Source organism: Papilio xuthus, unplaced genomic scaffold, assembly GCF_000836235.2.
Source record: "Papilio xuthus unplaced genomic scaffold, Pxut_1.1 DF829129.1, whole genome shotgun sequence".
Lineage (NCBI taxonomy): Eukaryota > Metazoa > Arthropoda > Insecta > Lepidoptera > Papilionidae > Papilio > Papilio xuthus.
This window is the reverse complement of record NW_013529520.1, coordinates 810,474-865,094: the sequence shown is the minus strand read 5'-3', so window position 1 is coordinate 865,094 and position 54,621 is coordinate 810,474. Positions and strand designations below refer to the sequence as shown.

At 33.4% G+C, this 54,621-nt stretch overlaps 3 protein-coding genes across 4 annotated transcripts; 1 reads left to right on the top strand and 2 right to left on the bottom strand.

Annotated features, from left to right (window-relative positions):
* Positions 1 to 34,003: 34,003 nt before the first annotated feature.
* LOC106120095 (whey acidic protein-like) lies at positions 34,004 to 35,488 on the top strand. The gene is made up of 3 exons (XM_013315294.1): positions 34,004 to 34,101; positions 34,541 to 34,720; positions 35,250 to 35,488. The coding sequence occupies exons 1-3, from the start codon at positions 34,080 to 34,082 to the stop codon at positions 35,417 to 35,419; spliced, it is 372 nt and encodes a 123-aa protein (XP_013170748.1). The 5' UTR covers positions 34,004 to 34,079; the 3' UTR covers positions 35,420 to 35,488.
* Positions 35,489 to 38,198: 2,710 nt separating this feature from the next.
* LOC106120271 (waprin-Phi1-like) lies at positions 38,199 to 39,609 on the bottom strand. Its single transcript, XM_013315574.1, has 3 exons — positions 39,514 to 39,609; positions 39,135 to 39,314; positions 38,199 to 38,530 (listed from the first exon to the last, which is right to left on the bottom strand). Exons 1-3 carry the CDS (start codon positions 39,536 to 39,538, stop codon positions 38,367 to 38,369), a joined length of 369 nt encoding a protein of 122 aa, XP_013171028.1. The 5' UTR covers positions 39,539 to 39,609; the 3' UTR covers positions 38,199 to 38,366.
* Positions 39,610 to 41,308: 1,699 nt separating this feature from the next.
* LOC106121293 (endoplasmic reticulum aminopeptidase 2) lies at positions 41,309 to 51,716 on the bottom strand. Of its 2 annotated transcripts, none has more exons than XM_013316897.1 (15): positions 51,629 to 51,716; positions 50,568 to 50,654; positions 50,003 to 50,259; positions 49,232 to 49,426; positions 48,115 to 48,270; positions 47,765 to 47,901; positions 47,291 to 47,480; positions 46,780 to 46,930; positions 45,168 to 45,379; positions 44,148 to 44,328; positions 43,473 to 43,668; positions 42,952 to 43,223; positions 42,557 to 42,759; positions 42,138 to 42,452; positions 41,309 to 41,608 (listed from the first exon to the last, which is right to left on the bottom strand). In XM_013316897.1, exons 2-15 carry the CDS (start codon positions 50,631 to 50,633, stop codon positions 41,347 to 41,349), a joined length of 2,793 nt encoding a protein of 930 aa, XP_013172351.1. In that variant the 5' UTR covers positions 50,634 to 50,654; positions 51,629 to 51,716; the 3' UTR covers positions 41,309 to 41,346. The 2 variants fall into 2 exon arrangements, with proteins under 2 accessions (XP_013172351.1, XP_013172359.1); XM_013316905.1 differs by lacking the exon at positions 51,629 to 51,716 and adding an exon at positions 50,782 to 50,818.
* Between the last annotated feature and the right edge of the window lie 2,905 nt (positions 51,717 to 54,621).

Sequence of the window (54,621 nt, the reverse complement as noted above, 5' to 3'; positions counted from 1 at the left end):
CCGTGTGCGGCAGCCCTTATAAGAATTTCTGTATTCCGTAATATCGTATACACATCCAACACAGCTTGAAGCAGTCCGTGTGGGGCAGCCCTTATAAGAATTTCTGTTTTCCGTAATATCGATTACACATCCAACACAGCTTGAAGCAGTCCGTGAGCGGCAGCCCTTATAAGAATTTCTGTTTTCCGTAATATCGTATACACATCCATCACAGCTTAAAGCCGTCCGTGTGTGGCATGCCTTATAAGAATTTCTGTTTTCCGTAATATCGTATACACATCCAACACAGCTTGAAGCAGTCCGTGTGTGGTAGCCCTTATAAGAAATTCTGTTTTCCGTAATATCGTATGCACATCCAACACAGCTTAAAGCCGTCCGTGTGTGGCAGACCTTATAAGAATTTCTGTATTTCGTAATATCGTATACACATCCAACACAGCTTGAAGCAGTCCGTGTAGGCCAGCCCTTAAGAATTTCTGTATTCGGTAAAATCCAACGCGAAGTTTACGTCAGTCATGTAATTTCCTCTGATTTTGAATTCGGTACGAAATGACGTATTTTCGCTACAGTATTCTCGTATTTCTCCGGCCGCATGTTTCATTTTACAAGCCATTTCAAGCAGTATACGAGTATGACTACGTTTTATTCCACGTAGAGGTCGGATTTTTTAGGATTTTTATACCCATTCAGAGGCGAGCACTTATCTTAATTACTTACGACTAAGATTTTTTTTTTATTTTGCTAATAAAATAGTGAATTAAACTAATAAATATTAAAACATGGAAAATTTTGCACTTCAAATTACAATTTGCAACTTATATTGTTTACTTTACCAAATATGTTGGCTGGTCTATTGTTTCCACTTCTATTTAGTTTATTACTTATAGTTGCTTTTTTAATTAGTGTACTACGGTGTCATTCTCCGCGCTTTTGTTTTTTTATAATACTTTTTAAATCGATCGATATTTAAATCGTGTATTCGAAATAGAAATTAAGTAGATTTAAAAGTTTCTTTAAATCATTTTTTGCAAGCGTTGTATGTAATCTTACAAGCCACAAAATCTGTTCGTATTTCGCTACGTATATTTAAATATCAGTGCCGTATCGCCGCGACCGATGTTTGCTAAATAAGGATACATATTTTATGTGTTTGCTTCATAAACCGAAGCCAATACGGCTTTCTCATTTATACTACAAACAGAAATATGTGCACACACACACAAACAGAAACAGAAGTATATATCTACGTGGAATATTGAAATAAAGTTTTATGTAAATATTGTCCCTAAATATTTCTTAAGAAACTGTTAATTTTGTACTATAATATGTAAGACTTTAGTTACTTTTTTCTATGTAAACCATATAAAAAAGTAAAATGAAATTCATAAATTTCTAATCTTACTAATATTATGAATGCGAATATTTAGATGAATGGATGTTTGTTTGAAGATATCTCTAGCACGGCTGCATGGATCTCACTAAAATTCGGCATAGATGTAGAACATAATATGGAAGAAAACATAGGCTACTAATTAAGTTATTTTTTTATTCCGCGCGGGCGGAGACAGGGGTGACAGCTAGTCGTACTATAAAGGGATATCAGAAATTTAAATTTAAAAAGGTTATGCTTTTGATCGTGCGAAGAGCAATTTGAAATCAACTGTTAATTTATTGAAAATTGTTGATTCGGACGTAATGGTCGGTCGAAAATGCTGATTGAAAAGCAAAAATGTTTTGCAATGCAAAAAATACGAACGATTCCGCCGCCATCGAACGAGACCGCCAATTATATCAAGTTATGCGCCATTTATTCAGTTTTTTTTTTATATTAATCTTTTAAAACTTAAATTTTAATTAAAAGAAACTACTACAAACTAATAACAATATCCTTTAACATAGCAATAAAAGTAACTTAGAAACAGTAACATAAATTGCTAACAGCTGTATCTTGTATCCAAACAAAACAGATGAAATTTTAATAATTAAAAGTTAACAATTCTTACATATGTTTATAATTACTGCATCGTTGAAGCTTGGTTTAAAGCTTCTCATCCAAATGTTTTCATTTAATTTAACTTGGAATAGCTAGTTAGAACTAGTGGAGAGTTCTATATATTTATATGACCTTGGGGAGTAGTGATTCAATTGTTTTGCTAACTAATCTAGCAGCTAGATAACTAAAATCATGTATACTGATATTTTAAAGCGGAAGAGTTTGTTTAAACGCGCTAATGTCAGGAACTACTGGTCCGATTTGAAAAATTCTTCTTTTGTTGGATAGTTCATTTATAGAGGAAGGCTTTGGGTTAACAATTAATTTTTTTTAATACCACGCAGACGGAGTCGCGACCGACAGCTAGTCCCTAATAAAAATCAAGAGTATTTTTATTAATAATCACGATATCTGTAAAATAAAGAGTTAGTAATTTTCAACAGTTGTCGCAGAAAAATTATAAGAATATTACCGTGTTAAATGGAAATGCATGCAAAGCCGCGGGCAATATATTGTATCCAATGAGACCGGAGCAAACTCAACTTGAGGTAATAAACTGCATCAAGTGGATCTCTCGCAAGAATATTCCACTGAAGCGCTCATTGTTAACCCGAGCGCTGTTTCCTGCGGGAACATTTTTACCTGAATAAAACTTTTTAAATAGGTTTTTTATGTCTTTTCTTCATTTTATGGCTGCGATATAAATATACCAGTACAGTTGGACTTTTATAGGTGTCATTTAATTCTTTTTCCTTGACTCAAAAATCCTTTAAAGTTTTTTTAATATTCTATTTTTGTTTTAAAGGCTATCTACCGCTACGACTTAGGGTCCTTCAAGTAGCAAGCGTATCACCATATCAAATGTCGCCAACGCATCTGCAGTTCCTCTGGTCTTGCAGATATCCATGAGCGTCGATGAACGCCTCGGTGTTGGCAGCACTAAATCAACATTACGCCAAAATTCTATTTTTGTCTTTTAATTTATTTATCATATTTCTTTTTATTACAAAACAATGCAAAAACCCCCAATCCGGGCCATCCGTGATTTCAAATTGGAACTTTGTGTGTAATAGTTGTTTCGCTCTACAAAATATTGTAGTACATCATTACGTACATTATAAAGCCATTCCAATCTAGTTTGCACATAAAAATTACATTCATATTATAAAATATACATTTGAAAAACCTACAATAACACAAAATGAATTCTCAGTATGTTCTCATATTTCAAAGATGACACTCAGACTTGTGTGAGTTAATTAAATACATGTCTGAACAAGATTATCTAAAAATAGTATTCACATAATTATGCGAAGTATTAACACCCTGTAGCACTTGATATTTTTAAAAATGTCATGCATTAATTAACAAACACCCTATAGAACTATTGGCGGTTCATAGATAAGGGCGCGGACATACCATAACGCACAGACACGTGGCTCGATACGAATCCCACAATACAAATGTAATAAACCATATTCTACAAATAAAATAATTACTTTCGTAATTTAATATGAAGATAAAACCTTGTAGTTTAAGTTATTAGTGAATGGGACTCGTATTTTATTTAATTGTCACACTTCAAATGTATGTATATATGTGTATTTTGTACATTCGTTATGATAACGCGCACATTAATATACACATATTATTTAATTATAACTAGGTTTCACCCGCGACATTGTCCGCGCGAAATTAAAAAAAAAACTTACATATTAGTAGCCTATGTGTTCTACCAGACGATCTTCTACATCCATGCCAAATTTTACCATGATCCGTTAAGCTATTTTGGAGATATTATCTAACAAACATCCATCCACGCAAACTTTTTCATTTATAATATTAGTAAGAATAAAAAGAACGTAACCGCATCCACAATGAAACCACGAAGCTATAATATGTCACAGTTGCTGCGACAATTTATGTTGTAAAGTGATATTTAGCTAAGTACGTGTCTAGAGAATTCAATTAAGTTAAAGGAGACTTAGAAAGTTACACCGCCAACTTGACAGTGTGGTTGGCGCTAACTTGCACGTCTCAATTTAGCTTTAGGTAACATGAGGAAGTGAACATTAAGTCAACATAGTAAACGCTATTAAATAGTGTTTCAAAATAGTTTAATTATCAACCCAATTAACCTATTATAGAATGTCTAAAAGAACCAATGAAAAAAAAAGTATAGTACGTGAAAAATATGTTACTTTCTACAAACTATCAAATATGAATTGGTTGTAATTTTTGGCAGAGGATATGTGTTAGAAAAAACAAAATCAAGAGAGTGTTGTGTCGTCATCGTTAGCAAAAAATATTTTAGCATTTTTATATAGATAATGTTATAAAGAAAGTGATGTTATAGAAAATTGTGAGCTGAACTAATTTAAAATTCCAAGTAGATGTCGCATCGTCAGATTTGCAAGTTGGCGTGTTCATTATAATACAATCGATACCAGGCGATAGAAGCGTTGCTGCATGCCAATAGGAAATTTAATGTTTTTATTTTTCTAAAAAAAAATTAAGCAACTAATTTTGTGGCAGTATCTTCTTATTTATTTATTTTCTAAAAAAAATCGTAAAAAATGTCATACTACTTCTTCTAAATCTTACTTCTTACTAATATTATAAATGTATAAGTTTGGATGGATGCATGGAAGTTTGTAAGAAAGTATCTCCAGAAAGGCTTAACGGATCTTGAAGAAACTTGGCACACGGAACATAGTCTGATAGAACTCATAGGCTATTGTTGTTTATATATGTTTTTTTTAAATTCCGCGTGGACAGAGTGGTTGGCGACTGCTAGTAAGACATAAAATATTATATTTTCTTACAGTTATCTGTTTACTACATACTCAGCGGAAGAATCTCATAAAAAAAAAGTTATAAAAAAAAACAGAAAAAATCGTATGAATAAAATTTTGCTGCGAAGCGCAGTGCGCTAATTACCCTCTCCAGTTGGCTTTTGGCAGTCAGCGTCACGGAAATAGCTTGCTTTTTTATTTATTTTAATACCATCCATCTAACGAAATGTAGTTTGACCAGAAATAAAATAGTTAAAGTATCTATATAAAAATTTAAAAACTGACTACAAAAAAAATTCAAACTTGCTAAAAAGTAACAAAATAATATCACGAATATCCTCGTAGGTAAGAAAGTTCTCTTTTTCCGGTACAAATATTGTCATCAATCTTACTTCTTACTAATATTATAAATGCGAATGTTAAGAATGAATGTATGGATGGATATTTGTTTGAAGGTATCTCCGGAACGGCTCAACGGATGTGCCTGAAATTTGTCATACATGTTGAAAACAGTCAGGAACAACATATAAGCTACTTATATATTTTTTTTAAATTCCAAGTATACGGAGTCGGGGGCGGACGGAGTCGAAGGAGGTTATCAATTCGTCTGTATGTTTTTTTTATGTGTGTTACCGCGTAACTCCGCCATTGGTGGGCAGATTTTTTTTTTTTTTTATCAAAAGGTTTTGCTTGCAGGTGGGTCCCATTTTTTTAAACTTACTAGTTTATTTACTTCTTATTTATCATATTATTTAGGTTAAAAAATCATATACCTACGAATACACTAGATTACATATAACATATAAATATATATCTATGAAAAATACAATGAAGTTCTTCTACTTAATCATCTCAATTTTATTAATCTCCAGCTCCTGTAACAAATCCGAAGCGGTACCGCGCCGAGGAAATAATGCTGACGTAAAATATTATGAAACTTTATCTTTCATACACTATACTGTGTTCCTCTTTTATAAATTACGTCTTTTCTACACTACAATAATTGCTTTGATTTTTATTACAAAGAACGAGCACCTATATGAATACGCAAAGATTACGGTACACCTTTTTTACTTTTTTAATAAGAGAAGGGGGCAAACGAACACCGAGATATCGACGTCCACGGACATCTGCATTACCAGAAGAACCGCAGATGCATTGCCGGCTTTTTACTTTTGCCTCATTCATACGCATACAAACCTTTCAGTTTCAGATATTTTAATACCGTTTCTTGAGTTACCATTGTGATTTTATCATAATACCTAGTAATACTAAGATTCTTAAAAGTTTCCTGAAGAGTTTCTTAAGGGAGCGAAGGTGGCTCAAGGGTATAAGCACTTGACTTGCAATCTGCAGGTCCTGGATTCGAATCCCGCCATGTACCAATGTGTTTTTCAATTTCCGATTTAAATATGTACATTTATCCGACGTTCTTACAGTGAAGGAAGACATCGTGATGCAAACTGCACATATCTTAGAAGAAATTCAAAGACATGTGTGAAGTCAACCAACCCGCATTAGACCAGCGTAGTTGACTATGGCCTAATCACCCCTAACTTAGGGTAGGTTCCGAGCCTCTCGTTGGGGACGTATAGTGAGCCGATGACGATGATGACTAAGTTCCTATTAAATAAAAGTTTTATAGCTTAAATTAAGCTATAAAAAGAACGACGAGAGACATTTGCCATCTAAACATAAATGATTTTGTTCCGTCGTTTCGATAAACTTCGTTGCCTCAACGCGATAAAAACTCCAGTAAATATTTTTCCAATACTTAAAATGACGGAAGCCTTCGTTCCGTCGTCGAAGGCGACTCTACGTATTTTTATGTTCATCTTCAAACATCATTACAGGTGTTTGTAAAATGTTTTTTTAAATGAACATTTCCTAAAATATTTTTACACATATTTTTTCTTTTTTTTTATTCATTTTATAACGTTGTGTTAATTAATTTAACAATTATTTTGATACTGTTTTTTTTCTTTAAGGTAAAAACATAAAACTAGCTAATGTTTGCACAGAGGTAGACAACTAATCGTTTGATTAATTAACATTACTACACTACAGTAAGATAAGATAAGATAAGATAAGCCTTTATTCGCTGACCAGTACATAATTTTTTTTACATAAACTTAAACCACTTTTTTTTTAAACAGAAAAAAAATTAAAGCTTTGTTTTCAGCTTCCAGTTACTCTATCAGGATGTCCTTCGACATAGGCCTCCCCTAGATTTTTCCATAGTTGTTTGTCCCGGGCTAATCTACACTACAGTACTTACTTATTAATAACTTACTTACTATATATACTATACTTACTTAGTAGTAAGTACTTGTTATTAAATAGCGTTGATTGTTTTTTTAAGTTAAAAGAAATGTAAACGATAAATCAAACTAATCAAAAGCAGATGGTTTGTTACGAATCAGAAAGTTACGATGAAGCCACCTGTTTCTTAGAACTTTGTAAAACACTTCAAAAAGAATAAACGAACAAAAATTTAAAACAACTTTAATAATAAACTGGCAAAAAATTTATTTTGTTTTTTTTTTACATGTAGCATAATATTTATTTGTATTATAAAAAATATAATAATGGATAGGCGAACATGAATTTCTATTACACTAGCAGTATATGTCCGCACGGAATGAAAAAAAATTATAATAGCCTATGTATTCTTTCAGACTATGCTCTACGTCCATGCAAAATTTCATCTAAATCCGTAGAGCTGTTCTCGAGATACGAGATGTTAGAAAACAAACAAACATACAAACATTCGCATTTATAATATTAGTAAGAAATATTAAAGTTATTAATCCAATTGATTTTTGATTACATTGAAAAATAAAATACGAATATTTTACATTTATATTTAGCAATAATAGTTGGTTTAAAACAAAACGATAACATGTTGAAAATGGGGTGTGGACCTCACTATCAAGTTGTCTGTGATTACACGGAAGTGCTCTTGGCCCACTTCCAATAAACCTGTTGATTGCTCAGTAAATACGAACCGAACAAACCATTTTTACTTTGTCCCTTGACCGAGTGAACATTTTGTTAAGTTAAAATACTTTACATCGATCAATTTATATTTTAATGGAAATAATTTCGTGAATATCTCTCTCTATCTCTCTTAAAGGATAGCATGTGCATCTATCTCTACCCATAGACATAGATGCACATGCTATCCTTTGATACTATTTGCAGTTCAAAATTACTTAGTTTAATGTCTTCATGTATTTCCTTATTTTCCTAATTGCATCTCATAATATCACGCTTAGTTTTACATGATATGTACGTACTGTTATTTTGTTCATGCTTAGTGCACTCCAAGGCCCCGAGATCAGCTCAGCCTAGTTCAGGGTCTGCAAGATACTTCATTCTAACGTGTTTTTGTGAAATAAATTTATTCTTATTCTTAGATGACATAAGAGAGATATTTTACTATTTATATGGCATATCTCCCTTATGTTACGCTTTGTCTTTGGTACCTTAAATACTTGTGTCTTAGTAAAAATTTCTGGGCAACAATAATGTCATAGTTTTTAATGCATTTTTCGTGGATAGAGGAAAGGACAAATGTTCCTTCATTCCTCCAGATTCTAATGCAATCTTTCTATCATTTCTTCAAACGAAATTATAGAAAGATGCTATTAAGAATTCGTATAAAATACAATTCACACTTAATAGTGGACACAAAATAAACGGACACTAAAATGTTGATAAAAAAATTATCTTTTTAATGTAGGTCGTCTGAAGTTCCTTTTCTATTTAATATAAGATGTTTTAATCCAAAGATCCTATCATTACGTTTGTCATTTGAAATTAAATTTAAAGTTAAATTTCGCCACCAAAGAGCAAACTATAAAAGCGAAATATCTGCAATCGTTAAATTTGTATAAAACTACTGTAAACTTTTTCCTTTTAAATGTTATTCAAAGGAAACGAAAGCAGTTTAAAGTTTATTTCCGTTTTATCTCAGCACCACATTTCCTGAATAGGAATCGTTTGCATTACATTTGCATTTTGGATCTTAATACTCCATCATTTTGATGGAATTCGCTTAACTTCTTCTTCTTCATTTTCATTAATATATATGTTTTTTGCTTTAATTTTCAATACACTCAATGTTATTATATACTACTGGGACTCCATCCGATACAAAACACTTAATTACCAGTCTATATGTACTTCCAGGCTATCTTCTATATCTATGCCAAATTTCGCGAGATACATGCAGCCGGAGGTACTCGTACCTTCAAACAAACATTCATGCATCAACCTAAACATTCGCATTTATATTATTAGTATTAATAAGATATAAAATTATCTTGTAACAGATCTTAGTTACCATACTCCTCGGAAGCGGCTTCACCAACTTTTACAAAATTTTATTTGCATATCCAGTAGATCTCAGAATCGGATATCAATTTTTTAATCCTGCGCGGTCGTCACGGGCGACACCTAGTAAACGTCTATTATCTTCAGTTGCAGTAAACTTTACCCAAAATCTAAAAACAAACCAAGAAACCTTAATAAATCAAATTGAGAGGCTCGATTTGGATTGATGTCTCTTATAAAAAGGAATTTGGACTATAAGAAAGGGCAAACCACGGCAATAAAGTAAGCATAGAGCAGATTGTCGACGAAATAGACGAAGTACGGCTATAACTCAGTGTAACCCGACCTTTCTTTCTCCTGTTGACTAATATCTCACTTTGGTAGGGGCGTTATATGAATACATCACTTCATAACCCGACCAAATGAGAAGGTAACGAAACTCTAACAGAGTTCTATTTGATGATTGACAATTTAATTTCTAAGATTTATTTTTAAGTGTCATTTCGTAACTGTGTTCGTAAAATAATTTTATTCTTCACATTAAAACGAAAGAATTCAAAATTATTTTACTTATATAAGTACCAGCTGTTGCCCGCGGCTCCGTCCTGTGTGTTCTTTCAGACTATGTTCTATAGGTATGCCAAATTTCATCGTGGTCTGTTCAACCATTCTGGAGATACCTTCAAACAAACATCCATCCATCCATCTAAACATTCGCATTTATAATATTAGTAAGATTTGCTGTCAACTTTAATCTTAGAATCTCTTTGAGTAATATTATATATATAGGACCATGCAAGTTTGATAAGAATATAAAAGATTTCTCTCCGTCACTCAACAAAGTTGGCAACAGTTTTGTTACGTAAGAAGTTTTCATGTGACGTTAGAGAATTAATGGAGTAAAGACATGGGCAGGCAGGTTGTCATAACATTATGTGCTCTTATTACACACTAGTGGCGCGTCCCAACTTCGCTCGGATGGAAATTCATATTTAAGCATTTTATAATAAATAAAATTACAATCATGAAAAATATAAAAATACTAATCGTTCCTCTTTATTATACTTCTAATATAAATTGCTTTTGTATTTTAAAAAGTTAATCTGGTCTAAAACTATTCAACATCAAGTAATACATTATTTTTTAATTTAATAATAATAATAAATCGTTTATTTAGGCAACAAAAGTGTGATTAAATTACGAGTAGTATGCCTGGTTCCTAAACTAGGTTCTAGACCCGTTTTATAGGATCCAGGACTTTTTCGTCTTAGTGCTATAGTTTAAGTAAAATGTTAGTAACGTGATAAAGCTTGCCTTACTTAAGAACTTAAGAGAGAAATTTGCAAAGTTATAAGAGACATCTAAGATTAAAAACTTTAGATGTTAGTTTGAAATATACCATACGAGTCTACATATAAAAGCTTACAAAAATAAATAAATTAATTAAATATTAGTTACAATATTACCACAGCAATTAGTAAAGGAGGATACGAAACTATTTTGCAAACCGCATACTCCGCATTACAAAGGAGATTTTCTTTGATTCACTTTGTATTCTTATACAAAAGCTTTTACTTAAAGAGATCACTTTACTATTCACATTTCTTTAGTACTGCAGTACCAATTTTTATGTTTTATTTTTCTATAAAATTATTGCATATTTTTCGGTTATTTTTCTCTCATTTTTAAATAATAAACGCCCATTAACATCCTAGTATTATTATATTATTCAAACTTTCGTGAGATATTATAATAAACTTATATAAAAACGGCTTAACACTGACGTATATTCGTCTCGAGCCCATCGGGAGCCCTTATTCAGGGTGAGTGGGACTGGTATTATTTCGCGGACGCGGCCTGTCGCTCACGAGCGACCGATTTTTTTAGAACCTTAAAATGTAATTACTTTGGAAATTATATCTACATATTACTTATATTAACTGTGTTATAAAATATTTAATCCTTGTTTTGTCATACAGAGACGTTGGTCTCAGAAACCAACGGTTAAGGCTAAGGTCATTGGTAGCCGATAATTTCGTCGCCATCTTGAATACTCATATTAATAATCTCTACTGACTTTCATTATTAAACCCGTCGTCCTCAAACTTTTCTCATTTGAAACGAAATAATTAACACTTTAAAAAGATTCCATCTTTAGCCCACTTTGCTAAATAATTTCTCTAGCAACTTATTATGAGAACGTAGAAAGTTTTCGGTTAATGTAAAACCGACGGAGTCAGGTAGTTACTATGTCAAGAATTCAAGACACCATGAATTTCTGTGGAAACTTCGTCGATTAACATTCCTGTAGCACATTGTTACAGACGGACGTGCCTCAAACACATTGTCATAAGTTTGACAACAATTTAATATTATACGTAGTATACAATTTACGTTACATTTATATGCAACCATGGTTACAAGATTCATAAAAATAATTGATTTTAAAGCTTTCTATTGAGGACAGTATTTTAAACTTCATTTCTGCAAGGGTTATATTTTAACAAAGAAACAATCAAGTATTTAAACTTATATAAAAACGGTTAAACACCGTATATTCGCCAATGTTGCCAGCTTTTCAATGTATGGCGTCGTGGCATCTGCCTATACCTCTGGGTTATTAGCGTAAGTTATGTTCTTGTTCCATTTGTTCAACTATGAGAAAAATTGAATATTTTTATAAAACCCCAAATCTCAAATCTTTTTCAACACTTGCTGGAAATGCTTAGCACGAAAACTCTCAGTTAAAATGTTAGAATGGCGAACAATCTCAAAAGTGGGCGAACATTGGTGAAAGCTCGTGAACGTTAGCTAAAACTGACAAACATTGACAAACTCTGGCAAATATTGGCAAACGCAGACAACAGCCGCGAAACGCGGGCGGTATGATTGGCCATTAACTTTGGTCATTTCAGTGGACGATCGCTGAAATTTCAGTGCGGATTGTTGCCTTTGATGTGGCCATTCTTTGTGATTTATAGCGGAAAAGCAATTAGTATCTTTTCTGATATTAATGGAGGGGAAAATAATATTTTCCTTTTTGTCATTTTATATTAAAAAGCGACGACAAAAGTCTACAACGAAGCGTTTCAGTGTTAGCTTACTTATTTTATTTCACGCTTTTTTTAGATTTTTTCTTTTGTTATTAGAGAGATCTTTCTAAAAGTAGATCTTAATTTATGGGCACAACATGTTGAGGTTTAGCACGGAGCTGAATCAGTGTTTGATATGCAAATAGATGGTAATCCGGATCGTGTTTTCTACCGTGTTACTGCACGGACCTGTATTCAGATAACCTTTAAACAGGGGAATTGCAGCCATTGTGTATCAACACATATATTTGATATACAGCATGTTTTCATATAATTATTAAAATGAAGAAAAAACATAGGAGTTTTTTTTTATATCATAAGGTGGCAACGAGCGAGCGGCCACCTGAAACCGCTGAAATAGCGAAGTGACCGTTGCTCATATACATACGCATTTGCATATGCGTTGCCTACCTTTAATCGACGAAGGAGAGGATACACAGAAAGAAAATATTTTCCCTTTCCACGCATCCTCTCATCCGGAAAGTCCACTTCCACTTTCCATCCTTTCCTTATAAGAAAAAGGGTAGGAAGGGAAAGAGGATTAAATTAAGCCACCGGGACGCACACTCATCAGACGAAACGAGGAATTGCTTCCACTTCACGCCTGTCTTCTGTGTGGTCGTGGTATTTTACCTGGCGAGCCGGGCAAATTCGTGCGAAGATGTTAAAGCGGGCTCTACCACTGTAGTGTCTTAGTGTATTACCTGACTCTGAGTTAAAATTCGAATAAGTTTATATTCTTTGTATAATATTTAAAATATTAAAACTCCTTTTACCTTTGAGAAATAAGAAATTAACACAAAGTCCCTTATTGTGCTCGTTTGAAGTAAGAACATGAAACAAAGAAAAGGGAACGGGGCCGTCCCAATATTGCTTCTTTGTAAGAGTTATATTTTTCCTAAAAGATTCTCTTGAAATTTAACAAAGGCTTATGTAGACGTATTGCTCTGACGCTTTATTATGTGACTTTTAATATATGTAAAACACCACGACTGTAATACAGAAGGATAGGTAGTGATGACAGTGGAACGCCGATTATCCGAACGCCGATTAACCGAATCGCCAATTATCTGAACGCGGGCGACAGCTGGTCTTTGATAAAACTATAATAAAAATGTACGGATTTTTCGGTTGTACAAATTCAATGTTAGAAAATGTTAAAATATATAGTATAGTTGTTAGAAAATCCGTATCACAATAGGGTTTCGTTCGGTTTTGAATCTATCGATTAAATTCCGAGTTTTAATTGACCGTGGAGTATTTCATTGTGATATTGCTGCGGATTGACTTCCAATTACTTCTTGAATACCTCTCTGAGTTGGAAAACCAATTCTATAAATACAGGGTGTCCCAAAAGGTTACGTACATAGGAAGGGGGATGATATGGATGGTCACAATGGTCACCAGAAAAATAAAACAAAAATTCCCCTCTGGGTATTAAAAAAATAAAGGGAATTTTTTAAAAACTTAAAAATGTTACACCTTCTGGGGCAATTTTGTAACCGATGACCTACAAATATTGCTACATTAAAAAAAAGCTATTATGTTATCGTCAATAACCCTTTATCAATATGAAATAAAAAAAACAATACAACTAACAAAGATTTTAAAAAATGCCCTTTATTTTTTTAATACCCAGAGGGGAATTTTTATTTTATTTTTCTGGTGACCCTTGTGACCACCCCTATCATCCCCCTTCCTATGTACGTAACCTTTTGGGACACCCTGTATACTTTTATATTAAACAGCGACTCCGTCCGCGAGGAAATAAAAAAGATCAAAACTGAGATAAAAACTACCCTATATCCTAAATTGTACCAAATTACAGATGCTTACAAAATTTGATAACAATTCGTTCAGTAGTTTCGGAGTTTATCCCGAACAAACATCGTGACAAGAAATTTTAATATATTTAAAATTGATTACTGATATTCAAATAAATGAATATATAAAAAGGTTTTTGTTCAAAAGTATGCAAATGTTTTCAATAAATGAACGGCTTGAAACTAGAGCGGGTTCAAAGCTTTTTTCATGTTGATTGTTTTAAGCAAATAATTTTGTTATTGTTTAACGCTTTTATTTTAAATGATTGTATTATAGTGATTGATATTGTTGCAACTTTGATAACTTAATACCAATTCATTCAGTTATAGTGTAGTTAATCTATTTATATAGACGATTGTTTTGTCTATGGAAATATAGTCAAACCGGGATAAGTGAGAGTTCAAGGGACCTTAATATTTTACTCGCTTAGTGAAGTTTCTCTTAAACCGAGATCTCGCCCATAGAGCTCGTCAGGACTGGACAATGTCTCTCACTTGTAGAGGTTTCTCGATAGTCCAGGTTCGACTGTAAATCAAAATAGACATTTACATATGTCGTAACCGCATTTACTCAATTCTAGAACCTCCTCTAAGTTATAGTAGAAAGAGGTAATTAGTTATCATTAAGTACAAGTAACTTGTATGTTTGTCTATACATTAATGCATACATGCTAATAATTAACAATTTATTTTTTTGTTTCAGTACTGCACTTTGTGGCTAAGGAATTTAATTACGTGTAACTTAGTGCGGCAATCAGAGCCCACATGCGGTCGCATTTGCATAACAAACATGCCCGACGTAAGCGTTTGAAGCTTGGTTAATTTGTTTGAAAAATCACAGTAATTATCTTTATAATACTTTTTCAATAGCTGTGTAAGAAAATTATTTTATAAACAAGTCGATTTGAGTAACGAATTCTAGTAGAAAATTCCCAAAGAAAAAATAGTTTTCATTGTAGTCAGTCATAAATGGGTAACCTAAACCTACAGTACGCTCATTATTGATTGTTCTAAATATACATACAAAGAAAAAAAACAATGGAACTACAATATAAATAAAATATTTAAAGCCGCTCTCGCACACGTGTTAGGAACATAAAACGTGACTTAGCCTCGAGCCTTTACGACACGGCCATACTAATATTTGATGGTGCAGCTATTCTTTGCTGTTTTATTCCTTCAGGTAAAAAACAAACAAACCTATTAGATACTAGCTGTCGCTAAGACTCCGTCCGCGAGGAATTAAAAAAAAACATAATTAGTAGCCTATGTGTTCTTCCAGAGCATGTTATGTATGCCAAATTTCATCGAGATCCATCCAGCCGTTCCGGAGATACCTTCAAATAAACATACATCCATCCATCTAAACTTTCGCATTTATAATATTAGTAGGAAGTAGGATATGAAACTATTGAACGTATAAAATTACCCTTATTATATAGTTTTATTATCCTAACCTAAGTGTTTTGTTACCTAGTGTAGATATCACTAGGTAACAAAACACTTAGGTTAGGAAGTAAAGCTTACTGAGATTTTGACTGCCGTACAGGGTCTTCTAATCGCCACTTAGGGAGACCCTTAGTGAGTATGTATTTTAGAAACTTTACAAAAATGGAAACAAATAGTTAATTTAGAGTATTTTTTGGGAATAATCTAACTTTTATCCCGTGAAAATTACTTTATTATTTTATCTAATCTATTTGCTAGTAAGAGCTTTAAAAAGTTTAACCAACAGTAAATGATTAAAAAAAAATTAACATGCATTTTTGAATGCATGGAAACAGAACCCTTTGCTACAGCTTTTGTAGCGAAGCGGAGATTTACTTTGTGCATATCAATTTAACTTCATCAATACGTTTCATTTTTATTTCAATGTATTTTTGAATATCAATATTACCTGTAAATCAAATGAACGAATGCGCTTACCACTTAGTATATTGAAAACCAAACATCTAATAATAAAATGTTGTTCTATACGAAATTCCAAAAACCAAACGAATATCGGAAGCCTACGATTAGATATTTCAACAATCATGATTTATGATTATGTCTAATATTAACATACGATGACATATGTTTAAACTAAAATACTGTATGTTAATAGTGGTAGAGCCCACTTTAACATCTTCGCACTTATTCCCGGCTCGCCCGGAGAAATACCACAACCACACAGAACACAGGCGTAAAGTGGAAGCATTCCGCGTTTCGTCTGATGAGGGTCCGTTCCGGAGGCCTAATTTAGTCATGTTTCCCTTCCCTCCCTTTTTCTTATAAGGAAAGGATGGGAAGTGGAAGTGGACTTTCCGGATGAGAGGATGCATGGAAAGGGAAGATATTTTCTTTCTGTGCATATGCAATTGCGTATGTCTATGCGCAACGGTCTCTTCGCTATTTCATCGATTTCAGGTGGCCGCGCGCTCGTTGCCACCTTATGATATAAAAAATAACTCCCTATGTTTTTCTTCATTTTAATATAATAATTTTATGAAAACATGCTGTATATCAAATATATATTGTTGATACACAATGGCTGCAATTCCCCTGTTTAAAGATTATCTGAATACAGGTCCGTGCAGTAACACGGTAGAGAACACGATCCGAACACGAACACGTTCGTTTGCCGCTTTATGAAAAATAAAAAACTCCTATGGTAGCCATTGAAAGACTACGAGTAAGTTGACGTTATAATTTGTTATTGATTAAGAAGAAAATAATTTGTAAGTCGAAAAAAATAAGTCGATATATTTATCGAAAAATTGATATTTACCATCCATAGACATTAAAAGTTTCTCGGATCTCATATTTACTAAGCGTATTATAAAATATTCTTTTTATCAGAATGTTAATGTGATCATAATATTAAAATCGGAAACAATAATATAAGATTTGAATTATTATTCAAAGCGAGGGATACTGAATGGAAAAAGCAATGTCCCTTAAGTATTTCGTAATCGAATACAACTTAAGAATACAAATTTTATTGTAATTTACAAATATAGATTGACTTTCCTTAGTGCCACATTGGTAACTAATGAACGAACTATTAACAAACGCGTATATCCTTCTTATAAATACGAATGTTTAGATGGATGGATAGATATTTCTTAAAATGTATCTCCACAACGGCGGAAAGGATTTCGGTGAATTTTCTCATAGATGTAGAACATAGTTTGGAATAACAGATATGCTACTAAGAAAGTTTTTTATATCCACATGGACAAAGTCGCGGTTAAAAGCTAGACTATGACTTGAAATTGCAATGTACACAATTTTACAAATCCTATATCTGAGACTAAATCTTTTAGCAAATCTCTCGTTTTATATACTTATTGAATTTACCAGCAGAGTTATAAAAGATTAGATCGAACGGTTGAATAAGAAAGCAATTTCCTTATTTTATGACTCGGTTTATAGTCTATTTCCTTCTGATTGATTGGCAGTTAATGTTTTTATTAAGATAAGTGTTAGTTATTGGTCACGTAGTTCCTTATAGTTAGGCAGTTTAATCATGAGAAAAATCTGGAAACTATTTTGTCATCAACTCTTAACGCACCAAGTAGCCTGCCCAAGTTATGAGTGACTAGACCATAGTCAAACTTCACTGGTCTGCTGCTGGTTGACTTCGCACATATCTTTGAATTTCTTCTCAGATATATGTAAGTTGCATGACGGAATTTTCCCTCACTGTAAGAACATCGAAGTCATATTATTATATAACATACAGGATGACCAAAAAAGAATTATTAAAAATAACATATTTTTGTTACATCAAATAATGCAAACTTATCTATATATATAAAAGAAAGTCGTGTTAATTACACTATTTATAACTCAAGAACGGCTTTACCGATATGGTTGAAAATTGGTGAGGAGGTAGCTTAGAGCCAGGAGACGGACATAGGATACTATTTATTCATTTTTTATTTTTTTATTTTTTCGAATTTATGCCTTGAAGAGCTGCTTGTTATTTAACTTACTAATATTATAAAGAGTATATGGATGTGATGTGGATGGGTGTTTGAAGATATCTCTAAAACGGCTGAACGGATCTCGATTAAATTTGGCATACGTATAGAACATAGTCTGAAGAACACATATGCTACACTTCTTAAGTTTTTTTATATATCCACGAGGACGGAGTCGCGGGCGACAGCTAGTTATCAATAAAAAAACTGCCGAGAAGTATACATTTTTAATTATAAAAAGTTTCATTATAACTTAAAGCAACAGATTCAAGAAAAAAAAGTTAAATTAAGATATTTTTGATTAAATTTGTGTATCGACTGAAGTATCGGCCGAGACTCAAAGTTAGCTTTCTTAAGTTTAACAAGACTTTTAAATATAACTTAATTAACAGAGTAGTCTACTAGTAATATATTTCAAATGTAAATCTCGTGTTTATTTACGAAAAAAACAAAAAATACAAAGATACACGTGTATATTTCTAGCGACAGATTTTCAAAGGTTTTCTTTAAAACAGAATTTTAAAAAATGTTCCACATTAAAAAGAAATCCTTCCGGGATTCTGGATCCTTCGAGAAGCGAGCGTATCATCTTCTCAAAGGCTGGCAACGCATCTGCGGTTCCTTTGGTATTGCTGATGTCCATGGCCGTCGATGAAAACCTCGGTGTGCCCGCTTATTTTATATAAAAAAAACGAGTAAAAGAAGTTAAAAGTAAAGAACAAAATAAAGCAACATAGGTTTTAAATACCCGTCAGTCGCTCGGCAAAGCTTTCTTTGATTCGTTTTTACTTTACCAAGCACATTTTTCCATTTGCTTTTAACTTACTTTTGCATCTTCTTCAGTTCCGAAATTAAGCATAGTATGGTCCGAATGAAGTGCTAAAACTTCCAAGAAAAGTATTCGAAATATTGACTTCATTTTGAAACTAGCTGTCGCCCCGACTCCATCCGCGCGGCATTAAAAACATACTTTTTTAATAGCCTGTGTGTTCTTCCACTTTCCAGTCTATGGTCTACATCTATGCCAAATTTCATCGAGATCCGTTGAGCCATGTTGGAGATACCTTGTAACAAACATTCGTTCATCCATCCATCTATCTAAACATTCGCTTTTATAATATTATTAATTTTTGTAATAATGATAGTTCAACGCCTTGATGCTTGATTTTACGCGTTTCGTTCGTTTAATCGAAATCACGTATTCGATAACGTAGAAGTATAAGCAAGTTGTCACGTTTTCAGATTTGCAGCTAAAGCGAGCCATTATCATAATCAATGCGGCCGCCGCAGACCGCGTTTGAACCAGCCTTGCATATCAAATACACAAGACAATATGCTGTATATAAAATTGATAGATTTGTACCAACTATCAACCACAGAACTATTTTTCTACGAATCTCCGTCATATCTAATCTAATCTGTATAGGGAATGTAAAGTTCTTACAGTAAGACAATTATACATACAGACTCTTATCCTGCATCAACACTCATTAATGACATACAAAAAAGATTTAGTCTCCACGCAGCGCTCCTTACACAGCATATGTGAAGTTCCAAGAGTACGAACCATGTTTTCTGGAAAATTTCCATACTTCCTGGGCCCATGCCTATATAACAAAATACACAAAGAAAACAAAATACTCAATCTTACATCCTTAAAATGTAAAAACTTATTATTCCATATACTTGTAAATCTAAACTATGCAGATACTGAAAAACTCATTAATTTTATTATATAGAATCCTTTAAATCCATACATTTTCTCTCAGAAATATACATTCACCCACGAACATATGCATCCACTCGTACGTACATAAACACGCACAAATATTTACATGCAATATTAAGCTATTTTAATTATAATTTTTTCTCTTTTTTTGTAATTCTTAAGTAAGGCAAGCAATCTCACAATGTAACTAACATATTACTTATACTATGGCACTAAGACGAAAGAGACCTGGCTCCTATAATACGGGTCTAGAACCTAGTTTAGGAATCAGGCGTACTATTACTATGTAATTTTATCATAATTTTTGTTGCCTAAATAAACGATTTTTTTTTTAATATCAATGGAGCCTAGCATGAATATTTGTGATAAGTGCTGTCGTATTCGTCGTCAATTATGTAAAAATTAGTATGAGATTTTTGATGTGCTTAACGCCCAATAATAATACACTTTGATGACGATACGATAGAGTTTGATACAAAAATTCATGCTAGGCCCACTGAATGCACTTCTTTCTCCCGTTAGAAGAATTTATTATGAAAAATTGCGACAGATTCAGATTTTCGTTGTGTTTTATGTTAACCGTACCGTTAACAATATATCACTCCTGTTCGCTGTATCAAGAAGCTTATAAGTAACATTAGCAGGAGCAAATTTCTCATCTTTCCCCGTCAGATTAACCTGAGCGAGGCAAGTTGATTATACTCCGAGCGTCGACCTGGAGGCGTTCATTCTCATTTTAAACTTCATATCCTGTTACTCGTTTTGTTAAGATCTCTTTATAATTTCATAAAAATAGGATGAGAGAATGTGTTTTACATTTTAGCTTGACTAGAAATGTTTTAGTGGATATGTGTAACATTTCTACTATGATCCATGTCTTACCGTAGCTTTCTGAGGCTAATATCTCTTTATAAAACATATCGTCATCCTTGTAATTTGACAAAACAGATAACAATGTGTTTAAACGGGGATTTTGACATCAAAAACCCAAGTGTTTTTAGTTAATTTTGTGTCGTTACATTTTTATACAGACGTTTTTATCTTTCTTTTACCGGATTGACATCAAAATACTATATATTACTTTTTCTTTTTTTTCTTTTAATCTAGTATAGCAGTCATATTGAAATAAATCGATAGTTATTCAATTTGTTTTACAAGTACACAGGCCTGGTGTGATCCAAGTTTGAACAATGCACTCTATTCGGCAGTGTACATTGGCCAGGCTCAATTCTATTTAAATGTACAGTCGCATACATAGTGCGCCCTATGTTGCAGAGACAGTGGATTTAGGCCAAGCCCGGGCTATGTTCCCATATATTCTGCTACGGTTAGGATCGACATGAATCGCAACTTAGTTTATAAGATTAATGTAATGTAAAATGTAATCTTGTATTGTGATGAGTTACAGGATATAAAAAATATATTGTACTACGCAAATGTATTAATTTACTAGCTGTCGCACGCGACCCCGTCCGCGCGGAAATAAAAAACTTGGTAAGCTATATGTTCTTCTAGACCCTGTTTCATATCTATACCAAATTTCAGCGAGATCCGTAGAACCATTCCGGAGATACCTTCAAACAAACATCCATCCATCTAAACGTTCCCAATTATAATATTAGGAAGATTATAAATGGGAAATAGCGTATCACTATCTCAAAGGCCGGTAACGCATCTGGGGTTCCTCTGGTATTGCGGATGTCCATGGGCGTCGTTGAACACCTCGGTGTTCCCGCTGCTCGTTTGCCCCCTTCTGTTATAAAAAAAAATGAGTACGTACTATGTACTAATATCCCTATGCCAGCAATTTACATAGAAAACGCCGAACACAAAGAGTTATTTTAAAAACTTCTATCTTTTAAATATGAACATAAAACGATTTGACGTCTTTAATAGTCTAAAAAAATGAATAGAAAATATTTTATATAAATTGGTTTCAAGTTAAATTGGTTTTCCGACGCCTACAGATTGTCGATAAAACTTTTAACAAGTATGTGTTATATGTTATAATGATGCGCATATACAATTATATACTTAGTTCATATATATATTTCAATAGAAACTTTCAACTCTTATATTACATATTAGAATTTTTAATCTGCGAGAGACATATTTTTAACTTCACAAACCATTAAGTGAAAAGTACATAGTCTTCTTGAATATAAAAAGAAACACATAGAAATACCAAATATCCTATTTCTATGTTACCCTTACTTGCACCCGCATCTGTAACTGCGAATGTCTATGGTAAGCGGTCATTTTATTGGCGAATTAGGTAGCCTTGTTTATTTGCTACCTTATAACAAATGTTAGACTAGACAGATTTAGATGAAATTTTGATTAGTTTTTCTTTAAAATGCTAGGGAAAGTATGTGACTAAAATACTATAATTTTCATTATTTACTTATTATTTTGACATTGGAATTGCTACGCGTAACGGGTTCAGGGTATAAAATTATATCAGGGCTATTGATATGTCTATTGGAGTAATATCGAACTGAAGTTTAATTACCGTCCGCAGATCTTCGCATTTTGTCGTTCATTAAACTTCTCTCGTTATCTAATATTACTATTGCTTGTATTTTAACTTGAATGGAGTCAATTTATAACGATCCTAGCTTATTACTGAGAGCTGAAGTTTTGATGACTTTACAATTCTGTAAGATATCGCTTAACTTTGTCTTCGCTGACGGCTTTCGGATGAAAACGAAAATAAATAAAGAAAAATAGTTCTTTTTGATGCTATATTTTTTATCAGGCTCGATAAATTTTAGTTACTTTTCGACTTTTAACGGGTCTATCTTATTGATGAAGCTTTCGTCATATAATTTTGTAACTCGCAAGCTTTTTTACGATGATTTAACCAAGTTATTAAGTAATTTTTAACTTGAATTTGTTACGACAACTTGTTATCTATTTTAACTTATGTTACATTTTAACAGTTTAATCAATATAACTATATATAAAATATGAGAGAAAATTCAAGTAAACACGTCATAAGTGTGTCGTCCCGCGGGCGTGTTCCGGCGTTGCAGCGACCAGCTTCCGTGCACCACGTCCTGTTAGATAACACGATGATATTAGGGGAAAAGATACGATATTTCGTTTCGAAAACATTGTTTTATATTTTGAAGTGAACGATCTGTGTTATTTTTATTTAAAATGAATTTATAACATGTTTGAAACTTTAAACTATAAAATATTCGTAAACTATATACCCAATCATAATTTTTTATATTTCGGTTTGCCATGAAGTTTGTAAAGTTTGAGTTTATATACAATGGAAACTCACAAACCCTTGTGCATGTGAGACAAATCCATTCAAGCATTCTATAAACTTGACGCTCAAATTCAATGTAAGTGGAAATTGAACGTCACTGCTCAAGAGTTTGTTCACACAAGTTGTTCCCTATACTCAAGTACAAAAGCGTACAATGAAACCGATAATGATTATATTTATATTTTAATGTCAACCACCTAAATAATTTTAACCTAGAGAATCATTTTCATAATTTACTTAAAAAAAGAAGAAAAAATTGTTAAAATACCTAGATTTCGCTCATAAGGTTACCGCCATGTTATGAAATCAACTACCATTATTTCGATAGTGGTATCGGTGAATGGAATGATTGCGAAAAGCTTCGGCGAACATCTCAAGAAGCCCTCCTAAACAGTTGGATTAAGGGCCTGATACAAAAGGCAGTTATCCTAGAAACCGCGCGCATCGTGAGAAGGTTCCTGTCTCTGCGGCTCTGACCACTGGTTATTTGAGTCATGGGATTCTGCAGCTGGTGGTGCTCTATTTTTAATATTATATATTTTGTATATTTTTGTTAAATAAATGAATACATGAGAATATAATATTACTGATATAAAAAAACAGCTCTGTTTAATAATTAAGTAGAAATAAATATTTCCTTTTGTAAATTGTTGCAATTATTCTTGTAAATTAACATGAACAACGAAATACAGTTATATTAATAAAGCGCCCGCTTTTGATGAATGGCTTTTGCTTTATTAAAACATTTTACTCTGCGCTGCATTGTTACATTCAAAATTATTTGACCAAAATATTATACATGTATCAATAACTATTAACTTACATGTTTAAAGAAGGCATTTTTTAATCAAATTATTTTCTCTTTTGTTCCATTTCACGTTCAAGAAAAAATATCAAAACTGCTAGGAAGAAAATCCGGCACTATGCCGGTGTATCGGGGTAAAACTAGCCTTATTCAAAATAATAACGTTTATGTCCCCTCACTAATCAATCTGACACTTGAATTGGTAACAAAACCGCGACATTCGCGCCAAAGAATTCTAACTAGCAATATCTAAAAAAACATAATAAAAAAGGTCTTAAGGAGATTTTTTCTCGGCTATTGGTTTTATACCTTATTTATATTAACTACTATTTGATTATTAAATAAATTCCAGCTTGATACCTTCACGCGTTTTTGAGAAGGGTTCCGTTTGTTTCCTATGAGGTACGGAACCCTAAAAAGAAACATTCCATATCCAATATAAATAAAGTGTCAGTATGTACGTAGCTCTACAAAACAAACTCATAAAATATGTATTTCTATCAAACAACAGTAACATCTGCTTCCGGGATATCATGTCTCGCAAACAACGCTGCAAATATTTGCCTACAGTCCTCTACAACAGAAACAAAAACTATTCTATAGGGAAATACTCGTTAACAATAATAATTTGGAATTCATACTTCAATGAACAATAAATCAATTGTACTGGATCTTATTTTATTTATGTTTGAATTGAACTTGTATTTTAAATTGGTGTTATTGCATTTTAATTTGGAATTTTTAAATTGTATTTTAACAAGTATTCTATAGGAAATTGTAAATAGTTTTAAATATTATTTTAAAGTTTGGATTTTATAATTTTAATAAAGAAATAAAGAATCTTGCTCCCTAAAGTTCCTGATCACCACGTTAGGGGAACGAGAGGGCGGCATAGCGCCGCCGATAAAAAAAGAACAATAAATAACAATACAAAATTGTAGATTCTCTATTGTTATTTGCATTCGGTTTGTCTCCACTGTCGTAGCACCAGTGTGACATAAATACGTAATATAATAAAGATAGCTGCCATGATAGTCGTCAACCTTCGACAGGAGATGGCACTTAAAAGATGTTTAAAATAAAATATCACATATCAATCTAAACTGTTGACCTTTAAAAGTTCGAGACCAGACGGAAGTGCATTATTCCAGTTTTATCTAGTATTAACCGGTAACAGTTTGTAGGGTTGGCCGTTCCATTATCCATAAAGGTCAGCGGTAATTGACTAATTGGATATCTAACAAGCCAATATAGCATCAATAGAGTTCTGAAACCGCGGGGAAATTGCGTTATCCAGCTTTTAAAGCGGTTGCGGTGAGCTATCGTAGATACAAAGTGCATGCCACATACTCGTATTGTCCATTCCATGTCCTGGTGTATTTAATGTGAATAATTAAACATATTTTTAAGGTACTTCGGTGGTAAAAATTTATTTTTTTTAGACATTGTTATAATAATTTGAATCCTTTGGCGCGAATGACGCGCTTTCGTTACAAAGTCTAGTGTCAGAATGATTAGTGAGGGGACATAAACGTCGACATTTTAGTAGGGCTAGTGTTGCGTCAATACACTAGCACATTTTCGGATTTTCTTCCTAACATTATGTAGTTAAATTAATAAACATTGTGAAATAATATGTTTCTATATAAGTTTATTATGAAATAAGAATATTTAAATGGGAATAGTAACTTAGCCAACTTAAAGGCTACTTAACTTAAGTAACGTTCCTGTAATAATAGCGACTTATGCGATGTAAGCACAAAGTTGGAAGGCAATTTCAAACTTGTAAGTATTTAAAACCAAGTTGCATTAAACATCTTGTATTCTGCTTTTGTTCTGGTCTTGCATAGTTTACCGTGGGTTTCTAAGTCCGAATTCTTAGTTTAAAAAATATTGGTATCTCTATTCAAAGATGACAAGGGCGTCGATATGATTTTAAACAGACAATTTGGACTCGGAAACCCACGGTTAATTGATTTTAAATACAAAATGAATATTTGAAACTTGAAATAAATAACTAAAAGATTCACTATCATTATTCTGTCACACAAAAATATGTCTATATTTATATGCTCTTTTAATTTGCTACAGACTTTATTTCTTTCTTTTCCTATAAAATAATATTAAAAGAAACACATTTCTAATCTTCTACCGAAATACCAAAGCAATTTATTATTTTATCGAAAAGGTTTCTCTTGAAGAGGCATGAATTTCTGTACAAATGCCTCACTGAAAGCTTGTGAACGTATAAATAAAATATATATTTTATACACTTCAATATCGGAGTCAATATAGCGTCAATGATAAATGGCTTTAATTCGAAACTTTCTTAATGCGTAAATCTATATATATATAAAAGAAAGTCGTGTTAGTTACACTATTTATAACTCAAGAACGGCTTTACCGATATGCCTGAAAATTGGTGAGTAGGTAGCTTAGAGCCAGGAGACGGACATAGGATACTAATTATTCAATTTTTTTTCGAATTAATGCTTGAAGAGCTGCTTTCTATTTAACTTACGAATATTATAAATGCGAATGCTTAGATGGATGGGTGTTTGAAAATATCTCTAGAACGGCTGAACGGATCACGATTAAATTTGGGATACGTATAGAGCATAGTCTGAACGAACACATAGGCTACACTTATTAAGTTTTTTTATATATGCACACGAATGGAGTCGCGGGCGACAGCTAGTAATATATAAAGAGTAAAAATACGTATATAATAATGACATTTATCTTTTAATCAATAGAAAAATGTAAACAACTTTTAGTATACAAAATTATGTAGCATTCTAATTATCAATGAATATGTGAATCCGATACTGTAGTTTTTTTAGTTTATACGGTACTAAAAGAAAATGCGTGTCGGAGGCCTAATTTTACTCCCCTTTCCTTTCCACAATTTTCTTATATGTAAAGAATGAACAGTCGAAGTGGATATGACAGTGGATTTAAGTAATTTTGTGAATAATTGCTAAAATATACATTGTATTATAAAATTAATAAAAAAATCTACTATTTTATGTAAAGATTTTCACGCAAAATCTCAAGCTTATCGTAACATTCCTATTTTCGTGGACGCTCAACCGTTTCGGTTGTCGTAATAAGCCACAATGGAATCACTAACAACGTCCTATAAGCACCTAATTGCGTGCAAAACTGAATAAAAAGCTCTAACGAAGACCATTGTCGTTTCCAAAGTATACAGATAAAAGCTTTTATTTATGTTTGAAGACTTCTATTCCGTTTAAATGTCCCTTTGTAGAATTCTAAACAAATTGTTGTTCTTCAAACTCGTGCTCAAAATGTAACAGAACAAATATAATAATAAATTTCAAAACTGATTTTACAATATATTTCATATGACTAATGTTATAAAGGAAACGTCGATGGCTCAGGGGTTTAAGCACTTGACATGCAATCTACAGGTCCTGGGTTCGAATCCGCCATGTACCAATGTGTTTTTCGATTTTCGATTTACATATGTACATTTTATCCTACGTTCTTACGGTGAAGTAAAAAGTGAAAAACGTCGTGATGCAACCTGCATATATCTGAGAAGAAATTCAAAAATATTTAGTAGTCAACCAACCCACACTGGGCCAGCGTGGTTGACTATGACCTAGTCACCCCTACCATAGGGTAGGCTACAAGCCCCTCAGCGGGGACGTATAGTAAACTGATGATGATGTATGGATGGATGTTTATGAGAAGGTATTTCGCTGAAATTTGGCATAGATGTAGAACATAGTCGGAAAGAGCACATAGACTACTACTTAGTTTCTTTTTAATATGACGAAGACGGAGTCTACTGCGAAGGGGGGCGACAATTGGTCAATAAGAACAAAATACCGTCTAGTAAATAATATCTTGCTTTTGTTATATTTCTGGTTAAGCCAGAAACGTGGATTTTGAATGTTTTCTTATCAAATAAAGTATATAAAATCTTATTTTGTACATAATAGTTATGTATTACATTGGTAGCTGGGGAGCGCGACTGCAACAATAGAACGGAAGGCACAATGCCACTGAGACTGTTTCAATTCATTTCCATTGTTTCTTTCTCTATTTAGATTTTTTTAAGCTCTTTTTTTTTTAAATCCGCAGACCTTATTCTGTCGTACATGTTCACGTAAAACACTTGCTACCTATCTCTCGACTTGACATTTTAAAATAATAAAAACGTTCATCAAAGATATATACTAAGTTATCTTAAATTAAAAAAGTGTCGCTTAAAATCTTCATTTTTATAACCCTTTATTTATCTTACAATGTGTATTTGTTCCGATGGAATCTTGTAACGCAATTTTGAAGCAAATATCTTTAACCGATTAAGCTGATTTTTTTTTGCTAAATAGGTTTATATAACTCTAACAAGTAGATATTTTACGGGGACTTAAAAGTATACGTCAAAAGTTAAAGCAATACACAACACTGAATAAAAGAATCAATCAATTTTGCTACAATATTCTGACATATGTAGGTTTTAATCTGATAAAAATAAATGCTGGAACAATTTTAAATTTAAAAGCTGTCCATTAATTCCTGTTCAATTCCTTTTGATATGTTCCGAGATTGAAATGGGGCCGGTATTTCAGTAACGTCAACAGAAATCCCTTACGGGGCATGTACAATAACACGGCCGCGTTTGACCCTGCAAAGCCTGCAATTTAATTTACAAGGCCTTGTAACATACTGGAAACATGAAGGTAAGCTGAGATTACGAAAATATACTAGGAACTATTTATAAATTAATAACCACAGCTGCGTTGTGGAAGGGTCCGTCGTCGGTATTTCCAAACCAATATGACTTAGGGGCCTTCAAGAAGCAAGTGTATCACCATCTCAAAGGCCGGGCCGGCATCTGCGGTACCTCTGGTCTTGCAGATGTCCATTGGCGTCTATGAACACCTCGGTGTTTCCGCTTCTCGTTTGCCCTCTACTCTTATAAAAAAAAACAATCTAATAGTCCTATTAAATTATTGTTAGTTTGGAACTTTAGATCCCTAAATACTAAGGCGTCAAGATAAGATAACGGTATGGCTTATATTGTGTACTCTGTAATTAGAACAGCGTATCTTGCGATCAAATTTCATGTCGCGTTGGGCGTTGCCTAATTATATACTGATTTACCTACGCGGTTTGAAATTTCAGTACCTTCTAATAAAATTCATGCTCAAAACTGTAATTAAGGCAAATCGTGTTTGTTAATACATTTTGTTTTAAAATAAAAGCTAGCTTTTTAATGTAAATAACAGTAGCGTTCAAATAAGTCTTGTTAGAGGTGCAATAAAAGCGTAAAAATATTATTGCTTACCATGAATTCTAGCGCCGAAACATTTGCGTTAAAGCATGTTGTTGTCTCTGTTTTTTTCCAAAATAATGAAAGGGACAATATCATCTTTTTTTTTAATTATTCAAAAGAAACCTTCTCTCGGTGATCGCATACTCTCATATCTTAGTTATGTGATATAAATTTCTAATTAATTTCGATAAATTGTTGTGTAAACAATAAAAGGTTGCTGATCTCTGGAAAGATAAATATAGCAAGGGGTTGGGGAAGTATGGCTGTTATCGCGTTTATGCAAATTTACTATTTTATTATTCATTAAAGCTTAAAAACGATTTGAATTTACTTAAGTACCGTAATAAAGAAAAGATGGATTACGATAATGTTTTTCGTGCTTATGTATGTATATTTTTGTGTGTGTCGATACAATTGTGACTTCCGGAACTGAACGACTGAACAAAGAATGAGGTATAATTCGATTCGTATTCTTCCCCCGGGTGTCATTCAAGTAGAAAATATTATTATTTGTATAGTGTGATTTATCACCACGGGTTTATTGTTAAAACATGACAAATTGATTTTAATGGGGTAAAATATATTTATGGTAAGTACGGGTGGCGGATGGGGGAGTGGTCGGTACTACAGCACAGCTTTGGGTCGATGTGCCAGCGAAGTAAGTATTGTCACTCGCATATTTAAACATAAGGAATAACAATATTTAGTTAGAATCTTGCTTCTTACTTATAAATGCGAATGTATGGATGGATCTCGCTACACATAAATGTAGAACATAGTCTGGAAGAACACATAGGCTACTAATTAAGTTTTTATTTTTAGTTCCGGGTGGATTCGGGAGACAGCTAGTAATATATAAAGCAAAGAAGTCTTACTGTAACATAATCCATGGCAAGCTAGTTTTTTTTTTTTTTTAATCATTTTCAATTTTGATAATTTTAAAGGAAATTCCAGTGAGCATGTCCGAACAAAGACTGGCCGCTTCTGGGAAGCATTAATCCTGTGACGTCACCGTCACGCTATCAAACTAATGAAACTCGGCAAGTTTAAGTGACGAAGAAAAATCTTTTCAACACAACCTCACTTTAAGCTGCTTTAACTTTCTTGATTACATTTTGTACTTTTATTAATTTTTTTATCTGTGCCCAGAATTTGCGATGCGTCATATTTCCTTAAAGATTGTTGTTTGTCAGGCATGTAAACCCAAATTTCTACAAAACTCTTGCTTGTAAAATCAATTCGCAAACTGGTCTCATCTCACGCATGTTAAAAGTTACAGTAAATATTTGTGTAGCGTTTGATTGATAACATATTTGATTCGACGGGATTCAGTTTACCATAATTGTGTTTGCCTTGCCTCACTTCCTAACGCAAATATTCCTTAAATTGAAATACGAATGGTAAAAGCAAAATGATATACGATTTTGAATTCACATCCTGTATATCATGTGCTTTCTTATTTTTTAAGTTATAAAAAATATTTGTTGACATTTTTTAACAAAACTTCATAAGCGTGTAATTCTAGTGGTGGCATGTACCATAACTTTTTTTTTTGTAATAAAATGGTTATTATAATATTAGTGTGTCATCAAAGGATAACTACATGTCGTAGGTTCGTTTACAGTAAAAAAATCTTTTACCGTGGGTTTCTAAGATTGTTTTATTTCGTCAAAGATAATGACAGTGATGACGATATGTTTTATAAAGATACTAGCGGACCCGACAGACGTTGTCCTGTCTACACGTCTTTAATTTGAATAAATTAATATGAAGTTAATATTTGATGAAAATTGTGAATCTAAACCATTCCCAGATCCCCTTGAACACACACAAAAAATTTCATCAAAATCGGTCCAGTCCTTTGAGAGAAGTTCAGTGACATACACACTCACAGAAGAATTATATATATAAAGATTTAGATCTTAGAAACTATCAGAGTTTTTTTTTTTTTTTTTTTACATCAAAGTGGCTTGTTATATTATGATACAGATTATTTTTATACCAATGTTATTAAGATATGAATTTTTATTCGTTGTGTTATACCGCGTATAAAACGGTCTTTCAATTAGAAACACCAGCGAAGCGAGAAATGAATCCACGTGGAAATGTAAAGGTGAATTATTGCAGCACTTTGTCTTTTTCATCGTCAATCCACGCTCAGGCGTAAAGGGTTTATTGCCGACTTTCCACATCGAATTTATTTTGTTTTTAATAAACCACAGTAAAATCCTACTAATATAAATGCGAAAGTTTAGACTGATGGATGGATGTTTGTTAAAGGTATCTCCAGAACGGAGTTTGACGAAATGTGACACGGGTGTAGAATAAATATAGTGAAACAACATATAAGCTACTAATTAAGTTTTTTTACTCTTATTATTTAGCTTGTAACGAAATAAAAAATCTTTATTAATATCATTTACTATAACTTAAGTTAAAGTGACCCAGTATGTCATATCCCAACTTAAGTACACTCTAATATGAGGTATATAAAATCACAATATGCGAATTTATCTACGTAATTAAACCAATAACATTACAAGCTAATGAAAAACGTGAAGCCTGCAGACTTAGTAAACATTGGAAGGTACTTACAATGCAATCAACAGGCTTATTGGCGGAAAGCCAACTTCGACGTAATCAGAGCATCGTCTCGATGTAGCTTAGCGATATTTTATTAAAAGAAAAAGGACGTGTGCTTAAAGAAAACAACTAACTATTGAATTCTAAGATCAAAATCTCTGTATAAAACATATCGTCATCCCTGTCATTATCTTTGACAAAACAGAGATAACAATATAATTTAAACGGGGTTATTGGTCTCGGAAACTATTAAAAAGAAACGCAAAATAAAAATACAGGTTGCCAATGTTCAAAAAATATATTAAAATAATTTAATACTGTTTCCAGAAATAAATAAAAAATTCTGCAATAATGTTCTTCATTCCACTTCATAATTCCCAATCAAATAAAAGAAATTCTGTAAGTCCTCTATTTCCTTCGCGGATAATTTAACTTTGAATCAAACGTTACTGAGGAATATGCGATTGACAGATCTTCAATCTGTAGACGTCGACTGATTGCTTGCGGAGATTGATCAAGCGACAGACTCACGTTCCCATATGTTCTGACAGATGTAAACTTCCATATTTCAATTATTACAACCCCGACAAACTAATGAATTCTCAACTAAACTGTTCATCTTACCCATACACTTAATACTTAATATTATAAATGCGAATGTTTACATGGATGGATGTTTGTTTGAAGGTATTTCCGGAATGGCTGCATAGATATCGCTGAAATTTTGCATACATATAGAACATAGTGAAGAACATAATAGGAGGAAGAACACACAGGCTACTAATTACGTTTTCTTAATCCATGCGGAGAGAGTCGCGGGCGATCGCTGGTATAGATATAAAATATCGCAGTATTGTGGACGTAGCACACAAATATTCGCGTCAAACGCCTTAATATCGTCTAGGTCATTTATGTCAAAATGATTATCAGATTTTTGATGTATTGCACTGCATGAATATTAATACAGGTTTTGTCATTTAGGTTACGATGGCGTTTATCCTAAATATTCGTTGTAGACCCCCGGTCAGGTGGCAGCAAGTTATTTGACATAATAAATACATCAAACTTTCAACCAAATATTACAACACGAGGAAACTGGAAGACGTATTTGTGGTCTATTAAATTTCACAATATTATCTTTGAATACCGAGAAATCTACGTATAGTTCAAGTCAAGTTTAGCTGATAACCTTACGTTTAAACAGCTGATAGTAATAAATAAATTTTAAATATAGTACATAATGAGGTACATGGATGTTTTAGTCACTGATGTTGGGTTTTTGAATGTCTGGGAATCGTTTCTCTTTAATAAATTATTAACTTATTCCTACGGAAAATCGGCACAGTCTGAACTACTTCTCCATACATCTCTATTAGCCTCTAGATTGATCTAGACCAATTTATCTTTAAAAATAAAGGCAAGAATTAAAAAGACATCACGATATGAAGCCATACTTATTACTATCTATATTAGAATAGGTTTAAGATATCTTAAATGGTGTTCTAAAAACAGATTTTGAACAGAAACATAAATCATACGTGCCATAATTGTTTAAATATAGAACCAAAGAAAATTACGCTTACAATCTTACATTAATATAAAAGAGCCCTTATTTATTATCCTAGAATAATTTCCATGATTATTACACGAAAGTCATGAAATATTAACGTAATTTATACGTTTATGTCACATGTCACAATGTAATGCTTCGGAACGAACTCTCGGATTGTATTACAATTTCATATGCCCCCCCCTCCCCGCCAAAAAACCCCCGCGCGCCCACCCACCCACCCCCCTCCCCACCAAAAACCCCCGAACGCCCTCTCCCGGAGTTATCTGTGTAACATTAACTATACGATACACACTGACAAAAAACTTCGTGAACAATGTAAACACTTTTTTTTTAGAAAATTTACATACATTTTTTTCATTTTACTAACGTCAGAAATATATTATTATTTAAACTTATTTAACTACTTGTAAGTTTACTTGATACGATGTTTGAATTTTTATTATATTAAGGCATTGTCGACTAATTACGGTAGGTACATGAGACTTACAATTATGAGTGACAGTTTTGTGCCACCCTTACCACGGTAAAGAATTTCCTCTGAAACTACGGGCGTTAAAAAAAAACGCGAGGAATGGCAATATGTTTGTAGTTGTTTCCGGAGATACATTCAAACAAACATTCATCCATCTATCTAAACATTCGTATTTTTAATATTAGTAAGAATAAAATGATACATAATACGCGACAACCTTGAAATCAGTGTGTATCGGATTATTTGTGTCAAGACGCTCATTATTGTCGCTGGCGGAATCAAAGCGCGAACACACGCGGCCCCGGGGGAGCGTACAGACGATGCACTACATTCTACTCGCCTGTAAGTAAACAACACACTTCATATAATGTTACTACAACGTGTTACTATTAACTTACTAATAGTGTTAGAAACAATTGGTGTCTAGTAAATACTTGAAACGTTCAGCTAATGATGCCGATGTTATTTGGGCGAGCTAACGGGCCCAATACTATCCCACATTGCTTACAGTTTTGTTGTACTCTTTAGTAGACAGACAGACAGACAGACAGACAGACAGACAGACAGTAATTTTAATTTATTTCTAGATATTTTATTTGTAGTTAAAATTTCATTCTCGATTTGTTAGAATTCGAGATTTTATTTCGTTATAATTTGTTTGTATCGTAACGCCATCTATTACAAAATTGTGACACTAATAACATATGTATTATAACTCATTAATAATCTTTTCAATAAATGATATATTTTTAGTGTAATCACTTCTTTTTAGTATTTCCAGTGGTGTTACAAGTTGTGAACAGTGCACCGGGTTCATGTCCTCCGACACTGTCAGTGGACGTATGTGAAGCAGCGTGCGGACCCGGACTGGCCTGTGAGGCCTCCAAAATGTGCTGTCCCACAGCGTGCGGTGGAGCTATGTGTGTTGATCCTATGACGCAACGGCACTTCATCACTCTAGGTAGGTCATCATCAAACATCATCATCAGTCCACAGTTTTACGTAGCTATTCCGAGGTATGTGGTACTACATTCCTTTATATAGTACAAGCTTCTTTCTGTAAAAATGACAATACTTCCATACATAGCCTATGTCCTTTCTCAGGCTCTAAACTATTTGTGTACCAAATTTCATTATAATCGGTTTGGTGGTTTTTGCGTGAACGAAGGACAGACAGACAGTGTTACTTTCCCATTTAAAATATTAGTTAGATTTTTGTGGTTGCGTGTATTTGAAATATTACCAAAAATTATTCTGACATTGTTATCTACAAGCTTATTTGTCCTCTTTAGTTTCAAAAAACAGCTGAATTAACCCTTATTTTAATATCATAACAGTAATCTCTCACATATCTTCTTGTTTGTTTACTAGAAGCGATTTTTTATTTGTTTGTGCCCAAAAATCTAGAAAAACAAGATAAAACTGTTTATTATATTTGACATTGATATTGTATTGACTGGATTCAGCTAAATATTAATAATCGTTTTCAGTAAAGAAAGGCCGATGTCCGGAGTATCCTCGAGGTCCGTGGGTATGCAGCCACACTTGCACCAGTGATTCTGACTGTCCGCGAGCTCTCAAGTGCTGTCCGAACAGATGTGGCGCCCTCACATGTCAGAAGCCAGACCCTGATGAACCTACTGATGTTGAAGGCAGATAGTTTAATAGCAAGTTAAAGAAAGACTGGTCAATATTAAAATGAAATCAAATAAAATGTGTTAAAAAATCTTTCCTTATGTAAGTTGCACAAATCGTATATATCGATACTTGTGCTTTTATAACTAGGTCCATACAATACTAGTAAGTTTAGCTATTTTTAATTCCAACATACAGCGTGTCCCAAAATTCAACGATAAACCGATACTAGCGTATATCGGTGTAGGGTATCATATTCTAAGAAAAGTTACAAAAGTTAATGTAACTTTTAAACAAGAGGAGTTGGATTTTTTTAATATTTTTCCCCATGTAGTTATCGATCTGGCTATGCACCAGTACCGGTTTATCGTTGAATTTTGGAACACGCTGTATACCATAATAATATATATTTCTTCACATTCATTTGATTCTCATTATACTACTAATACAATCTTGGGAGTTCACGCTAGCTTACTGGTTGCGTCCTTTAAGCTATAAAATAAAATTGTTAGCTGCACATTGCCTCGTTAAGCGAGCTATTATTCAATTACGTTCGAACGCTGCCGATAATGGATCGTAGCTACCTGTAAACTACGTGAATTTAATAATGCATAGAAGTTGTAAGGTAACGAACGGACGCTTTAAATTTTATGAGGTGAGTATAAATCGTATGCAATAAATAGCAAAAAGTAATAGTACATATCTTTATATATATAATTCTTCTGTGGGTGTGTATGTCACTGAACTTCTCTCAAACGACTGGACCGATTTTGATGAAATTTTTTGTGTGTGTTCAAGGGGATCTGGGAATGGTTTAGATTCACAATTTTCATCAAATATTAACTTCATATTAATTTATTCAAATTAAAGACGTGTAAACAGGACAACGTCTGTCGGGTCCGCTAGTATTATCAAATATTTTTGTTTTTGTATAAACGACATGTTTTTTCTTCTAAGCTCTTTATTGTATAATATAAAAGATCAATAGATCTTATTAAATATTTATGATACAAGCAAATATGCTTGTATCATAAATATTTGTATATGTTTGTTCCCTGGCCTTATTTACAGACGTTTCACATTTTTTTAAACAAAGACCCCCTCCCCACCACACATTGACGCCACCCCGTCGTCGCCCCACTGTTGCCGTTTGGGGCATACTTTCCGCCGGGCTTTTGAGCTTCATCGCTTTGCTACCGGCTTGGGGAAAATTAAATTTTTACTTTAAGCGTTGACCTGGATTCAATAATGTGATTATTTTTGGAATTCCGATACGTTAATATTGGTAACCACAAATATGACAAGGTTATTATAGTACATTTTAATATTACATTGATTTTAATATTGAATATTTAAACCAAAGATGCTTACTATAGTAAGTCAAATGGGCTTAGATTTTGTTCAGACGAAACCTAGTCAATGTAAAATATTATTATTATTCTCCTGAGACAAAATAATTGAAGGTCATCCTATTTTATGAATATCATAGGATCCTTTCCTAAGAACATGATTAATTTATAATTACAATACACGATCATAAAGACAGAATTTAATTATTTCACGTCGACAATTATCCAGGCGTTGCAGACGATTTATTAAGATAGCTTAATAAAGCGCGGGTGATTAAGTAAAACGCTCTACTTTAACTATGAAATGCAACATATGACGATTTTCAAGGACATTTTAAAAATATTATTTACAATCTCCATATCATATATATTGCGACAATTATCGTAAAAATTATGGACTGTTTAATTTTATAAATTAAGTTCAATTTTATACCAAATACTCAGATCTGCTGCCCTTTGGTGATGTGAAAAAAATAAAACTACTAAGCCAACGCAATCAAAAGATGCAATTGTTTATGTCGCAAATTTACATAAATTTTCGACACTCATAAGGGAATCTGTCTAGTTAGTCTGTAACTTAATTTTTAAGATGTTTATCTTCAATGAGGCGTTTAATTCACAGCTTTCACCGTCCGCTTGATCGAAAGCATCTTGACCTAGATTAAAATCAGATCCACGTGTGAAGTGAGAACTAATTTACTTCCAGCTTGGGTTACAGGGTAGACAATGACAGTAGACAAACATCAATCGACAATTATTCAGGCGAATCTATAAAACCACTTGACTATTATTAAAAATGTAATTAACAAAGTACCAACCACAGCAAATACGCCAACTTCGTATTAGAAATTTGAAGCAGTTCAAAAAACGTGGTAAAATATAAACAAAAAGAAAAAGACAGTTTGATTCATATAATTTAAATCTATTTATAAATATTTTAACAGATGCTTGATCTACTGATTTATCTATACTGTTGAGATTTTACATTAGTGATGAATAATGGATGCTTTTCTCAACGTCCATTAATATTAATTGGATATTCTAAAGAAGACCGCCAATTTGATTTTTAAAGTAAATCGTTCGCGTTTTAATATTCCAATTTTTTTTAATATGGTAGTAAAAAGCTAATAGGGTATAATTACTCTTTGACTAGAGTATACTTACTCTTTGGTTAATACCCTGATTGTCATTCTCGTAGAACGATAAAAATATGAACGTAAAAACATTTACGTATTTTAATTATCTTTTATAAACTATTGTTTTCTTTTTCGCTTTACTTCTTCAGAGATAAGAAACCTTATATCACTACAGATTGCAGAAGATTTTCGTTTGATAGAAACCATTCCTTAAAGTGAATTATATATAATTTCTGTTTAGTACAACGTAATAAATTACACTTCAAAAATGTTTTTAGTTTTAAGATTTATTCAGAAAAATATTTTTGATACCATGGATGAGAAACAAAAGCTTGAGCCGCTTTCCTCACCACTCCTCAGATGACCTCATGATAACGCAGGAAACTGAGTAGGGTTACGATGGATCGCAGTAGAAAGTCATAGGGAGGCCAATATCCAATAGACTGACACATGCTAATGATGATGATGATGATATTTATGATATAATTTATGTCGCTAGAGGCACGTTAGGAAAGGAGGGCATCTTGCAGGTAAGGGCGCCACATCTATTAACGCAGCACTTGAGCGCGCGCGGACAGTCTGCGTCAGTCGTGCACGTGTGGCTACAAGACCACGTGCCTCGCGGCTGCTCCGGACATTTTCCTTCCTTTACTGTAACAAACAATACTTCATTTAACAAATTCAATACTACTTAGTAGCTTAAAATCGTGTTAATGGCACTCAACGTGTTACAATCTATATTAATATTATAAAGCGGAAGAGTTTGTTTGGTTAAACGCGCTAATCTCAGGAACTATTGGTCCGATTTGAAAAATTCTTTTTTTTTGCATAGTCCATTTATAGAGGAAGGCTTTAGGCTATAACATTACGCTGCTACCAATAGTTGTTTTATCATAAATTCCTCAAGCCCTTTAGCCTAAAGGCGGTCAAAATTAAATAAAATTTATAAGCCCTTCAAATTTATTATAGGTTGGTGGTTCTGAATAATAAGAACACATAGATCTTTCCCATTGCTTCCTCTATCTTACGTCTCCGAGGGCTGTTTTGTATTTTATTTTTCTCTAAACCTAGTTTCTCATTTTTGGATGTCACCGGTCGGGATCAGACAATTACTCTCGCTTAAAGAGATTTCTTCCTCATACATGATAAGACTGTACATATATTTCTATGATGTATTATTAAATATAAACTGATCGTTGATTGAATAGGTAATTCGCTGTTAATCTACTTGTCTTAATCATGTGTTAAGAATTACCGTAATTAACGAAGTGTCGTTTAGTCATTGGGTCTACACAGATGGAGCCACCGCATTCAGTGGGGCAGCAAAGTTGTGTTGGCTCACAGGGTCGCTGCGGCCCGCATGCAGCGTCGCACACCGCGACAGGCAATGTGGGCGGACACGAGCCGTCCATACATTGCACAGACGCTACCAAAACTGGAAGATAATATAAAATGTGGTATCCAAATAACCAAGAGATGTCGCACTAACGCCCTAAAAGTCCACCATTATAATAAGAAGATGTTATGTAAAACTAGTAAGTGAAAGCTAAGGGTTTTCACTTATATAAAACATGTATGAAAAAACTGAGAAAAAAAGTGCTTGGAGGTTATAATAAAATTTAAAAAAAACTCACAAATTATTAGATAAATCCGGAGCATATTGGCGCGCACTGTTTATAAATCAATATTTCTCTGCCAATAGATAATGTATTCCGCGTATTTATACGCGGAAATATAGAAATCTCTAATCGCCAAAGGGTCAAAACTATGAATACATTTTAATAACATTGCCAGATCAATGTTGTGTAAACAACACGTACGTGTATGTTCTTAGTAGGAAAATATGTTCTGGGAATTTTAAACTATTAGAATTTTACAATAAAATAATGTACAGTCAGCTACATAAATATGTGTACATTTACAATGCTTCACAAACTTGTATACGTTTTCAAATTTGAATACTTGTTATTGGCGAAGACACGCTTACGTATTTTAGAAACCGAAGGCATGGAGTAGTTCCTGAAGTTCTATAAATGTTTTCATATTTATGCAGCTGACTGTACAAATCGTCTACAGCAGTTTCTTTTAGAATAACCTAAAAATGGTCTTCACAGCCATTTGTTTATGATAATGGTATTGTACTTACCGTAATATCACATTTTCCGAATCATATTAATGAGTTATTTACAAACACCTCGACGACCACGAACCATGAGTATGCGTAAGTGTACGTAATTACTACTAAATACCACAAATCTGAAAATTATATTCAGTGCCACGTGCTACGGAATCGCGCATAACCAACTTATAAACAGATGTGGAGGTAACATTTTGGTATTTAAATATCGTTAATCTGTATTTAAAACATCGCTAAGTAGTGCTTCTATACGAACACTATTGATATATATTTTTTAAAGATAATAAGAGTAAAGCAGTGGAATGGAGCATTGTCAGAAATTTGATTTCATTTGACTGCTTGTCGCTGTAGCTCGCGATTCCGCGCGGAATTAAAAAAAATACTTAATTAGTCTTACTAATACTATAAATGCGAATGCCTAGATGGATGGATGTTTGTTTGAAGGTATCTTCGGGACGGCCGAACATATATCGCAGAAATTTGGAATTTGGGGAAAAAACACTACTTACTATAATACTATAAATTGGTTACTAATGTTTTTTTTAATTCTGCGCGGACGGAGTCGCGGGCGACAGCTAACCTATACGTTCTTCCAGGCTGTGTTCTACATCTATGCCAAATTTCTGCGAAATCCATGCAGCCATTCTGGAGATAACTTCTAACAAACATTCACCCATCCATCGATACATCCAAACATTTGCTTTTATAATATTAGATTCGTACTGATTTCTAATATTTTACTGTGTACGATATTGATTTTATAAAGGTTCATACTCGTAATATTTTGAGAATTTCGCAGAGTATTTAAAAATGGATCTGTCAAAAAGAACGCTGACGGGCTGGTTGCATTTACGTATAAAAGAATTTTTAATTTTCTTCTTTATCAAATCACGATTTCATATGTATTATAACTAAATATTTTTAAGCATTTAAAAATGTATTTATCTTTCATTTTTCATTCTTTCAAAGGATTTTTCAAGAAAAAGTCAATAATTAAAAGATGTTTTTATTCAAAGAAAAATGCATATACTTTTCAAATCTTTACATACATGTATATAATTGCATAATTAATCTATAAAAATAAAAAAAAATGAATAATTAAACAGTTGTAAATTTTTGACAAACATTCTCAAAACTGAAAAGTATTTCTTAAAACATTATATCGTAGGTAAAAAATTACAAATATCTATTATTTTTCTTTTAAAATTCAATTAATAACGCAATTTTACAATACACATTTTTAAATCATTGCGATTAAAATTTTGTAAAATATGTAATTTACAATTATTTAATATTTAATTTACAAAATATTTAATTATTCTATTAAAAGTTACTGATTTGATTCAACAGTAATTCCATTCACACGTAAATAATCATCAAGCCATTTTTCCATGACAGGCAAGTTCTGAGCTGACCATTGGGATTCTTCTTTGATGTTTTTAATGGACTTTTCGACGATATGCTCCGCCGGACCGAACTCACCTTTATGTGCTGTGTGCAAACTTCTCACTAATTCTAGACCTGATTCTGTTGTAAAGTGTGACGTCGCAGTTGATATCAAATGTGACCACAGATTAGATTTAGTATTATATCTGAAAACGAAAGTATTAAAATAAAAAATGGGACAAAATGTTACGTAATACACGAAAAGCGAACAACTAATGGCAGAGCTATCGACGAACCAAAAAAAAGATGAATTTAGACTCTCCTAATTTTTGAAGTCATTTAAAAAATAAATAAAGAGAATAATGAAATTAAAACGTCAAGAATTGAAAAATGATTGACAGAATTCGTAAATTATTTAATTATTTATGCAAATAAATTGTTTAAATTTATGTTTATTTTACTAGCTGTCGCCCGCGACTCCGTGCGTGCGGGATTAAAAATAGATGTTGTCCGATTCTCAGAGCTACTCAATATGCTCACAAAATTTCTTGAGAATCGGTGACGCCGTTTCCGAGGAGTATGGGAACGAACATTGTGACACGAGAATTTTATATATATTTTATGATTCCAAAAGTTAATGACCTTTATGTAACTAGGACCAATTTTTAGCCGTAATAACAAAGCAGCTAATGTTCCTTAAATTTCAGTAAAAGTTTTACAAATGTGTCAACTAACCTCTCCCTTATGACGTCCCAATGATCACTTATAAATAGCAACAGCGTGGTATAAGCTTGAGGTGAATTAGCAAACATATTGTTGATAAGGAACAGATCCATTTCAGTAAAATTACCATTCCCTTCTAAAAGAGTTATATTTAAAAGCCTCATTATCTTTGTCTTGTCTCTCAAACATCCTGCCAATGTTTTTAAAAGGTATGTTCTCTCGCTTTGTTTTCGAGAATGAGGGAAGTTGATAACTCTTTGTAGTCCAAACTCCCATTCCTCTTGTGTCCCCCAACGGAACACGGGACAGAAATATCTATCAGATACTCTGAAATAAATACAGCTATTTTATCAACTGTTTTTTCATCAACTGTTATGTTAACGGTTTCTCTTTTAAAAACTGCTATTAATTCAATCGAAGTGTATACTTACGGATTGCCTTCATCAGGATTCGGTGCATTCATCCACTTTCTGTATTGTTCTTGCGCTTCTTGTATGCAAGGCTCGTACCCTGCCTGACAGAGGAATGTCTTTAAGTGGGCCCTCAAATTCTTTTGAGAGTTCTTCAATTCTTCAGCTTCTTTTTTCTTTTCCAATTCTTCGTACATCGGACGCAGTAGACTTATGATGTAAGCCTGGACAAAGGACACAAATACAATAATTATAATTTATGGGTTCTCCATCTGTGTATTTTTTACATTGAAAATGAAACCAGACTTAACAATCACAACAACTTTATCCACGGCAATACGCCAGAGGGGTAAGCAGAGACCATGGATCTCTATTTGTCGCCCCCTTGTCACACCTCTCGCAACAATGGCACTTACATTAAATTTGTCTCGTATATCCCAAACGTGTCTAGCAATGTGATCGATCATTGTGAACACAGGGTCCCACACAATGTGATGTTTCTCTCTCTTCAAGAACAGCGTCATGTTGAGAGCGGTGGCGAAGGAGAGTTCTCCGGCGAAGGCGAGGTTCCAAGCATCATGGAGGACCTTGGCCCGGCTGAGCGGTGCCAACAACTCCCGCTTGTCGTGCTGAAGGGAATTCGAGATGAGGTACCAATTGTGCTGATCGTAATTAACCGGACATGGAGCTGAAAAATCAAATTTATTAGAAACTAGCTGTCGCCCTCGACTTCGTCTTCGCGGAATTAAAAAAAAGCCAAGTAGACTTTGTGGTTTTTCAAATTAAGTTCTACGTCTAAGCCAAATTTCATTGAGATTCGTTAAGCCGTTCCTGAGATAGCTACAAACAAACATCCATCCATCTAAACATTCACATTTATAATATTAGAAGAAGAATAAATAATATTGAAAATAATTCAAGACTGTGTGTAACTTACCAATTTCTTCAGGATTTACTACTAAAAAGATATCGTCATTTGGCGCGTGTTCTATTTCATCTTGGGGTCCTCTCATCCAAGTCAGCAGATTGGGGAAGTAGTAATTCTCGTCTCCGCGAGACACAATCAGGGGGATCCACCACAGCATCTGCTCCGCGTCCGGCACGTCGTGAGGACGCTCGCGTAGGTACAATTTCTATAAAATATAAGTATTGAATAGAGGTTAACGTTTGCACAACTATCTGGTAAATATGACCAAATAGTTATCATATAAATAGTTTTTACACCAAAAATAGAGTTATGTACTGTTTAGTAACACACGTGTTTTAACCCTTTGGTCGCCACCGATTGATATAGCCGTCAACATCATCATCATCAACCTGCCCTTATCCCTATCGAAGGTCGGCACACTCCTCCATACATCTCTATCAACTGTCATATCCTCTTTCACACAGTCATTCCATACTTTTATTGATATAGCCGTCAACGTGGTTATAAAAGTGTATAGTGTAAGTTAAGCGTAACCTTTAAAGTCTGCTGTGTCCTCACTTTTTCCAGGTTAAACCCTCAGGTTTGTTAATTGTAAAACAGACTAGTTGAAAAGTAACTTTTTGAAAATTATAATATTATTTACATATATTGAAGTTGTTTAAATTTAAAACCATAATTAAATACCTGTTTTACAATAGCAGTACGATTATTGTAAAATCTTTTAACTGTAAGAAGAGGTAGTCTGTCCTTTTCGATCCAGCTCTGGGCAATAGTTTTTACATCAATCTGGTGCTCTCTGGTGGAGATTGCGTATTCCGCGTTGAGGCAGTGCCAGAGAAAGTCGCTATCAAATGTTTTATATGCCCTGGAAATAATCTTTTAATATAAATTTCAATCTACCCTCAAAATCTAAAAATCCCACAAAGGCCAAAACTAATAAAAATTCAAAAGCAATCACATATTTCCAAAAGAAACTACAAAGTTTCATCCTTTTACAATGTAGTTTGCAAGGAAACTAACGAAAACTTGACTTTGAAAGTTGAAACTTTCTTATTTAATCCTCTTTTCCTTTACCTCGAGTTTATATTAAATTTGCAAAATTTGTGAAGGTTTACTTTGGTAGTGATTGACTTCAGATGCATGCCCAAAAGCTGTTTAAATAAGAAAAACTCCCCTAACTTTAACTATATTATTTATAGATAATATTAGAGCGTCGGTGGCTCAGGGGTCCAGCACTTGACTTGTAATCTGCAGGTCCTGGGTTAGAATCCCGCCATTTACCAATGTATTATTCGATTTTCGATTTACATATGTACATTTACCCGATTACGGTGAAGGAAAACATCGTGATGCTGCACATATCTGAGAAGTAATTCAAAGATATGTGTGAAGTCAACCCGCACTTGGCCAGCGTGGTTGACTATAGCCTAATCACCCCCCTAACTAGGTAGGCTCCGAGCCCCTCGGTGGGGACGTATAGTGAGCTGATGATGAATGTAAGAACTATATTATTTCTCTTCCATTTTCATCAGCAGGACATAGAGACATAACTTATTATAACAATGAAACTAAGAAAGTCTTCAAAATAAACTGTTCTCATTGACAAAACATTTATTTTTTCGTCTTTTATTTCAAGAACTTTTCCTGGATATGATATAAACAAAAAATTCAAAATGTATTCGTAACATATGTATTAATATTCACCTCTCATTCAGGAACTTCCTGACTCCACTCCTGAACACATTCTCACCAAGCGTGTAATTGAACATGCGGAAGAGCAACTCTATCTTGGTGCTCATCGTCTCCTGCTTCATGCCTGTTATCCTGGAGTGTGGATAGCGTTTGCTATATTCATAGTACAAGGAATAAAGCACAGTCATGGGCCATTTGCCGTCCATCTCACAACCACCATTTATCTGAAAAACAAAATGGCTGTTAAAAGGTTAACAAGGTTATTTAACCTATTATTCTAAATCAACGTTTACGTTTAATAACGCGAAAGCATAAGACATGATGTCTTAGTATGGGTTTCTGACATCAAAATCCCAGTCTTTCATCTTTGACAGACAGAAACTATATTATGTTTTAAACGGACGGGTTTCAGAAGCTCACGGTTAATGTGCGAATCATAAGAGGTTCGTTCGGAGTCTTTTTGAAGGATTTTACTTAGCTGTTTAAGTGAGTAAAGTTTAACAACGCGCACGTATAAACTCGTTTCATTGTTCGTTGTTTGTATAAATATCTCTAAAAATAACCTATACATTTTACTCCATTTTTTAAGTAAATATTACTATAATGGATAAATGTGTCAATTTTCTATATGTTCTTTGTGAACGATATAAAAATAAGTGGACTATTGACGTGTATTTATTGTAACAAGAGCGTGTTGTGAGCGACTGTACACTCGGTATTGGTACAGTGAAGAGAAAAAGTCTCGCTGATTGATCACGTACTTCAGTTATCGGACGTATACTCCGAGCACAACGAAGATAAAACAAAGCCTTATGTTATCACAACTCAAACGAAAATTTATTGTCATCTCGTTATTGTTCGATGCAATATTTTAGTACTAGCTTTTCCTACTAAAATTGTGCTTCCAGATTGTCATTTATGAGCAAAAATGTTGAATGTGGATGGCTACAAAGGTAGAGGAAGACCAAAGAAAGTATGGAACGACTGTATGAGAGGATATGACAGTTGATAGAGATGTATGGAGGAGTAGTACATACTGTGCCGACCCTCAATAGGAATAAGGGCAGTTTGATGGATGGATGGAGATTGTCATTTGTTTTGAAGTAGACTTTTACTCTATAAGATGACATCTGATGTAAGGACTTTCTTATTAGAAATGTTACATCTTAAGACGTTTATACCTCTTCATCCGACATCAAAGGCAACCTAAATTCAATCGGTATTCTGCCACCAACGAATAAATCATCATTGAATCTTTTTTAAAACCGGTTCTCACCTCTACCATAGTCATTGTAATCTATCTATTTATATAAAATCAATTGCTGTTCGTTAGTTTCGCTAAAACTCGCGAACGGCTGAACGGATTTATCTTATCTTGGTCTTGAAATGTTCGTGTATAGGGAATCTTTAAAAGGTGAGAAAAAATCGAATAATTGCCGGAAAAACCCTTAAAACAGCCCTTCTCTTTCCTATATAAACGGCTGAATGGATCTCGCTGAAACTTGGCATACATGTAGAACATAGTCTGGAAGAACACATAGGCTAATTATTATGTTTTTCTTTAATAACGCGCGGACGGAGTTGCGGGCGACAGCTAGTCATAAATAAAATATAGGAAACGTACCATAAAAGCAGCTTCGACAGCTAAATATCCAACAAGGGCCTTATTGATGTGAGCATCAGACCACCAGGCGGGGGTCACCAGCCCGCCCAGCCACTGGTGCATCACCTCCTGTGCGAGCTGGATGTAGCCCTCGTTGTTCAGATCACTCTCCCTATACAACATATTGTAAAATCATCTCTAACTAAATATGATAAGGTACAAAATAGAAAAACTTCTTCTCTTAATAGTTTTTGAATAAATAAAATAGTGAGCGTTTTTTAAAGGTGAATATACAGTGAAGTATTTTCTCGAGCATTTGTATGTAATGTAATGTTCTTACGAATGTTAAAATACAAGTAAAAGTACATATCATGGAGCGGCTCCTTGTTCTGTTACAAGTAAATGCCCTAATACTTCACATACAGAGCACCCGAGGTCATTTAAGCGATTTATTTTGCCCTTTACACTTATCATTAGACCTTGAACTTTGTAGTCTACAAATTAGAATGTAAATTACATCAAAGTTACTTACTTGAACACGATAAGGCCCCAATTATCAGCTGGTTTCACGCCTTGATAGTTGGGTAATGCGACGATGTCCAATTTGGATATCGGCAAAGCCGGCCAATCGTATCTAGTAATTACGTTCATTATGTAGTTTATTTTGAACAGAGCTTCGTTCAAAACTTCCATATATCCCTCGCGACCCCAGAACTGTATAGCTGGAATGAAAAACTGTTTTTTATAATTTCTTTTTTTTTATCTATAATACATAGAACTGTGGACTGTGGACGTCCATAATAGGGCATCCAATTATAAAACTATTTTAGATCTAGTTTTTGGCCTCAGTAGAGGCAGCAAACTAAGGCTTAGTAACACACGACTTAAGTTTATTTAAATTTTTTCATAAACAAGTAATTTCATCTACGTAGTAAATATTAATCACTAAAAACAATTTAATTTGACTTTGAAATGAATATTAAAAAGTGTCTGATATTAAACTCACTAATATTGGATGAACCGTCGTCAAAATTAGTGAAATTGCAAAGCTTATCGATATCAGCAATTACAAGACCGAGTGTAAAAGTAGACATCGGCGGCGAACGCTTGAAGAAAACACGCACAGCATCCGGCTCTCCCGTGCTACAACATACAACAATTAGGTAAATCATTTTATAAGGTGTTCCCGATTTAACGAAAAATTCCTGTAATAGTTATTCAAAAATTCCCTTATCATTAGTTTCCTGCACTAAAATATCTGCATAAAATATATCATCATCCCTGTCATTATCTTCGAAAAAGACAAAGATAACAAGATATTTCTGATACTCGTCAGAATACTCAATAGCAACTAACATATTTTCTATTCTGTCAGTCTCCATGTTGCTGAGAGCCACCATGTTCCAGGGTCGGACCACGCTGACATCGAATGGCGCTTTGAACTCTGGTTCATCGAAGCAGGGAAACACGCGCCGTGCGTTATTAGGTCGCAGCTGTGTTGCAACCACCGTTCTATAATACCAAAAAGACAGATTATTTATTTTATTAATTATTTATTTTATTATTTTTAGTTTGGTTTAGTTTTAGTATATAGTTTATAGTATTATTTTGGTAGTTTAATTAATTAGTAATTTAATTACTTATTTTAATATTAATGAATACTTACTTCGTAATATTTTTTTTTTAAAGACAGATAATTTATTATTTTAATTAAATATTCTAGATTAAGTAACAGCAGTAACAACAAGATACCGAATTCTACTGTTTGAGCATGAGGTAAAAAAACTAGAAGAAACCTTCTAACAGACATCCATCCATACATTTGCGTTTATATTATATTAGTAAGATTACATCTTACTCATATTATACATGCAAAAGTTTAAATGCATGGATGGATGGATGGATGTTTCTTTAATAGTATCTCTATGAAATTTGCCATATATACATATAGAACATAGTTTGTAAGAACACATAGGCTACTAATTATGTTTTTTTATTTCCGCACGGACGGAGTCGCAGCCGAGAATTATAATACCTTTATTTTATCTACAGCTACTTGTACGTAGTAACAAGTTTCTGTTCCAAAAATAAAAACAGCATATGATCATTCATTCATTCATCACATATCATTACAAGGAAACAATCTATGCCGCGTAGCAAAGAACTGTATCGCAGTTACCCTATTCATCAGCAACTACTCTACCGCCTTTTAAAATACAACTAGCGCCATCCAGTATTTAATAGCAACATTACAGTTTCGCTACTTTAGAAATAAAATATGAAAAGGGATATTTTACAGTGCATCGAAAATAGAAACTTTGTAATTACTACGTTAAAACTTAAATATTACATGTATTTTTATTAAATAGAAATATTTAGATACTCATTTTAAACAGAAATTACTTATTTACGGTGAATCTTTTGAATAAAGGAAAAGCTAACATATAATAGAATAACATCACATCAAATTTACCTTTCACGATCTTGCTCTGTCTTGTAAGTAGATTTAAAGAAACCCTCACTAGTTGTGGTTTCCATTTTTCCTTTAAATGTCATTTCAATAACTCCCTTTGTGTCTGTCGGAAGCATTCTCTCGACTTGGAACAATATCGTAGACTTTTTTGTGTCTGGGTCAATGTCCTTTATACGTAACTCGCGGAATTCCATACTAAAAAATATATTCCACTTAGTTTAAAAAGATTTACCGTATACATGATAATGAATTTTTGACATTCATAACCCTACTTTAAAACATGATTTGAGGAACGAATATGAAATAATTTTATATCAAAAATTGTAAATTCTTGTGTTATTTTCTTAATATTCCCAAATATCTTAACGAATATAATTATTTTTTATTATCACTGTCATTAAAACTAATTAATAGGTGTTCCAGTAAACACATAAATTCAGATAGAAATAATTTATGGTCTTTGTACTGTAATTGTGTTCAATTTCAGAGCGTCGGTGGCTTCGGGTTTAAACACTTGACTTGCAATCTACATCTCCTGAGTTCTAATCCCGCCATTTAACAACGTGTTTGTCGATTTTCGATTTACATTTATCCGACATTCTTGCGGTCACAGAATCGTGATGCAACCTGCACATGTCTAAGAAGATATTTAAAGATATGTATAAAGACCATCCCGCACTGGAATAGCGTGGTTAACAATGGCCTTATCACCCTTAACTTAGGGTAGGCCTCGAGCCCCAGAGTGAAGATGATTTATGTTCAACTACTTACGAGTCCTCAAGCCATATTTTAACCGTTGTATTCATGATTTCCACTTCAGGGGAGACGTGGAGTGTAATCTCATCAGTTTCCGACGCCCACGTCAAGTTGATGGCCACATAACCTTCGTACACCGCGTCTTCAATACGCGGCTCCAAGCTAAGATTGTAACCAGTAGGTAGTACACTCTTCTCGAGTCTAGTCTCCATAGCCAGACTGTGCGCATTGCTTAAGTCAATGCTTCTTGTCTTAATTATGTGTGGGGCGACCTTTAAGAAATTCAAAGATAAGTATGAAGTCAACCAAACCGCACTTGGTCAGCGTGGTTGACTATGACCTAATCAACCCTGACCCTATGGTGAGCTGATGATGATGACTTTGCTTCACTATCCTATTCATAAAATAATATTGATTATATCACTCTGGAATTATAATTAATTTTGCATATTTGCTTCTTTAAAGTACCAAAATAATGCCATCTAGTATACGCTTTATATAAATTGTATATCAAATTTCTCTCCAAAGGGGCCGAATTAGCCAATAAAATGTGTAGCACCGGTGTGATTGAATAACTGACCTCATCCGGCTGCGAGGTACTTGTTGTAAGCACGCATAGCGTGAGTATGTAAACACGCCACAACATGTTTCGAAACTGCCTTCAACTCTGTAACAAAGTATTGAATATTAAGCCATCTTTGTTGCGCGCTTTAGCACGGTAGCGCTTAATTAAATTTGAATATGGGAAGGATTTTAAAGGTTAAGGACTCAGGAACATCGCTAAGCGCGCTTTCCTCTATTCACAGTGGTGTTTGACGTATTTGGCGACCATCTGCGTAAACATAAATATTACAATATACAAATGTTCTCGTGGTGGAAACTCAGCATCTAAAGTACAATCTATAAAACCTAAAATATTACTTCCAGTCCAGTCCAGTGCAAAAAGGCTTCGCAACTAAATTCTAGCTGGCAACTATGAACTTTTAAAAAAAAAACAACAATTCGACTAATTTAAGACGATTTATGATTTAACTGATTCAGTGTAGTGCACTGTCATCTTTAAATGGACTGGCTTTAAGACGTAATATTTTGTGATATTTCATTATCGCCATTTTGGCGCTGATGGTAGGGGTTTGTAGCGGTGGTGTGAATTCGAACTAATAATATAAGTAGAATTTACTGTCAGGTAACACTGAAAAGCGCGTTCAAATCGGAACAAAGCAAAAGCTGTCATTTCCAAGCAATAGCCTATCCATTTATAGAAATCAGCGGTTCAGTAATTTTGTAGTACAAATAATCTTAAGATAATTTCTTCTCATATATTAATTGTTACACATAAAACACTTCGATGGTTTTACCTATTATTTTGAAAAACTAATAAGTTATTGGCTAAATCATTGAGAATATAAGTACAGATATTAAATAAAAATATTTCATGATGAATTCAGAATGTTATTCGCATTGCTATTTTAAAACCAGAAACCAGAAAAACCTATAATAAACCAGGAGTAGGTCAAAGAAAAACCAGAATTCCCAAATAATAGAACAAAGAAGGAGTCCATATTGAAATTTCTAGAGGAAATTAATATTAAATGTATACTTAAGAGCTGGTAAATGAATGTATCAATGCGGTGTACTTACTGGTTGAAGACAGGTCGGAATGGGCAATGTGCCAGTGGCGATGTTTGCTCGCGCCCGCTCAATTCTAGCCAATTGCCACCAGGATATAGCTCGTTTGCACTGACGACATGCAGTGATTGTCAACCAACCAGTTGTTGTAAAGTATCTAATATAATTTGCATTCATAGAATGTTAATTACATGAAGTACCATAGTTCCGATGCATTAACACCCTTCTATTATATTAAAAAGTTTGCACTCTCTTTTTCAGAAATTATATCATAGACTAAGAATTAATTTGACTATTAATTTATATGGCATTTTAAAAATCAGTACAACCAGAATTATTTCTGGTGCGTCAATACTAAAAACCGGCCAGGTGCGAGTCGAACTTGCGCGCTGAGTGTTCCGTACAAACCTATTATTAAATATCCTTTATAAGACGTTACTTCACACCAAATTTGAAGATTCTGAGTCCACGGGGAGTATCCTATTGGCTTTGATTAAGTTGCGAGTGTCGAAAATTTGCCGCAAAAACGGCTGTATCTTTTGATTACGTTGGCTTAGAAGTTTACTTGATACCTCCACGCGTTTCCGAGAAAAAGGCTCCTAGCACTATAATATTTACTTGCGAGGTACGGAACCCTAAAAATTAGTTACTTCAGGACTGTTGTTGCAAAATAAGAATGTCATCACGTCAATCTTTCCCTTCTGCTTGACTAACTTACATGGTCATAGGTTGTTTGATACTAAATAAGTTACTTAACCTTTATTGTAAATTTCTAATACTAAATCCACTCAAAGGAATTACCTGTCAGTATTAAACTCCTCTGAATGTGGATAGACTTAAACTATTTAAAATAATACTCTCTTTAACTTACAAAAATACCCGACTGATCGAAATGAAAAAACACTAGTTGGTATAGACCTTTATAGATATTTTGTAGACCCTTAAGCATATAAGGGGACGCTCGACGCCACGTAATTGGGTCTCCATATCCTCTAACGCGCAATACGAATCGCTTTTTACATTTTCTATTCTAAAATATTCGTATATCTATATTATGATCCTTTTTGCTTCTGCACACACCATAAATGTAGCTAAAATTATGTTACGTACATATTTAACTTACAAGCAGTGAAAAAATTCAATAATATCTGGCTTTGATTACTTTATATTTTTCATTGTACAATTATTTAAAAGAATTTTAGCTTTTAGATTCTCTTTACACGTCCTGGATAAGACATGGAGTGTGGCTGATACTTAAGCTGATTAAGCGTAAGTCTTTTAATCAATTTTAAACTTCGTCAAACGATCCATATTTTATATTTCCACATTTCAACGTAACTAATCGAAGTTGGTTTAGTTGTGGTAGTTTAGATATTTGTGTATTTAAAGTGAGAATATCGCCATTTTCGGAATGCACATCAGACTATGAAGTCAAAGTAAACAGTAAACGTAATCAGTGTCTAACAAGGCAATAATGTGAGTTAACTAGCGATGGTGTAAATCACCGTAACCAGCGCAAACACGATGACCCACTGTCGGACGGCAAGAGCAAACATTGCTGACCGCTGACTTGCCTCTCCACTAATTTAGGTGCTATTCGATTTGATTATTTTTAAATTATTCAGCTTTATAACTGTGAAATAAAATTATATGCATGATAATGGTTTTTTCTTGTGTCATTAAAAATATTGGAAGTCTGTTTTTGATTTTAAAAATTTTTATTCTTTAATAAAGAACCAAGTGCTTGAAAATTTTATCAAAAATATAGATATTCAAAGTCATATTAAAATGACATTATTTGCAGTATTATTTGTCTCGACGAGAATTAAAAATATGTTCGAAAAAGCAGACATAATATTTTTTGTATTTGTTATAATTAAAAACCATTTACTATATCGAACGTTTTTTTTCACAGGTAAATTAACAAAAGCTCTCAATTCTTGGGTATACCCACACACATCTCCATCAAAAGTTGGTTCACGGGACTTCACGCTTTTCGAATGATTCCCAGAATAATCTCTCCACATCAACCTCCATACTCTTTAAATTGCTTATTCTTAGAACAGTGGCGCCGTGACGTCAGTGACTGTCTTAAATCCCAATCTGAGGTAGTTACACATAGGGGAATTTAAAAAAAATAAAAAATTTAAAAAAATTACATCCAAAAAGTTAAAGATAAAAGCCAATTCTCTATAAAACTGTATCACAAAAAATCTAGAATCCTTGTACTAGGCTAACATACTCAATGATGATTAGTAAGCTAAGTCTAAAATAAGATATAGTTAAGATATCTTAATTAATTAATAAACACTTAATAATACATACTAAAAGAAGTAATTGAGTGGACGTGGCTCTTTTTCTTCTGCTAAGAAGTGAAGTCTCTGGTCGCTTTTTTCACAGCCAGTGTTCGGATCTACGTTTATGCTATGTTGACAGCCCTAATTCCAAATCGCTGACTAATACATTAGAGGAAAGGCCTCGTTTGTCCGTTCCGGTTTTAGGTTTTGTTTAAACTAACTAACCATTGTTGCTAAGACTAATCAGTTAATCGAACATTGTCATTGCATTATTATGATACACTAGCTGTCGCCCGCGACTCCGTCCGCGCGGCATTAGGAAAACTTAATTTCAGCCTATGTTCTACATCTATGCCAAATTTCATTTCCATCCAACCATCCATCCATCCAAACATTCGCATTTATCATATTAGTAATATTTGGAAAAAATCCTTTTTGTTGTGTTGTAAAATCATTTCCTAATAAAATTAATTATTATGCAATTATATTATTAAGAATATTTGATTAAGAATATAAAAATAGAATAAAAAGTACGTACAACCTAATTTTTATTATCTGAAATATTTAATGAGATTTTCCTCAATACCACCGGGCACCGGGCACCGGGCAAATCCTATAGCATCACAATAAATCACAGGACAGACAATTTATCAAAAGATATCAACATGTTTTTACGTACACATATTTATATTTTTTACTTTCTTGTTA

Bases quoted from the DNA above. Each gene is read 5' to 3' on its own strand.
- LOC106120095 (XM_013315294.1), top strand. From the start codon at position 34,080: ATGCACTACATTCTACTCGCCT. The intron at 34,102-34,540 runs GTAAGTAAACAA...TAGTATTTCCAG, and splicing joins GCACTACATTCTACTCGCCT to TGGTGTTACAAGTTGTGAAC. The intron at 34,721-35,249 runs GTAGGTCATCAT...AATCGTTTTCAG, and splicing joins ACGGCACTTCATCACTCTAG to TAAAGAAAGGCCGATGTCCG.
- LOC106120271 (XM_013315574.1), bottom strand. From the start codon at position 39,538: ATGCTCCGGATTTATCTAATAATTT. The intron at 39,315-39,513 runs GTGAGTTTTTTT...ATTATCTTCCAG, and splicing joins CCGGATTTATCTAATAATTT to TTTTGGTAGCGTCTGTGCAA. The intron at 38,531-39,134 runs GTAATTCTTAAC...TGTTTGTTACAG, and splicing joins ACGACACTTCGTTAATTACG to TAAAGGAAGGAAAATGTCCG.
- LOC106121293 (XM_013316897.1), bottom strand. From the start codon at position 50,633: ATGTTGTGGCGTGTTTACATACTCACGCTATGCGTGCTTACAACAAGT. The intron at 49,427-50,002 runs GTAAGTAGTTGA...TATATTTTTTAG, and splicing joins AAAATATGGCTTGAGGACTC to TATGGAATTCCGCGAGTTAC. The intron at 44,329-45,167 runs GTGAATATTAAT...GATTATTTCCAG, and splicing joins AGGAAGTTCCTGAATGAGAG to GGCATATAAAACATTTGATA.